The sequence below is a fragment of the Ursus maritimus genome, unplaced genomic scaffold (assembly GCF_017311325.1).
Source record: "Ursus maritimus isolate PB19 unplaced genomic scaffold, ASM1731132v1 scaffold_22, whole genome shotgun sequence".
Taxonomy (NCBI): Eukaryota; Metazoa; Chordata; class Mammalia; order Carnivora; family Ursidae; genus Ursus; species Ursus maritimus.
This window is the reverse complement of record NW_024424675.1, coordinates 23,326,644-23,394,972: the sequence shown is the minus strand read 5'-3', so window position 1 is coordinate 23,394,972 and position 68,329 is coordinate 23,326,644. Positions and strand designations below refer to the sequence as shown.

The 68,329-nt window shown below is 51.4% G+C and overlaps 4 protein-coding genes across 5 annotated transcripts in view; all 4 read right to left on the bottom strand.

Moving 5' to 3' along the window:
* The window catches only part of LOC103674322 (vomeromodulin), a 3,382-nt gene extending 3,014 nt beyond the window's left edge, over nt 1-368 (bottom strand). Inside the window, exon 1 of the mRNA XM_008703202.2 lies at nt 167-368. Coding sequence (XP_008701424.2) covers nt 167-316 — 150 coding nt within the window. The 5' untranslated portion in view covers nt 317-368. The remainder of the gene's footprint in view (nt 1-166) is intronic.
* A 361-nt stretch (nt 369-729) lies between these two features.
* On the bottom strand, nt 730-6,569 carry LOC121104550 (vomeromodulin-like). The gene is made up of 4 exons (XM_040637837.1): nt 6,298-6,569; nt 3,017-3,503; nt 2,588-2,689; nt 730-1,303 (listed from the first exon to the last, which is right to left on the bottom strand). Exons 1-4 carry the CDS (start codon nt 6,560-6,562, stop codon nt 1,048-1,050), a joined length of 1,110 nt encoding a protein of 369 aa, XP_040493771.1. The 5' UTR covers nt 6,563-6,569; the 3' UTR covers nt 730-1,047.
* A 9,962-nt stretch (nt 6,570-16,531) lies between these two features.
* LOC121104592 lies at nt 16,532-37,287 on the bottom strand. Its single transcript, XM_040638170.1, has 15 exons — nt 35,061-37,287; nt 33,770-33,986; nt 32,464-32,565; nt 31,310-31,441; nt 30,466-30,550; nt 30,305-30,368; nt 29,773-29,858; nt 28,758-28,940; nt 26,608-26,661; nt 25,458-25,610; nt 24,218-24,285; nt 23,938-23,983; nt 21,735-21,798; nt 18,975-19,054; nt 16,532-16,564 (listed from the first exon to the last, which is right to left on the bottom strand). The coding sequence occupies exons 1-15, from the start codon at nt 35,167-35,169 to the stop codon at nt 16,532-16,534; spliced, it is 1,476 nt and encodes a 491-aa protein (XP_040494104.1). The 5' UTR covers nt 35,170-37,287.
* A 506-nt stretch (nt 37,288-37,793) lies between these two features.
* Nucleotides 37,794-62,331, bottom strand: BPIFB1 (BPI fold containing family B member 1). 2 transcript variants are annotated; one of them, XM_008703204.2, is made up of 16 exons: nt 61,919-62,330; nt 56,578-56,734; nt 55,312-55,453; nt 54,504-54,611; nt 53,247-53,396; nt 52,468-52,549; nt 49,061-49,124; nt 47,247-47,332; nt 46,084-46,263; nt 45,160-45,213; nt 44,519-44,677; nt 44,002-44,069; nt 43,424-43,469; nt 42,454-42,517; nt 41,438-41,514; nt 37,800-39,348 (listed from the first exon to the last, which is right to left on the bottom strand). In XM_008703204.2, exons 2-16 carry the CDS (start codon nt 56,690-56,692, stop codon nt 39,316-39,318), a joined length of 1,428 nt encoding a protein of 475 aa, XP_008701426.1. In that variant the 5' UTR covers nt 56,693-56,734; nt 61,919-62,330; the 3' UTR covers nt 37,800-39,315. The 2 variants fall into 2 exon arrangements, 1 of the variants encoding a protein (XP_008701426.1); XR_571601.2 differs by lacking the exon at nt 43,424-43,469 and having other exon boundaries at nt 37,794-39,348; nt 61,919-62,331.
* Nucleotides 62,332-68,329: the final 5,998 nt, after the last annotated feature.

The window sequence follows — 68,329 nt, the reverse complement described above, 5'->3', positions numbered from 1 at the left end:
TGAGGCATTATCCTGTCCTGCTGGGGTCTTTTGGGCCAGAAGGGCTGATGTCTCCTTCTTGAGTCTCTTCCAGCCTCAGCCCACATCTGAGGAAAGGACTCCTTCCTGTCTTTCCCCCAGTGACCTAGCCCTCTGAGGTGGTGCTCTCCTCTTTCCCAGGACTTACATTTTCTTCCATAGCTACTGTCAACACTTGAGAAATGATGTTGTCCAAAGGCAGAGGCACAGGGATAGGCACTGGCAAAGTATCTGTGAGCCTGGGAAAGACATGTGGAGAACTGTGTGATTCTTGCATTTCTGGATCTTTCCCAGACATTGGAAAAACCCCATCTATTGATGAAACAGCTGCATGATGTCCTGGTTCTTAATTTGTGCAAGCACCTGAGCCCTTTTGTCTACAGTTTCAGTCATTAAGGAAGATGCAAGGATACCTGGGAAAACTGTCAATGCCTGACATCTGACCCAGCGATCCCATGCAGAGAGATTTATCCTTCGGATACTCGTTCACGTTAGTGAACAGATTTGTCTGGGACCTTAGTAGTTGGAGTTGGATACAAAAGTTAATAATTGAAAAATGCAACTCTTCCTTGATAAGGGATTGTTAAATTGTAGTGTATCTTCATTAATGCAATGCTAGGCCATAAACAATGAAGAAGCTATTTATATATGGATGCAAAAGATTCCAAGCTATTTATTTTAAGTGAAACAATCAGAGTCCAGAAAGGTGTATATAATATCTGCCCCTTTTGGTGTGTGGATACGTGACACAACTGTACACATGCAAATAATATCTCTGAAAGCCAACGGAAGAGACTAGATCCATTGGTTGCCTCCGGGGAGGATAATTAGCCAGTTGGCATCCATGCGTGGGCGAAGACTTTTCACATGGCTTCTTGTATCTTTTGAATTTTGAGCTAAGTGAATGTATTGCTTATGCAAAAAGAACAAAATACAAAGAGTATGCCTAGCATATACGGGCAGAGTGAGAGAAGACTGTTTTCAAACAATGGGCTCTTCCCAAACACAGACCCCTCACTGAGCCTCCATTTACTGATCATTTAAGCCATTGGATTGGCCAAACCCATCTCTAAGTGGGGACATTCTGGCACACATTGATCTAGAAAATGAGAAAAATGGTCTCACGTACATGTCCACTATCTGAAGCGTCACTTTCTTGGCCTTGATGTCCTTTTCCTGGACTTGGAGGTTGACACACTGGGTGTTGTTCGTGGAAATGCCAATTTTCACGGTTACATCCCCGTGTACTTGATATCCCAGTATGCTGACTACAGGTCCTGCTAGGCTGTGGAGAGCAAGATGCAGGTGAAACCAGACCTGGCTCTAAGATGTCCCTCAGGCCAAGCAATAGGCATTTTGGGAATCAGCCTCATGAATTTATCTAGATTAATTGAGAGAGGGAAAGTTTGGTGCTTTCCAGTGAGCATGCCTCAAGGTTGGCCTTCCTCCTCTACACAGCATTCGGAGCCTGGCTTGTGGGAGGCATTCAGTAAACATTGATAAAATCACTCTCCTCACCAGCCTTCAAGAAGTCTTTTGTTGGTGGCACGAGGTGACAAAATGCCCATTATAGGTTACACTTTTGTGCCCAGTATCCCCAGCTGTCTGTTGCGTGAGTGACAGCATAAGAAAAACCCACCATTTACCAGAGCCAGGTCTCATTAAAGCTGGTGTACTGGAGAAGACAGATGTTCTTCCTGATACCGCTAACTGTAGTGGTCACAAATATGGGTTCTGGAGACTCAATGCCTAGGTTCAAACTCTGTCAGCTGTGTGACTTTGAGCAAGGTTTGTAACTGGTTTTGGTCGTCTAAACTGGTTTCCTAGTCTAGAAACAGGACTGCTTTTCTGATGAGGTTGTCTAAGGGGTTCAGTGAGTTCAGAGTGCCTCAGTTACGTGCCTGGCTGGAGCTTGCTCAGTGAGAGGTTTCAGTGCTGTGTGTGTTAGTCCAAGAAGTCTTCTCCCCAGTGCGGATTGCCTTTGCCTCTCATGTCTTCCCCTGAGCCTTGGGCCTACACTGTTAACCTGTTCCTCTCCACATGTGGATGCTCGCTGAGGACAGGGACTGCCATTAGTCCTCCTTCTGTGCCCAGAACAACATCTGGCATAGAGCTGCATATTAATTACCCATTGGGTGGCTGAATCACCTCCATCCCCCCTTACTGCCTTAGACAGTGTCATTTGTAGAGTAGGCCGATTCTCCTTGGAGAGTCCAGATTATTTGGAGTCATGATACCAGTGTACATGTCATTCTCTGAGGTTTCTCTCTTCATTGCCCATGTATAAAATTGTGCAGATTTCACATGGAAATCTGGATTTCTGGCTGTGCTTCATGGAAATCTGGATTTCTGGCTGTGCTTACACTCTTTGAGGATGGGGCTCCATGGGGTCATTCTCCTGCATTAGTCCTTTGGGGCAGAGGCGAGAGACAGCTGTGCCTGGTGTCCAATTTATGCCATCCTCAATCATCCTACCTTATTCTGTATTGTCTCTGCCTGACCCTTGGACCCTGAATCTTAAGTCTTTAGTCTATGCTGTCCCAATTGACTGATTTGGAAACAGACTCACCCTTTTCCACCTATGAAGGCAGTAGTTGTGGCTTGGACGAGGATTCCATCACCTGTCATGGTTGATGTCATGCTTTCCACAGTCACTTTTTGAACATTTAATCTGCAAAGTGACAGCATCATGGGTCAGTCCTGGCTCCAGAAATCAGCCTGGGCAGCAGGAGAAATAACCCTCGAAGCAGCCAGTTAATAACTTACCAACCCACCCATCCCTGGGACTCCCTAGCCCCCTGCCCCACCCTGCTCCTTAAGCTCAAGAGATCTTGAACATATTTCCCTCTGAAAGGGCACTCTTTCAGCACAGAACTAGAATATTGCTTCATGAAGATGTGGTTGTCCCTTTCCATGAGGTTGTTGGAGGTTGAACTTAAGTGTCCCTAAACAGCAGCTTTCTTCCTATGCCAGACCTTAGGATCAAGGAGTCACTTACCCCAACAAGAGATCTTCTAGGTTAATACTTCCCAACAGGCCTGTGACTGCATCTCCAATGCCTGCTGGAAGTGCATTGCTCAGCATGCCCTGGGTGGATTCTGTGAGCTTTCCGGCTTGGTCACCCACATCATTCAGGGGCAGGGGGAGATTTGCAAGACCAAGGGAGTCGACGAGGCCTTTTGTAGGATTCTTCTCTGCACCGGTGGGTAGTAGGCTGCCCAGATTCTCTTGGATATTGAGGGCATCAGTGACTTTTGAGAGTGATGGCAGTGGAAGCTGTGGGGATTGGCTACCACTTCCTTTGCCCAGGATACCACCAAGAGCATCACCTCCAGGTAGTATGTTGAGGGATGAAGTGATATCTAACACAGACAGTAGGTTGGAGTTAGACACCATGGATAACACTTTTCCAATTGTACCAGACAGAAGTACCTTCTCACACATCAGCTTCTTCTTGATCTTTGGGGGCAGGGTGGCATTCATATCTGAAACGGGTCAAGAGACATGATCCTGCTGTTGCTTGTCCAGCTGGTTCAGCCAGAGGAATCTTCCCAGCTGGAAAACCAGCACCTATGAATTGTGAGACCCGTAGGTCCTGTATGTCATGCCTTCTGGATATATCCATCCCTCCCACTGCCCACAACAGAATAGCTTGGTGATGCAGAGATAACCTGTCTTCTGTCAAGAGCTAACATTTTTTAGCACCTACCTGAGGCCAACTTGGTGTCGAGTATGTTACTCTAAAGCAGTTTGGGCATGGAACAAAAGGACTTAGTTTAGCTTTTGAGCCCAGTAGCCCTGAATTTATAAGGTCTAGACTCTGTTCCTTGAAGTCTGAGTGGCCCCAGGCAGGGTCTTCTCTTTCCTGAGCCCCAGTCTCTACACCTGTGCAGGAATGCAGGATAGAACCTGCAGCATGGGTTGTTGGGTACAGGACTAATGAGTTAAGCCAATTTTAACTGCAGAGTAGGGTTGAGGCGGCTAGTGAAGAGGTGGTATTGCTGACAGATCTGGACTCTTCTGTTCTCCATCTGTGTGATTTTGTGCAAGTCTCTTCTCCAGGCCTCATTTTCCCCTTGTGGGTCATTGGGAGGTCTTGCCACCTTTGACAAGCTGCCCATACTAAGAGAACACCCGTATCAGTGCTGATCCTCCTGCAGCATTGTTATCATTAGGGTGGAGGCCGTGCTCGCCATGTCTTTGCCTCCACACTGGAGATAAGCAGGACAGGGAGAAGTGCAATCCCAGAAGATGGTGGGGAAGGAGAGAGGGTCAAGAGCCACCCTGGAGAGCCATGAAGTCACAGGGGTCCTATCCTATCATACTGGTCTCAGTGGCCTGAGGAAGGAACTCAGAAGGGGAGCTGTTACATCTGGGTGGTGGTCAACCATGCCTAGCTCAGTAAAGAAGTTAACTGGACCAAAGGACAACGGAGTAGCAGGAGGAAGAAGTTCTCTGGTACCAGCCCTGTTGAGCTGATGGGCTTTGGCTTTTGGAGTCTTGCTGCTGCTTGCCATGCGTGGGGCTCTATACTGTGGGGAGCCCCTGCCTGTGTAGGGTGATGTGGATGCACCCGCATCATAGCTTTATGCCTAGAGAATTTCACGTGAACACCAAAGACCCATACAGGGGTGTTCAGGTCAGCGTTGTCTGGAGTAGCACAGACTTGCACAGAACAGAAATTGAATAGATGCATATTGTGGAGGATTCATCTAGTGGAATACCATGGTGAAAATGAAGGGAAAGTCTTCCTCATTAAACATGGATGAATTACCCCAGAAACAAGATTGAGAGACAGTGCAAGCAGGTTACCTTTTGGGAAACTTTACAACAGGTAGTGCAGTTTTTTATATTGAGAAGAAATAGCCACACATCACAGCATATAGAGAAATGGCAAGGGAAAAATCATCAGGCCGGAGGTCTCCTCCAGGGATGGGAGAAGAAGGGGAGGGAGGGAGGCAGCCCTACCTGGGGCCTTCAGCTCTATGGCTGAGTTTTATTCCTTAATCTCAGTTGTGTGTAGAAGAATATTTGCTGTATGTATCTTTTAAGGTTTTGTATGTCTGACCATGAAATTAACCACCACCATCACCAAATCACTGTTTGTTGGGTATACGACTGTTATTTTTTAATTTTTTTTAAAGATGTATTTATTTATTTGAGAGAGAGAGAGAGCATAAGCAGGGGGAGGGGCGGAGGGAGAGGGAATCTGAAGCAGACTCCGCACTGAGCAAGGAGCTTAGTCGGGGCTCAGTCTCACGACCCCAAGATCATGACCTGAGCTGAAATTAAGAGTTGGATGCTTAACCGACTGAGGCACCCAGGCGCCCCCACAACTGTATTTTTTACCACTATCTGAACTTTTCTGTATATTTCAAGGATTTTTGTCATAAGGCAGGATGAGTGTAGGTAGAGCGGAGGAAATGTTCCCGAAGAGGCAAAGCAGTGGATGTGTGAGCTTTGGGCCTGTGCACTGGGATCATTAGGCAGGCACTGATTCCCCTCTGTCACCCTGTCCTGTAATCCTGGAAGGCTGGCTGTAGGAGCCTGGCTGCAAAAGGCCATCACAGGTTGCTTTGTGGGCTTTCCTACTAGCCTTCATTTGCTGATGAGTCCTACTTCTTTCTTGGTCTCCAAAAAGAGTCACTTCTTTGCCAAGCCTTGGAATTCCTGAGCTCCTCTGCTCTCTGGCCCTGGGAGATTGCTGGAGGACAAAATTCCACATCTTTGAGGAGGAGGCTGAGACTCAGGAAGGGCATGAGAAGGGAGCTTGGAGAGAGCAAATCTGGTCAGGGGGTTTGGCAGTGGACCTGGATTTCCCATTTCCTGCTTCCCTGTTACCCAGGTCGATGCTCTAAGCACCTGTGGGTGTTTGGGATGAGCTATCGAGCCTAGCATTGAGCAGCTGTGAGAGCTCCCAGCAGTGTCCAGGTGATAAGGGTCACATAAAACGCAGGTAACCAGACATTTTGCTGGATCCAAGAGTTCCCTTCTCCAGGGTTGCTTCGACCAGTCCTTCCCCATGTGTGGACTACAGATAAGCAGCTTCAACATCAACTTGGAGCTTATTAGAAAACCAGGTTTCAGGCCCACTGCAGAACCGCTGTACCACAGTGTCTGGGGGTGGAGCCCAGGCAGCTGTTTTGTTAGCAAGCTCCTAAGGCGATTCTGGTGTATTCTCCTTATTGAAGGTGTAATTAGCGTTTGGGCTTAGAAAGGAGAAGTGTGTGTGAGGGGGTGGAGAATCAAAGGTGTGCAGGTGAAACAATTTTTACTTACATTCTTCGAGGTTGCTGTTAGACATTGAGTACTTGGCCACGGGTAGACACCTGCCTCCTGGGGTCCTAGCTTGACGTTTTCTAGATGGAGAGCCTTTTCGGGGACCACTGAGCAGTCTTCCAGGTAGATCAAGAGGGGCATTTTTGAGAGCCGCATTGGCTGCTTCATTGACAGGAAGAGTTCCCAGCAGTGAAGATGGATTCAGCAGGTCAAGTGCTCCTGCCTGGATGGTCAGCGTGATGACCAGGGCCCAGAGGGTCAGCATCTTGGCAACTGATACCTGAAAAAGTGAGCTTTGTCAGACACCACATTCCAGTGGACCGTAGGGGTGCCAGTACGTTCTTACTGGATATATACATACAGGGGTCCTAGCTCTTGTGGAGAGGTGCCACTCACATTATTGATATTTTATCTGTATATTGTATTCCCCAGAAAATGCTCCATCACATGGCAAAGTCTTATTTTTTCTACTTTTCCAACTTTGCATAAAGATGTCTACAGGCTGGTGGCAACCTTTGAGTACAGGCCAAGCCCTGCCGATAGCCTTACCTCTAGGGTCCACATCCTCCTGCCAGTCTTCCTTTCTCAAATATCCTTGGAGCCTTCTGAGTTATCAGCTGGGGAATTCAAGAATTTTGAATGATCCAGCCACAAAAGGTGTTGCTCCAATGGTGCTCAAAGTCTCTCCCAGCTTCTGGTCAACTAGGTATAGCACTGTCCTTATTGGTATGAGATTTCTATGTGTCAGCCCCTTTGTGGAGAGTAAATGGACATCAGTTGCTCTAAACCCTCTACACAACCCTGCGAAGGAGCGTATATCCACATTTTACTGATGGTGAAACTTGTGGTACACAGCAGGCAATATTCTCACCTGTGCCCGCTGGCCAGCCTCCAGCCGGTAGTTTTGCTCAATCAGGAGTAAATCACTCTATCAATCAGTTGCAGGGTTGGCACCCTCCACCCCTTTGGTCATTGGGCTGTCCTGGTCATCTCAGTGTGCAGAGACTAGAGCTATCTTTGTCAGTATGACCATGTCAGGCCTTCTCTTGTCTTTTTAAAGCCTGTTCCCATGATCGTGGAGAGCAGAGGCATGGTCCGATGGCGGCATTGGCCTATCCTCACTACTGTGTTGGTGGCTGGCACAAAGGAGGCTCCTCTGGGTGTGGATTGATGATTGAATTAACCCATTTACCCACTTTCTGTAGCTTCTTCTGTTGCAAGGCAGTGGGTGGTCCTATTGACTGCAGAGTGTGTGGCTTCTTTTTGTTTTGGCCAGGGTTGAGCAGCTGTAGCTGTTGTGAAAGTGTAAACTTGTAAGTCTTGACTTTGCCTCTCTTTGTTGGGATGTGTCCATATATATCTACTCGTGGAGTACTGGTCAGTGTAGGTACTGGTCAGTGTGCTAAGTACTTGATCCTCAACATCTTATATAGTCCTCACAGAAATCCAGGAACTAGATAGTACCCCATTTCCAGCGGAGGAGACTTAGCCTCAGCAAGAAGACAGAGAGCTGGGTTCACACAGGCAGAAAACCTGTTTGACTCCGAGCTCAGGTGTGTGACTCAAGGGTAGCTTCCCTTCTCTGGCCATCAGATTCCTCCCTTACACGGATTCTCTCAAGTCTCTCTCTCATGTTTAAGGTAATAGGGAGGTTTGTGTCTTAGGGTATTTGCCCTCAGTGAAGCCAGTAGATGCTGGAGTTCCTCTCTGTTTGCATTTTTTTACCTTGTCAAGTTTTATAAAGTTGGGCTTATCAGGGTGCCTGGGTGGCTCAGTTGGTTAAGTGTTGGCCTTTGGCTCAGGTCATGATCCCAGGGTCCTCAGTGGGGAGCCTGCTTCTCCCTCTCCCTCTACCCCTCCCCACTGCTGGTGCGCATGCTCTCTCTCTCTAATAAATAAATAATAAAATCTTAAAAAAAAAAAAAAACAAACCCAGGCTCATAGGCCTGTGCTCATGCCACACATAGGCATTGCCCAAATCAAGCTGCCTGCCATTTACCAAGACCGAGAGGAACTGCTATTGCCAAAATGTTGGGAAAGACAAAATGGGAAGTCAGTGACATCTTTCACATTGAATAAGATTGACTTTAGGAAAACACTCATCACATTTTCATTATTTTTCTCATTTTACCTTCATCTGTGAGAGATTGGAATTTGGTGTCTAAGGCAACACGTAGGTGTCCTACGAGGGAGAAATAATAAAATTCTCTGTGACTGAATTTGTGGCACTATTTTTAAGGCATCATCTTGGATGGAATCATTCAAGAATCTCAAGAATCATTCAAGAATCAAAAGATCCCTCATTTTTTTAAAAAAATAATTAATTAATGTTTTTAAAAGTTTATTTACGTAATCTCTGCACCCAATGTGGGGCTCGAACTCATGACCCCGAGATCAAGAGTCGCATGCTCTACCGCCTGAGCCAGCCAGGCACCCCAAAAGATCCCCCACTTTTAAAAGCAGTTGCATACCAGGCAATTGTTAACACCTAGCATGCTAGGTAGAGTGCTGCGCATTTCCGTAGGCAAGGGGCACTGCTAAAGAGATGATAAGCGCAAAACCCTAGGTATCGATCTTCCGGTGAGCTGTCCTATGCTTGTTCCTGCCTCAGAGTTTTGACCTTTACTTTCTCGAGTTTTGATTTAGAAAGTTCTTACCTTGCCCAGTGTTGATAGGTCTCTGTTGATAGGCGGACGTTTTTGGAAGCTGCCTCTCCTCCTGCTCTTGCCTGTGAACTGTCAGAAGCAAAGCTGCATCTCATTTTATAGCCCAGTGTCTCTCACTGAAGTTGTCAGACATGAAGGGGCATGGTCCAAATGTGCTGATAAGGGCGGCATGATACAGGCCGACTGCCAAGATCAGCACCTGCTAATGGTTGTGACATTTGCCGGTGTCTTTCTGAGAGATGTTCAGGGTGCTTACCTTCACAGGCTGTTATCTTCAGGCTAGCTGGGTGCCAGGTGAATGGCAGAGCAGAGGGGTGTGTAAGGCTGCCAGGTGCCAGCCCGGCGAGAGCCCTTTTTGGTGCCGATGCCGTGCCCTCACCAGTGACCAGTGCTAGGGCGGGGATGCGAGGGGGAGGGGATGGGGTTGCTCTGGAGAGGGTGTTTAGGGACAGCCTTCCTGTCAAGTGACATTTTATATCAGATGTACGTGGTGAGAAGGAAGCGACGGATGCAGGAGGATTAGAACGCACACAGTGTCTGTAACCGATGAGAGCGTGAGTGCATGCCTGGGGGATTGTAAGCATAAGAGTTATATAATTTGGGGGCGCCTGGGTGGCTCGGTCGTTAAGCGTCTGCCTTCGGCTCAGGGCGTGATCCCAGTGTTCTGGGATCGAGCCCCACATCAAGCTCGTCCACTGGGAGCCTGCTTCTTCCTCTCCCACTCCCCCTGCTTGTGTTCCCTCTCTCGCTGGCTGTCTCTGTCAAATAAATAAACAAAATCTTTAAAAAAAAAAAAGGAGTTACATAATTTGCTCAGCCCTCTTTCCTTTCCCTAACTGGGCTTAGAATAAAACTTGAGCAGAGTCCGTAGCCTGGTGTAGTGTCATTTGTATTCAAGAATTCTAGGCTCTCTTTCATCTGTTATCTCATTTAATGGCCCCCCGGAACTCTAGAGCTTATGCTCTGGGCCTCTGGCTTTTCCTCTGTTTTAGAGAAGGCCTAGTCACCTGTTAGGTTCCTGCCACTTAAAATTTTGTGATTTTGTACATCCTGTATGATCAGCGCAAGAATCTAGGAGAGAGAGATGATGCTGAAGGGGTTGGTTAAGGCCTGCTCCTGCCAACCTGAGGCTGGGGAGTTAGCCTGGATCCCTGCCCTCACGCAGGCTCCGCATGTTTGCCGCAGGGCCCTCTTCAACCCCATGGGGGTTCTCATACTGTGAACCTCAACTATAGCTCCATTTGCCAAATGTCCCATTTTGGGCTTTGCTGAAATGTTGGATGCATAGAACGAATGACAGTTGACCTTTTCTCAAAGGGCAAAATGTAGAGTTTTATATATGATGATAAGTAGAAGACAAAACCCAACTGTCTTGGGTCTTATTTTTCTTGGACATCTGAGGGAAATGGAGTCATCTTTTAGGCATAATTTGTGACAGCTGTTGGTGGATCTGGCCCTTGAATTTGGTGCCTACAATGGTTCTCTGGACCCAAAGAATGAATCCAACTTCAGAGGTTGGGAAAGGGCACATCCCGGATGCAGCCTCTAGTGGCCCTTGGGTCCTCCCAGTTCTTTGTCCTTCTCTCCTTCAACCTTGGGAGGTGGGGCAACCACTGAATTCTGCTAATCCAAGATCTACGGGAAGCCCATTCACACAGGATGGCTTATCATGCTGGGCAAAAGGGCCTGCTTGTTCCCAAGCCCTAAGTGATCTGACCTGCTGACTCGTGAAAGAGAGGACCCTTTCAAGGCTGGCCAAGGCTTGGCTGAGATCACAATTGCAGATGATAAGGCAGGTACCCATTCTTAATGGCCTCTGTGAGAAGATGTCTCAATAGGTCTGGCTGAGCTGTGTGTGTCCCGCTGACAGGCATCAAGATTTTGACCTTTTGTAGGTGTTTCTGTAGTGACATACACACACCTGCGTACACATTTATATGCTTGTCTATGTCTTTTTAGTACCTGGAACTCAGCGGTCATGTCCAGCACTCCTGCCTCAGTTTCCTTCTCTGGTGTAGGTAATCTCAGATCTTGGCCAATAGCAGGAACTCACAGGGGCCTCCTACAGGAAACTTGTATCCCTGCACACTCTTACATTGCTTGTAAAGTTTGGGTCAATTTTCATTCCTTAGGCTCTCTCATGAGATTTTCAGTGGGCTTTGTGAGTTATCAAAGGTGAAGAATATGGGTTTTAGGAGGAGGTGAATTTTCTGCTTACAGGCTTTGGGGCCAGACAGACCTGGGTGTGAATCTTGGTTCAGCCGCCTGCCGGTGTGTGGTCTTGGGCATTATCCAACGTTTCTGTGTCTTAGTTTCCTCATCCGTAAAGTAGGGGTAATATTGTCCATATATAGGATTGTCATGAGGATTAAGTGAGATGAAATATGTTACAAGATTAGCACCACACTTAGCATATGTGAGTATTCTATAATTTGCTATCATCATCGCCATCATCATCATTTTTTACTATCATGTTGAGCATTTTCAGTTTTGTTCACCCACCTTTCTCTCAGATTTTATACCATTTCTCTAGATTTTCCCTGGATTTTGGCAACTACTCGTACCTTGTTTGCAACAAGAAAATACGGATTTTTGGATTGTTTCTTTACCAAAAAAATGGATCCTTTACAGTGCTTTTACCAAGATAAAGGCAGGTGTAGAGACGTGTTAATGTTACTCTTGAGTTTTCATTGTTAGTAGAAGGATAGAGTTTTCTTGGTATATTCTACTGAAACTGTACTAGTGAATAGACCTTCTCACAAATGCATAAGAGGTTTTAAAAGCCTAAATATTTACTTCCAGGACATGTTTGCAAATGTCCGTGTATTGGCTCTGTTTTTTTCTACCCAGTTGCCCCACAGATGTCACTGTCCAGAGTCAGGCCAGTGGTCTCGACTTTGCAGGCCAGAGGTGACTGTGTCTGTGCTGAGAGGAGCTTTTTATTATCCCCAGAGGGGCAAGTAACTGGCGGCACCTTGTCTTTGCTGCTGTCCCTCTGAGCACCTGCTAATGGGCATCCTGTTCTGGAAGTGCAATAAGTTGGTTCCATATATAGCTGCAGGTGTCACTATGGTGGCATTTGCCTATGGTTTCAGCCAGCTTGGGTTTTACATCATGGGGAACCGGCTTTGCCTGAGAAGGAGGGAAGGGTCATGTCATGGAAATCACAATGAAACTCGAGTCCTAAGGCTGTGGCCACAACCACCACACCCCTACTGATGAGCACTCAGAAAACGCTTTCCACCCTGATGACAACCTGTTACCATCATCATCGACAGCATCATCACCATCATCACCCACATCCCCATTTAGAGATGAAGAAACTGTGGCTCAGATAATTAAGTGATCCTCTGTTGTTGGACATGTAGCTTGTTCCCAAATTTTCATCATAAAACCAATGCTCTTGCCCTTAAATCTTTCTCTGAATCTCTGATGATTTCTTTAGAAAATCTCCAGAAGTAGAAATTTATCATATGCTTTTCAAAGAATACGAATATTTTCAGGATTCCTGATCCATGTGAGATCTGGCTTGCTCTTGCCAACCTCAAGCATTTGGGTTTCTTGTGGGGGAAAAGTGAGTGTCATTTAGTGAAATATCTGAATTATAAGTTTACGGCAGACGGAAAAGCAGTTTAACTCCATCTAACATCTCAAACTAGGTTTTGCTTTAAGGCATCACCTAAAGAGCTCTTTGCTTGGGCGCCTGGTGGCTCAGTCGGTTAAGTGGCTGCCTTTGGCTCGTGTCATGGTCCCAGGGTCCTGGGATTGAGTCCCGTGTCGGGCTCCCTGCTTGACGGGGAGCCTGCTTCTCCCTCTGCCTACTGCTTCCCCTGCTTGTACGCTCTCTCTCTGTCAAATAAACAAAGTCTTTAAAAAAAAGAGCTCTTTGCTTTAATAAGCAGATAAGGATTATTTCTCCTTGGAATATATATTTATGCAAATGGAAAATCTGAAGTCCTTGGCCCTGCCTCCCCTCTGGTTTCTAGCAGTAGTGTGTCCTCAGATGGGAGCAGGGCCTGGATTAGTGGTGATGAGTTCATCCATCTACCACACATCCATCCTTCCATCCATCCATCCATCCATCCATCCATCCATCTGTGTATTCTTTAAATATTTAATTAATTAATTAGTTAATTTGAGGATTTTATTTATTTGAGAGAGATAGAGAGTGAGTGAGCATAAACAGAGGTGGGGGCAGAGGGAGAAGCAGACTCCCTGCTGGGCAGGGAGCCTGATGCAGGGCTTGATGTCAGGACCCTGGGATGCGGACCTGAGCTGAAGGCAGACGCTTTACTGACTGAGCCACCCGAGCGCCCCTCCTCAGATATTTATTAAGCACCTACTATGTATCAAGCCCAGAAATGTATCAATGAGCCATGGTCTCTCCCCTCATAATTTGTAGTCAGAGAGACAGACACAGAACAAGTAACAAACCATTCAATAAAATAATGACAAGTTGTGCTAAGTGTTCTTAAAGAAATGAAGGTTTGAGATGGGAGTAGTGGAGGGCCTCTCAGATGAAGTGATTTCTAAGTTGATGTAAAGGATGAGAAGAAACTATCCCATGCAGGCTGGGGGGAAGAGGGAGAGGGAATGGCTGGCACAAGCCTGCAGTAGGGAGCAACCCGGTGGGGAGCGAGTCAAGGCTGGTGTGCCTGATGGGGGGAGGGGCACGGGGACAACTGGAGACCAGGAGAGGCAGAGGCTGGGGGCTGTGGCGAAGACAGTGGGTTTTCTTCTGTGTTGGATGGGAGGCCGTTGGACGGTTTTAACAGGGAGTGACATGATTTGGGTTATGTTTTGAAAAGTCTTTTCTGGCTGCTGTGTTATAATGCAGGTGAGAGAAGATGGGTACCTTGTCCATGTGGTGTTGCGGCTGGATGTGAGAGTCATTTACCAAGCAGGACGACAGGATTGGACTGGGTATTGGACCAGGCGTGGAGGAGGCAGAGCCCACAGCTGGAGGATAGTGGTGCCTCACTGCAGGTGGGGAAGAGGGAGAGCCTTCCGTGTCCTTCCTTCTAGGCCTTTTTCTATCTTCTGATCAATTTCCCCCTTCATTTTTTTAAGTAATCTCTACATCCAACATGGGGCTCGAACTCACCACCCCGAGATCTAGAGTGGAGTAGCATGCTCAACGGAAGGAGCCAGCCAGGTGCCCCTCCCCCATTCTTTAGGTTACTATTCTATCTGTTAAAACGCATCCATCCTGTGTTCGCTTCCCTTAGGGCCCTGATCCTTGGTTCTTGGTGGCTCATGCACTGGGGCCTCCCTCCTGGGTAACTCAGTGCCTTAACTCTGTGGAGCATAGAGGTTCTTCAGATGTGTCTGCTTTGGAGGTTAGAAGGTGGAACTAGAGGGGTGCCTGGGTGGCTGAGTCGTTGAGCATCTGCCTTCGGGAGGGCAGGGTCCTGGGATCAAGCCCCGCATCAGGCTCCTAGCAGAGCAGGGAGCCTGCTTCTTCCTCTCCCACTCCCCCTGCTTGTGTTCTCTACTCGCTGGCTGTCTTTCTCTCTGTCAAATAAATAAATAAAATCTTAAAAAAAAAAAAAAAGAAGGTGGAACTAGAGGGGTGGAACTCTAGCCCCGAGCCTCATTCTAGTCAGAGCCCCTCTCTTGTCATCTCTTATATATCAGGTTTCTTTGTAAGCTTTTATTTGAGGAAATGAATCATTAGCCTTGAAAAAAATGTGAAAACTACTTCTTAATATTTCCTTAAAAGGACCTTCAGGAGCAATGCCACTGGGGAAGACTTTAGGCCACCAGAGCAGGTGAATGGCACAGGTGTTTTGGGCTCTTTGCTCCCCAGCTGAGCGAAGAAGCCTGGGATGGGGGCAAGGGGCGGCCATCTGGGGTGGAGGGAGGAGGATGGTGGTCTTTGGAGCCCGTGTCCTGACTTCCAGTACCAGAGGGGTGTGGGCAACCCTGCCTGGGCAAACGGGGGTAATTGCATACCCCATCAGGTGCCGCTCAGTGTTATCATAAGAATCTAATGGGATAACAGCTGTCTGTGTCTATAGACTGTTAAGTGAGATGCACCTGTTACTGTCACGGGAGGGGAATGGAGGGGCTTCCATGGTAGGACAGGCCCTCTCATGCCTGGATAGCTTATTCCTGCTGAGGAGCAGACCAAGGCTTCCCCAGCTTTCTTCAAGGTCCTGAGGATGTCTCCATTCAGTTATTTAGTACTTACTATGTATCTACCATGCACCAGGCTGTGTGTCTACCCACCGGTGGGACAATTCTGGGGTTAGAATGCAACTGTCCTCTGGGGAGGTGTCTCCGAGCCTCCACCCTATCTTAGGTGTATCACGTGTGCACCGAGGGCTGGGAGACTGCAAGGCTGAAGTGCAGTGTGGTCCTGCCCTCTTGCCCAGGGACTTCTCTGGGGGCTGCTTGTTGGGGACTTATTTCCTTCACGGCTGGGCTTGTGGTTCATATTTGTAAAACAGATGGGGAGTCAAGTAAAGAACCCACAGCAGTGTTTGCTCTGGGCTGCAAGCTCCTACTACAGGCCAGGGACCCTGCACCAGATCCATGAGGGGCACTCCATGGTTTGGGTGGCCGGTGAAGGACTGGCCTCCGGGAGGGCCTCCCCATGGGCCCGCCAGTTTCCAGAGGCCAGCTGGGGTTACTGGGCTGCTGATCCCTGTTCACTCCTGAAACAGAGACTATTATGAGCCTCCATCCCGCCCATGATGGGGATTTTATCACAATCCAGTTTCCCCTCGTCTGCCCTTTCCTGGGGCCAGTCCTAACTCGCTGTGGGTTTTGGCAGGTTACCCAGGTGTGGGAGTGGGCATCTGCCCTCTTTGCCGCCCTTGGCAACCATGGAGCTATTCACATTTCTGACTGTGTAGCCCTCTGGGACCTGGGCTTTCTTTGCTCACTGCCCTGCTCTGCCTGGGCCACATGGGACTGGATGTTGGTTGGCGGGGGGACTCCTCACTCTCTCCCTTGATGGCCCTGCTCGTGGGCACATGGTAGTCACTCTCCTGCCTGTCACACCTCTGCGGTGTGGCCATCTCATAATCCTCCACCTGGACCTGGCTCCACACTTAGGGGTCTGGCTGCTTCCCTTAACCCCTTTCCTCTGTGTTCAAATATCTCAGGCTCCTGTAGTTCCCCCCCCCCCTTTCTTAGGGACATCAAAACTGTTTCCTTCCTCTTCTTCCCTCTCCAGCAGGGAACTTTCCTGTATGTGCATATTCCCTGTGTCCTTTCTGTGTCCCATCTGCTCAGGGCCTGGGCTCTTGAAGCTCAAGCTCTTTCTCTGTTTTCTGAAGAGCCTCCCTTCCCCGAGACACTGAAGACAGAATTCAGAATGTCTCCCTCACGGGTCAAGGGAACACAGGAACTATCAGGGAGGAAAAACCTTCCTTTAAACATTTCAGGGTAGCCTCACCACCTCCCAGAATCCCTCAGCAAACTCAGAACCAGACTCCTCAAGCAAGAATCATCTTTTATTGCAACTGAGATTTTCCATTGTGACTGTAGCCATTCCCGGCCTCTCAAGGATCCAGAACGCGTGTGGCTGAGGGGAGGGACAGGCCCTCGGCAAGAACCGGCTATTCTTCTGGAACAGTCAGTAGCACATAACCCTGTGGATGGAAGCAGGTAGACATGCCCAATCTGTCCTCGCTGCCCATAAAGCCAGCTCTCCCTGAGGAGGCTCAAGCCATCTTGAGAGGGGTTGTATGTGTCCTAAGGGTACAACTTCCCCTGTTGGCAAGAAGGCAGAGTCAGGGACAGACTGGACAAGGGGAAGGAGGGTCTTGGAAATGTTTGTGAAGGAAGGAACAGATCAGTCCTTGGAGCTCTTCCTACAACCTATCAATCAAAAGTCCTCTAATGTTTCTGATGCATTGGGGTTCATCCTGCCGGTGTCACCCTGAGATAGGTCTCTCATCCAGCTAGAGCCTTCCACATGCCTCCACCCACAATGCCCAAACCATGCTGTTGGAATCCATCTGCTCCTGTACCTGTTTTTCCACCAGAAGGGGAGCTCCTGAAGGTTCCAGGGACTGGGTCTAACTCCCAGCATCACTCAGCACAAGGCCAGGCACAGAGCAGCCAGTGATATGTATTAACAGAATGAATTAGTGACAGTGAATGAATGAGGGAGTGTTCAGGGCAGCCATGTAAGGATGTGCAGATTGTGCACTGCCCAACTCCAGGTGATGTCGTTTGTGTACTACAGTATGAGTGGTGCATCTTGGAGTTGTGTAATATGTAACTGGCACAACAGTGAGAAGCAGCCTAGAAGTGAATCAGTGGGTGAGCCTATGAGCCCCCCCACCCTCTCTCCTCTTGCCTCTGTAGGTCTGGTTATGAGAGCTGCTGGAACTGTGTCCTGACTTTGCCATTTTTGGCATTCAGAACTATAGAGAGGCCCTTGCCTGGCCCACCTTGCCAGGAGTTGTGGCCTCGTTTCTGGAGCAGCTCCAGCCCCTGTATTACCTGTAGTAGCTCTTCCAGCCCCGACCTAGGGTCATCCTGGGCTGACCCCTCCCTGCCACGGTTACCCCAGGTTGGGTGCGGTCTCGGTCTGAGGATGTGGTGGGGGAGTAGCACTGGCCGGGAGCTGGGGTTTTATGAGACAAACTGCTGCTGCCCTCCCGCCTCCTGCACCATAACTTCTGGTTCTTGAAAGCAGATTTCTAGTGTCTCCCGAACGTCAGGACTGGGAACTAGGCATCCTGAGTCCAGAATTGGGGCATGAGCTGAGGGTCCTGAAGCTCAGACGATGTGTAGGAGGGTGGGTCAGAGTAGGGCTGGGTGAAATCCATGGTCCTAGCAGTTCCTTGTGCTTCTGAGGGGAACCCTCACCTCCACCTTATATCTTTATCTCAATGTGATAAACGGGGACAACAGGCCGAGAGGGGGCGGTGGCTTGTCCGACGTTGCACAGCCAGGAGGTTCCGTCTGATTTGCTCTCTGCCCTGCCCCCAGAGCTCCTTCAGCACTGCTGTTTAAGAGTGGGAATCTCGTGGGGCTCCTGGGTGGCTCAGTCGTTAAGCGTCTGCCTTCAGCTCAGGTATGATCCCAGTATTCTGGGATCGAGCCCTGCATCGGGCTCCCTGCTCATCAGGAAGCCTGCTTCTCCCTCTCCCACTTCCCCTGCTTGCGTTCCCTCTCTTGCTGCCTCTCTCTCTGTCAAATAAATAAATAAAATCTTAAAAAAAAAAAAGTGGGAATCTCGTGAAGGTGGGAAACGAAGAAATGAAGGGCAGCTCTGAGCTCTGCCCAGTCCCACCAACCCCACCTGCCTCTTCTCAGATTCTCCTCACTGAGGGATGGGACAAAGGCCAAGGGGGTAGGGTGACGCTAGGGGCAGATTCAGAGCTGGCGCACTCCCTTGGCAGCGCCTCTGTGGTTCCTCTGCTGGTTTTCTTGGCCCTCTGCTCTTTGGCCTCATCTTACCTCCCTGGCATTTAGCCAGCCTAGTACCGGCCCGGGTTCCCACCCTCTGGCAGTTCACAGAGAGCAGGTGCCAGAGGCAACAGCCCTGTTTTGGGCATCAAGACACCTGAGTTTTTGGGGAATGGGTGGTCCTGGCTAAGGGTAAAGGCTTTGAAGTCAGATAAACCCCAGTTGGAACCCTGGCTCTGCTACCCTGGGCAAGTGTCTCTACCTCTCTGAGCCTTAGTTCCCTCTCTTGTAAAATGGGAGAAATAATAACATTGACTTGGTGGAGCTCATGATGAAGACCACCTGTGTGAGGCACTGAAGCTCTTGGTGAGCCTGGGGCCTGGCTCCCTGAGGGATGCATGGAGCCCCGTGGAGCCTCAGTTTCCTCGTCTATAAACGGGGCATCACATCCAGGATGGCTATGAGATGGTGAGACGAGGGAGGTAAAGGGCTTGCCACATGCAGTGCCTCCTTGTCCCAAGCCTCAGCTTCTGCCCCCGCAGGACAGGGACAAGGCACCTGTAGGGTTCCAAGACCCTTCTAGCTCTGACCTCCCATGGCGGGGGGCGGTCTCAGGAAGCTCTTTTTCTTGGCATTTACCTTGGAGGGCTCCACTTCGGCCTGGTCGAAGGAGATGCCCTTGACGTTGGGCAGCGGGAGGTCTTGTTCTCCGAGCAGCTCTGCGAGAGGTGTGGGTAGGGGAGCTCAGTGCCCTGGTGAGCGCAGGGTGGGGCCATGCCAGCTGACCCCTGGCTGTTCCACTGTCCAGAACAGGGAAGGGACTTGGTGTGGCCCCTTTCTCCTCTCCTTCCTCAGGGGACACTGTCCCCTACCAGAAAACTCCACTCCAGAAAACCAGGTCTCTAAACAGCTACTCTGCCCATTTATTAAAAACCTATCTTGAGGGAATTTCTTCTTGAATATATTCAGTAACTATGAACACATTCTTATGAAGATATTCTTCCTAGCAGCATTTCAAAAAATGTTCAGTTCGTTGAAGGCATCTTAGGAATCTATTAATGAATTTCATTCTTCTCATTTAATTGAGGAAAACAACTGAAACAATGTGTTCCTAGAAATGCTAGAATGTTGGCAGAAACAGAAAATGTCTCAGAAAAAGTTTAGAAACAAGTCAATGTAAACTGAAAAATCAACCTTAAGACACTAGGAATTTGGTTGTACAATAAGAACATATCCATTAAATATATCAAAGAAAATATTCATGAAAATACTCACTTATCAAATATATGAAGGGTAGTCCTTGGAGTAAGTTTTGGTAAGTTGGTAAATGGTAGACTTGGAGAATTGGTCATTTACTAAATTGAGTTTCAAAGAATTAATCATTTGGCCAGTAGATTTTTGGTAAACTGAGTTTCTGAGATTTGACTTTGAGGGTCTGGCTTGGGCCCCTCCTGCCCCAACCTTTGCGCTGACCAGCCCTTATCTCGCCCTGGCTCCCCACCATCACTTTGGGCTCAAGGGAGGGTCTCATACCTCCTTGCTGGGCCAGTGTGTCATTCCGGCCCAGTTAGGTGAGGGGCAGAATGGAGGAAGCGGGACAGGTGCCTCTGGTTTCCCATCTGGCCTCTGATCTGCAGAGGCCTTGTCACCAGCCTCCCAGCTCCCAGCCTCTGGACCCCTCCTCACTGCAGTCCTCTCTCCGTGTTGGGACCAGATGACCCTGACTGCAGCACAGGCTTTTGTGAATCTCTGCCGATTCTCTTACTCTTAGGCTGCTTCTTACAAGCAGTCCTCCTGTGTTATTTCCCCAGTGGCTTTGGCCCTGCTGCTTTTTTCCTTGTTGCGGAGCTATGGACAGGACCCCAGTGTGAATGGCACCCCCTGGCATCGTGCAACCCTCTGGCCTGGGTGTTCAGACCCTGCAAGACTATCTAGGCTTCTTGAACTAGACCTAGCTCCTGGGTCATCTCTTGACCCTCACCATAGCTCTCTTTGGTCCAGGATCTAAGATACACTTATTGAATGAGCTTCCCTTGGTAGGCAGTGGCCAGGTCAGGTTGCAGCCTTGCCCACCTGGACTCTCTGGCTGCCTTGCTGGACCTTACATCACCATGTTCCGCACCTCCAGTTGGTCCTCCTTCTTGAACACAGATTTACTCACTTTATTCCCAGAACTTTCCCTGGCTATCGTGGGCCACAGAATGATGCCAAACCTTTCAACCCGACCAGCATTTGAGCTCCGTCTGCTCCTCTAGCCTCACTCTGCAGTCCTAACAGGAGTCCTCAATTTGGAGCATAGAGAGATGCCCGTGTAAGGGAAACAAAAAGCTGGAGTTCTGGGCTCAGCTCTGCCAGAGATTTGCTGTGTGACCTTGGGTAAGTCATTTAATTTCATTGAGCCCATCTGAAAGATGAGGAGGCTGAGCCAGGTGACTTCTCAAAGGTGAGTAAGGTCTGAGCTGGTTATCCTACATGTACTTTCTGAGTGTCTCCTGGGTGGGAGGCACTGGACAGGGTGTGGGGGACACAGTGAAAAACAAAGACAGGGTCCCTGCCCTCGGGCAGCTTACCATTTGTTTAAGTACAGAGGCACTGACCAGATAATCATGTGAGTAGGTGGGCGATTGCTACACAGACTGCGTCAGGGCCGGGAGAGCGGTGAGTTCTATGGAGCAGAGGAGCCTGACTGGGCTCCACACTCCTGCAGGACTCACTTCCCACACTCCTCCCACTTCCTGGGGTCACCTCCCCAAAATTCTGCCTGCACTCTATTATCTCAGGGTCTGCTTCTGAGGGAGCCTGAACTAAGGACAGTGCTGTTTTGGAAAAGTTTGATTTTGTTGCTGCTATCTAAACGTAGGCGTGATGTCTCAAAAAGTTCAGCTTTACAGCGGTTCCCAAAAACACAAAATATCCATCCTATTGGCCACATAAGACTGCGCTGAGTGTTAGCCGCCCATCTAAGGCAGGGCACGTTTGCCATCGGCCCCACCTGGGCTGCTTCCTTTGGAAATGTATCTCCCTGGACCCTGTAAGCATTGGAGTTGTGAGCTGGAGGCTCCACCATCTCTAAGGGCCCTTCCTGTTCTCACTTTCCACGATGCCAGCCCTCACCTCCCCTAAGAAGCCCTTCCTGGCCACCCATCCCACTTCTGAGCTCCTGTAGGCACTAGCTGCCTGGGCAAAGAGCAGGAGGGCACCCAGGGGCCCTTCCACCCTCCCAGCTGCCACACCCCAAATTTCAGTCTCTACCCTGCCTCCATCTGCCTTGCCCTTGGGCAATTCTTAACCAACTCGGGAACAAGGCAGAAGCAGCTGTCCGGGCAGAGCTTTGGTCACAGTTGATGCTGCTCTAAACGGCATGGTATGTGGGCATGAGGAGAAACACAGGGGGCTCACCGTTGTGATGGGGCAAAAATATCCTGTTCAGAAGCTCTAAGAGAAAGGCCTCCATACGTTTTTCCTGCAACAGATGAAAAAGGAATAGGAAGGTCACTTCGGCTTGGTTGGCAGATTCTGACCGGGGGAATGGGCGCCTCCACTGTACAGGTGCCCACAGGAGATCAGGAGTGGTCCTTTTTTAAAAAGGCATTTGAAAATGCCATTTTTAAAGGACATTGGATCCAGATGACCAGATAGTGAAGGGCCTGGGGAAAGTTGAGGGGGCTGAAAAAGAGTTACCCTCACCCTAGGTCACAGGGACTATCTTCATATCTCTGTCGGATAGCCCAGGGGGAGAGCAAATGGGTTGGGCCAGAGGAAACCCCAGGACCAGAGCTTCACAGGGACTGATTTTGGGTCAGTCCAAGGAGGAGCTCTCTAATACTGAGACCTGTCTGGTAATGGGGCAGGAGTTTTCTCGTTGAGATAGCAAGCCTCCTGTTAGCCGGGATGTTTAAGAGGTTCAAGAGTTTGATCAGGGCTGCCCCAATCCATTTGGACAGATTGGAAAAAGACTCCCTTTCTTTAAGACATTCTTTTCCCGTGTGTTGGGAGACTGTTATAAACATATTTGTATCTGTATTCTATGGTGTGGGTGGCTTGTAGAGTGCACAACCTGTGCAACCATACAAAGTGGCCCTGGTCTGGATGACCGCCCTCTGATGATGTCACAGAGGGGATCCCCTGACCTGGGAAGATAATCTTTAGGACTTTTCAAGCCTGGGATCCTATGCAAGTAAGACCAGAGCAATAGCAGGGCTGATAATTTTGAAGTGTTTCCCAGCACATGTTCTTGTTCAGCCCTTTCATTTTGTTGTTTTTCCATCTTGCAGCCTTCCCCCATTAAGGGCTAGAGCATGAGTTCACAGTCCTGTGGAAGCGGAGGATGGAGGGATGTCCCCAGGGTGGGGAAAAGGGGGAGTTACTTTAAGGGGCTCCCTCAGACAGGCAGAGGCAGTGAAAAGCTTTCAGTGTAGGATAAGAGCCACCCCTGAGGGAAGAGACCATGTGTTCCACCTGTGGACTCATTAACAAGTGGGGCCAGTGCCCAGGGTGGGGAGGGCCCAGACCCATCACACCACAGCAGAAACTCCTCACTGCCACGCGGGATGCAGGCAGCAAAGGTGGCTCGGGATGCGATGCTGGGAAGCCCATGGGTGTGGAGACCCAGAAAGGGGACACACAGCCCTGCTGGGGGTGCAAACGGAATGTTCTCCCAAAGGAGGCTGTTTTTAACCTGTAGAGAAGGAGGTGCTCTTAAAAATCTGGGCATCATCCTGCACACCTCTCTCACTTCTTCCCCACATCCACTGCAGCAGGAAATCCTGTCAGCTCTACGTTCAGAGTATGTCCTGCATCCGGCCAGTCCCCCCACTGCCACCTGCCACCGTCTCGTCCAAGCCTAATGAGGCCTCTGCATTGTTCCACCAGCCACCAGTCAAGCCCCCTCCAGTCTGCTCCTTCTATGCTCACAACCCTCCATCAGCTTTTATCGCACTCAGGAAGAGCCAGCCCCCCCACTAGTAGGCCCTGCTCACTCACTGACCTCCCCTCAATCCCTCTGATCCAGCCACCCTGGCAACCTCGCTGTTCCCTGAACTATCAGGCACACCCTTGCCTTGGGGCCTTGGGTCCCCTCCTTCCCATGCCCCCACAGCTCTTTCTGTCACCTCCTCCAGTCTTTGCTCACTTACCTTCTCAGTGAGGCCTTCCCCACATTTCTTTTTAGTATTACCCTCACCCGCAGTCCTGATCCCCCGCGCCCTCTTCTTTTTCGTAGCATTATCGCTGGTTCCATACTATGTGGTTCACCTTACTGTGCTTATTGTTCATTATCTGACCTCATCTTGCTAGAGTGTGGGTTCCACGAGGGTCCTTTGTTTTGTTCACTGACATATCCCAAGTACCTAAGACAAGGCTGGACATATAGTAGGTGCTCAGTAGGTATTTGGTAAGTGTATGAAAGAGTGAAGTGGACAAGTTTAAGTTCTGGGGGCTACTCTGACCCCACGGGGTATGGGGACGCCAGGGCAAGATGAGATCAGTGATAGAAAGTGAATGAGGCTTTCAACTGCCTACATCAGTGACTCAGGGTCTTTTCCCGGGGCTGCTGACAGGTCCTTCAGGACCATGGAGAGGCCAGAGGTAAGGAGAGACTCACCTGCTTTGCAAGGCCAGCAGGGTAAGGGCCCAGGGTGACTGTGGTGCTACCAGAGAAAAGAGATCACCCTTTCAGGTCACGGCAGCTGCTTGGGGGTGCAGTGCTCAGTGAGCCTCTGTCGCAGCACCCCCTCCCTCCTCTCCCCCCTCCCTCGTACACACTGTTCCATGCGCTGACAGCAGGTACGGGAACTCACCCCTGACCACACTCCCCCACATTCCCCCATCGCTCTGTCAATCCTCTTATTTCTTCTGAACATCCAAAACCAAAACAATGTTACCTGTTTGGAGAGAACTGTAGTTTTAACTCCTGATTTCTTGAGGAAAACACAGCTTTCGAAAGGAGATTCTATGGGAGTTGAAATTAGGTCAGGAGAGGAGTTTATGTTCCAGCTAGAGGGATTCCCTTCACCCTGACCCCCATGAATGCTTGTGAGAGGGCTAGCCCCTCTCATGTGGTCCTTTCCCCCTGCCCCAACTGCTGGTCGTGTGTGTTCACAGCATGCCTGTGTGGGTGTTGCCATGGGAGAGGGCACTGGTGGTGCTGGGCACTCCCAGAAGCCAGGGCAGGCTGGGGCTGGGTACGAGGCTCAGCCCAGTGGAAGGAAAACCTTTTGCAGGGAGGCACTTGGCCATAGAATCACTGTTGCTGGAAGCCAGAGGACGCCTTGGTTTTGACGGGTTTGTCCATGGGCCTCCATGATTCACACAGTCACCTTATAGACCAGAAATAGGGCTTTTCACTACCAGTCAGAGATGGCCTATTCCTTTTTCTTTTTTTAAGTTTTTATTTAAGTAATCTCTACACCCGACATGGGGCTTGAACTCACAACCCTGAGATTAACAGTCGTATGCTCTTCCAACTGACCCAGCCAGGCCCCCCAGAGATGACCAATTTCTTGAACATAGAGTCATGCCAACTCCTGTGGCAGATCCCAAGGTCCTGTGTGTACTTCGGATGCTGCTGGGCTCACCCGTGGCCGAGCAACCCTCCGGTCCCCCTTATCTGAGGTGCCTTCCCAATTTTAAGGTCTATGGAATGGGAAATAGGAACCCCAAGAGGGCTCAGATTAGAGAAGTAGAGACTTTGGGGGGAGCTGTATTTCCTGAGAAATAGAGTAGAGAACATAGACACGCTGAGCTCCTCGTGAACTATTTCTCTGTCTTTCTCCTGGCTTTGTGGACAAGGGCCTCCGATGCAGCCATGTCCAGGGAAGACAGAAGATTCTTCAACTATCTGCAAGGCACTGAGCAGAGGGTGTCGGAGGCAAAACCCTGCAGTTGCTGAGGAGGTCCCTGGGGAGCACTGCAAGCTGCGCTCAGGGGAGCAGGTGCTCAAGCATTTTAATGTGCTGGCAACAGGTGCGGGCTATTGGGGTGTGGACTGATCGAATATTAGCAGGAGACTGCACGCTGAGGTTTGGCGGTGAGGTCTGCCGCCGCCTCAGTCAGCTGGCCCTGCAGGGGCCCCCAAGTGGACCCAGGCCCTCCAAGGAACAAAGAATTTCAAGGCTTACTCACCCAGGAAACTGAGACAGAGGAGGTGTTGCTGGGCCCCAGCAGCACCAGCGAGCCCGGCTGGGTGACGGTGGCGGTGTGGCCATCCACGTGGACAGTGGGAGGGTCAGGGGCGCCGATGGTCAGTCTCACACTTGCTCTGGACTGATCAGAAGTCTGAAGGAAGTTAAAGCAGAAAAGGTGCAGACAGGTCGAGAGGATGGAATTCCTTAACTCCCAGCTTGGAGGAATGGGAGCAGGATCGTAGGAGTCGGGGCCTCCGAGTGTATTCTAGCTGTGCCGCAACTTGCCGCGTGACCTTGGGAGGATTACTCAAACCTCCCTGAGCTCCTTTAAGGTGAGAGGCCATCCTCCTTTTCTTGGGCATGTGTAGCAAGTAAGAATGCAGATTTTGGAGCCAGAATCCCAGCTCCACCTGTAGGCTGTGTGGCCCGAGACAAATTTCTTCATCTCTCTGTTTTCATGCTTGTAAAATAAGGATAATCGTGCCTCCTCCACAAGGTCGTTGTGGGGATTAGACGAATTCAGTCGTGTAGAGCGCTTAGGCCAGAGCCCGGCAGCTCTCATGCTATTGTTACTGTTGGTGACTGTGTTTTGTACATCAGATGCCATATTCTCTCCAAAAGCTTTTGGAGAGAGGACACTGAGCATGGAGTTTGGAGTCCGGGACTGGCTTCAAATCCTGTTCTGCCGCTTACTGAGCGATGTGGGCTTGGGCAACTCCAGTCACCTTGCCGTGCCTCAGTTTGCTGACGTATGAAAATGGGATGAAGTGCGGGGTGTCTGGGGTTATGTTGGTGTAGGTGGAGGGGCCTGGCACATAGTCATGGCTCACTGTTGCCCCCTTGTGCTCATCTGTCCGCCTCGGTCGGTATGCCTTGGCGGGGTCAGGGCCCTGTTCAGTAGTGAGTACGAAAGCCAGCCACCTGGCCATGGTCCCCTGGCCGGGCGACGAGCTAAGTGCCTTACTTGGGTCAACTCCTCTAACCCACATGGCACCTGCAAAGTAGCTGCTGTGAATTTTGGAGTCCACAGTAGGAAACCCTGACCAAATGGAACATGCTTATGTGGCCCAACCCTGCCCCCATCCCAGACTCTTTCCTGAGACCCTGGCCGTGGTGCTGGAGGGGAAGGAAGCTGGTCACACACCCACCTGCGGCCCGGGCTCCCGCTCTCCCAAGGACAACAGTTGAATGAGCTTGGCAGCCTGGAAAAAGGGCAAAATGTGTGGCTTTTAGAATCTTGTAGATCTGTTCTGAGCAGCTTCGGGGGTAGGGGTGTCAGTGGGGTTCAGTGAGGTATAATTGCTTCCAACTGAATGCACAATCCGCACGTCAGTCATTGTCAGCACGGGAGGAGCCGTTCACCCTGGTTTCTCACCATGATATATCTGGAAATGTTAACTGTTTGTTGTTTCAGTGATCTCCTCCCCCCAATATTTTACTGTGAAGATTTCCACGTATGCAGCAAAGCTGAAAGAATTTTATAGGAACATTGTATTTCATCACCTATTCTTCAATGAACATTTCCTATCCTTGCTTTATCACATTTCTGTCCATCTATCCATACTCCATTGTTTTTTGCAAATCATTAATCACGATAGAAAACAGTAAAAAATGTATAAAGTAAAAGGTATAAGTCTACCCCAACACCTCTTCCCCTTTTCCTTCAAATCCAATTTTAGGGATAACTACTATTGGCATTTTGGAGTACATCCTGACTGTTTTCTACACACATAGAAACTTGCATGGATGAGAGCATTCTAACTGCATGGTCCCGCACTGTGTTTTTTTCTCTCAGTACCAGTATATATAGAACGAGCCCAGTCTGTTTAACAGCTGCATAGTACTCTGCCTTGTATGACCACAACCAGACTCATTTTACCAATTTGTTATTGATGGACACGTAGGTTAACTTTCTTTTTCACCCCGTAGCAAGCAAAGGTAGAAAGAGCACCCTTGCCCGAATAGTCTTGCCCACTGGTGTGAGAACCTCTGCAGACATGGAATTACCGTGTTCACTGATAACTGTCTCAGAGCTGCCACACCTGTGTGGGAGGAAGGGCACAGCATGGGGAGACCTGGCTCTGCTCCTGATCCCACCTGCTGGGGCCCCTTGGGCAAGTCACTTTCCCTATCTGGGCCCTCGTTTCCTCATGCAAAAAATGGAGCAATAACATTAGGTCTCCCCTGGATCTCCTTAGGATTTCGTATTTCAGAGTTTATGAGCACCCACTGTGTGCTGAGACATACGATAGCATCCATAGTCCCTGCCCTCAAATGGGGGAGACAGTAAGCACGCAGAGTTAAATAAACCCCAACGAACATACATGTGTGTATATGTGTACACATGACTTTGCATGTATAACTTTTACACACACTCAGTGTGATTAGTGTTTTGAAGGGAAAAAGAGAGAGAGAGAGAGAGAGAGAGAGAGGAAGTGGGGGGAGAGAGAGGGAAGGGTTATTTTGGGTATTTAGATGTGGTGGTCAAGGAGGGCTCTCTGAGGAGATGACATTTGCACTGAGACCAACAGTGGCAGGAAGAGTGTTCCAGGCAGAGAGGCCAGCATGTTCAAGGGCCCCGAAGTGGGCACCAGCTCAGCCTGTGCCGCTGGAGTGTAGCGGGTAAGGAGACAGAGCAGGAGAGGTTGGCAGGGAGCTGCAGAGAGGACACTGGGCTTTATTCAGTGTGGTGTGGAGCTGCTACGGGCTTTTAGGCAGTAACGTACCTGGATTTCTCCCTCATTCGATCCCCTCATCGACCCTGGGCACTTGCTCTTCTTGCAGACTTCTGGGCATGTGCCTCCTTGTCCCCATTCAGGCCACCTCCTCAGAGACGTCTTCACTGACTGCGGCACCCAGGGCAGCCCTGTCATCCCCACTAGTCACTCGCTGACCCTTTGCTCTTATTATAGATAAGATAAATTATTTTATTTATCTGCCTGTTTCCTTGTTCAGTTTCTATTCTCCTCCTTGACTTTGAGCTCTGCAAGGACAGGGCCCGTGGGTGCACAGGGTCTGGCACATAGTAGGCTTTCAATAAATATTTGTGGCATGAATGAATGGATAAGTGTTATGAAGAAAGAAACAATAAATGCACCTGGATGTTTAAGGAAGTCTTCCTAGAGGAGGGGACTTCTATGCTGGGTTCTGAAGGCTGAATAGGAGTTCTCTCAGGAGGTCCAGAGAGAAGTGACTTACCTAGGTCCACCCAGAAAGGCACTCTGCCAGCTGGGCCTTGGTTTCTTCATGTGAAAAGTAGAGCAATAAAGTTATGTACTGCCCTTTCTTGAGCACTCACTTTGGAGTCCTGGGAGTCCACATGGATCACCTTGCTGGTATAGAGGCAGGACAGGATGTCATTGTAGGTTTCTAGCCCAAAAGCCAGGTCCGCCATGCTGCCTTGGGCTAATTTTGGAAGGGGTTGAGGGGTCAGGCGGGCAGGCCTTCGGGGTCTCTGGCCAGGGCCGCAGGGTGTCACAAGCTTCAGAAAAACGAAGGAGAAATTCAGGGGGAACAGTTTCTCTGCCCAACAAGTGGTTACAGCTGTAACCAGTATCAAGGGCTGACTTTGCGCTAGGCGGTGCTGAACGCATGTGCGCAATCTCATTGCAACCTTATAAGGGTGCACCGTAACTGTCCGCATCGGACAGATGAGGAAATGGAAGCCCAGAGGGGTAAAGTGACTCGCTCGAGGTCCTACATGGTAAGAGGTGGAGCTGGGTTTTGAACCCACAAGCCCCCTCTCCTTGCTTCTCCCTCCTCTGACCCCATTCCCTTCTCTGTGCCTTTGTTAACAGTGCCTCCTTCCTATCCTCTCACATCTATCCTTCCTGTCCACCCGACCCACCTCTGACCATTCCATGGGGACGAGGAAGGACCAGTGAACGGGAGTTGGGCAGCCAGCCCCCTCCCTTCTCTGGGCCTCGGTTTCCCCATCTGAGGGGTCCCTTCCAGCTGAGCGTTACACATGATCCTGCACCCCTGAACTGCCCCACCTGCCCTCTTGTTGGAGCCTGATCCCCGCTCACAGGGCACGCAGCCCTGTGGCCACTCCTGCTCTCCAGGGTGGAGGCGGGACTCTGCTCAGCACCAGCTCCCGAGGGCAGGGGCCTGCCAGCTCTCCCCTCCCTTCTCCCTCCTTCTCTCTCTTCTCCTCTTTTGGCCTACCACCTCCTTTTACGTGCTCCTTCTCCCCCTCCTTCTCCTCTTTATGCCTCCTATCCAGAGAAGCCCCACCTCACTTTCCGCTTTGCCCGTCCTCCCGCAGGCCAGTGGATGGAGGGTCTGCCCTGGCTGGGAGGGGGGTGGTGTACCTGGACGTTCATCAGAATGGCCTCGTCTGTGAACTCCGTGGTGGTGACATAGTACTGGAAGTCTTCCGGGCCCGAGATGGCTGGGGCTGCAACGAAACCAGGACTCAGCTTCCCCTGGGGGTGGGTGGAAGGATGTGGGGAGGCAGGGAAGCAGGCAGAAATTTGTTCTCTGTCTCTGCTTAGCTTGCAGTTCCTCGTGGGCTAGGTCTGTGCTTCTTGTGACAACATTTATTGAGCAATAGCTTTGTGCCAGGTTATATGTCTTATTGCAGCAGTGCAGTCCACTCTGTAGGTCTAGGATTAGTTCCGTTTTACAGATTGGGAAACTGAGGCTCCAGGGGAAAATGACTTGCCAAGGTCATAAGGCATAGTGCCCTTTCTCGCCCGCACTAGAAAGGAGGCTCCCTGCGGGTAGACTTGTTTTGTTTGTTTCGTTTGGTTTCCTGTCCTATTCTCAGAGCCTCAAGCATTGTTCTTGGCACACAGTAGGGGAATGGAAAATAAGCCGCATCCTTGGCCAGGAGCTACGTACGCAGAGTGACGTGTAGCAGGCCTTCCAGCAGTGAGTTGAGTAGAGTCGTGGCCAGGGGGCACACCTGCAGGGAAGGCACGACGGGGTCCTTGTCAGGTCGAGGGGCTCTCCCTCGGGGTCACACCCCTCTCCCAGGAGGCGGAGGAGGATAAACAACATACTATCTTCTGCAGGAGGAAGGGCAGTGCCTCATCCAAGACACTTGTCACCAACGCCAGAGCTGTGTTCGCGAGGAGGGGGTCCATCCTAGTGGTGGGGGAGGGCAGGTGGGGTCTGAGACACCATGGAAGGGGAAACTGAGGCCAGAGGCAGGAGTCCAGGGCAGGGCTGGAGGGATCATGTAACATGGAAACTTTAGAGTGGCGGCTTCCTTCCTGGTGTCTCTCTTCTCCTCCCCTACCCCTACCCTTTCCTTTTCTATTTTATCTCCTTCATGCCTTCTTGCTCTCTCTCTCCATGAGTTCCTCCTCCTCTATTTCTTCCTGATCATCCCTCTCTGCCTCCGTCTCTTTATTTCCTCTCTGATAAAGGTCTCTGGGATTTTCAAGGAGGGAGAGTCATGGAAGGCTTCCTGGAGGAGGTGGTTTTTGTGCTAAGGTTATCTCAGCACGTGGGTTAGCTCGTCTTTTCCCCACAGCTACCCCATGCTGGCTGAGTTCGGTGGGCAATTCCATTTCACTGGTGAGGAAACAGGCTCTACAAGTCAAATAGCTTGTTCAGGGCCCCTGAGTTAGGAGGCAGCCAAGCTGAGATTTGACCTGAGTGGATGCCCACTCTCATCCATGACATTCAGTGTGGAGAGAGGAGATGCTGATGGATGGTGTATGCAGCTTGCAGCCCCGGAGATGGCCCTGTCCCTGATGCCCTTGGTCACTCAGAGAACGAAGCTGGGGAGAGATAGCCCCTGCGGTGAGTCTCAGTGAAGGGCTGGGCAGCGGGAGCAGTGCAGGAATTCCTGGCACCCACTCCTGCCCAGTGGTAGCACAGGTGTGGGCAGGTACTCACTGCTCCAGGACCTTGATGCTTAGGTATCCTGGCGGCGTGTGACACTCCTCGAAGACCACCTTGGTCTTGTTCCCCGTCTGTTCCAGCCGTCCCCCAATGCGAATGTTCTTGATGACTCTGAGCCGCAGTATCCTGTAAGGGCAGCGTGTCTAGGCAGGCTCCAAGCCACAGCCCGAGGCAGAGGCCAGAAGTCATAGGCTGGTGGCCTGCAGCTGCCTGCAGGGCTCAAATGAAAAACTAGGGGAGGTCGTTAAAGATACGGATCTCATACTTCGGAGAACCTGAGAGATCTGCCAACACCAGCCAGCGTCCTCGTAGTGGGGCAGTCACCTGGGGCTGATGGTGACCTTGAGGTGAGCCAGAGGTGCTCCAGGTGCTCCGGTCCCCACCAGGCCCAGGGCTAAGTTGTGTTTTTACCGCTCATCACTACAAGGGCGATGAGAAGAAAGAAATATTTCTCTGTGTCCATCGCTCTACCAAAGACATATTTCTTTATGCTCCCTTGTCTCTTCAAAAGTCAAGCTGGACCAGGAAGGCCACATTTACAAGAAAACCAGGGGTGGCCCTGTTCCTAAAGGGCGTTTATGGAGATTTGCGTCATGTGTAGACACCACCCATAGCTGTCCCTCTGTTGCCTGCTGTGGTCCGAGCTCCCGGGTCAGCAGTGAACGCTCATAACAGCCATGTGCGGGAGCGGACAGGATCATCCCCGCTTGGTAGAGGAGGATGCAGGCCCAGTGAGCAGAAGCCCTAGTTTAGGTTGCCTGGCTGGTGAGCGGGAGCGGAGTCCTGTTCTGCTGCGCTCTGAGGTGAGCTTGCACCAGCCCTCCTCAGGCCATCCCGTTACCGCATCCGCCTGTCACTCAGGTGGGACACATGTTCCCCGACATGGGGTCGGAGGGTTTCATCCAGTCTCTGCTGCTGCCTCACCGTGTGATCCTGGCTGGGTCCCTCTCCCCCTCCGTGCCTGGGTTTCTCCATCAGTAAAAATGACTTTGAAACATGCCTGAGTGGCAAGGATTATTAGGACCCTTCTCGTGACATAGGCAGGAGGCCTTTGCTAGCCCTGCAGGGCTGCCTCTTGAGTCATAGCGGTGGGGGGTGGGCCTGCCTGGCACCGAGGGGCGGGGGGACGAAGTACCCAATGTACTCACTCCTGCAGCGAGAGGTACAGTTTGCTTCGCAGCGTGACCTGCAGCAGGCTGTCGCTCAGGGTGTGCAAGGTCACCTCAGGTCCTTTGACATCTATGACCAACCTGCCAGAGAGGTTCGGGCGGTGTTGGTGTGGCCGGGTAAGGCCGCTGTGGTTCTATAGCGTGTGTGTATCCGGGTCGGCTGGAATAAGGGCAGACCCCAGGAAGAGTGGGAGCAGCTTTGGGACAACCCCGGCCCTGATCCCCAGCCCAGATGAAGAACCAGCCTCCAAGCCTTTAAACCTGGCTGAATCCCTTCCCTTCTTCGGGCCTCAGCATCACCCTCTGCAAAATGGGGGGAATACAGTAGAGGGCCTATGTACCTTGAGCCTGCCTAAATTCAAGTATAAGCATTCTGCAAAAGGGAAGCAAGCAGGCAAGAGTCAGAGAAAGCAAGATGGCTGGTGATCCCACCGCCATCCGCTGAGGGACCATCTGCCCTGTTGAACGTTCCGGAGGGAGGACATGAGCCTTCTACTCCCCTCAGTGATGTCAGTTCCCAGCATCTCCTTGAGCTGAGAGGAGCCCAGAGTATGTTTTGAACATGAGATACAAGCTGGTGACTCAGCTGGTGCCCACTAGAATGGGCAGCAAACCATCCCGAACTAGGAGACAGGCGTGGAAGCAGCAGTGCCCACACCTTGCTCTTGGACTTCGGCCCCCAGGACTGTGACACAATGAGCTCTTGTTGTGTAAGCCACCGTTTGTGGTACTTTGTTATGGCCGTCCTGACAAACTATACCATCAGAAAACCTAGATTTTGATTGAAACCCTCTTGATTTTTAAATTTTGGCAGTTCCTTAAAATGTTTAAAAATTTTTTTCTTTTGTAATTAGTGTTTTTCTGTTAAAAATATTTTTTTATTATGTTGTGTTAGTCACCATACAGTACATCATTAGTTTTTGATGTAGTGTTCCATGATTCATTGTTCACATATAACACCCAGTGCTCCATGCTGTATTTAAATAACACCGTGCAAGTTTGTAATACCCAAGTGTAGACTGAATGTAGAGGTCTGGAGGGCCGCCAGGCTGAGATTCTTGATTTAGACTCTGCTTTGTTCCTTGGATGATTTTAAGGGGCTTGGAGAGATTTAGAATACTAAAGGTGCACTTGCTGAGTGCTTTTCAGGCTATAGAGAACCTCCAAGGACACCTGGGCCTCCAACCCGCCCAGGGCTCCACTTGACGTGTGAGAACACTGTGGCTCAGGGAAAGGGCCGAGCCTGAAGGGGAAGAAAGGCCAGAGCCAGCCTCTGCAGACTCACCCTCCTGCCTGGAGCAGCTCCCCCAGCAGCGGGAGCCTCTTCTCTGAGAGCAGGTCCCCGACCAGGGACAGATCAAGCCCACTGCTCTTCCTGGAGAGGCCTCCTCTTACGAAGGGCAGGTGGTCCAGGATGGTGGCCCCTTCACTTGTGGGCCCCGTCACAGGAATCCTGGCCATGCGGTCCAGGACGTGGTGCTCCAAGAATAGGTCTGAAATGTCTGAGGACACAAGCCTCTCCTCAAGGTGGGGCTCACCCCTCATTCAGTCATTCTACAAATGCCCACTGGCACCAGCTCAGAGTCCGCGATTTAGATGGTCATTTAGTGGCAAGTGCGTATCAAGTGCACACTGTCTTTTGGCCTCAGAGAACAGGAACAGTGACCAGTCTGCCCCTGAGAAATGTACATTCTAGTGGGAGAGACAGACAACCCAGCATCCGGATAAGCAAACAAGGCAATTTTTGAAAGTAAGTGCTACAAAGAAAATAAAATGGAGTCGAGTAGGAACATGACTGGGGTGAAGGTCTACTTCATATAGGGTGGTCAGGGAAAGCCTCTTTGAGGAGGAGGCATTTGAGCTGACCTGAGTAAAGTGGAGGAATCCATTATTGCAAGATCTGAGAGGAAAGCAATGTAGGCAAGGGGGAACAGCATGTGCAAAGGCCCTGAGGTGGTAATGAGTCTGGTGAGTTTATGAAACTGAAAGATCAGTGAGGTTAGACTGCAGTGAATGGGGTAGGAGGTGGATGGGCAACAAGGAGCTCATGGTCAAGAGGGAGAGAGACAGACAGACAGAGAGGATAATTACAACACATCAGGCTAATGTCATAGATGAGACTTCACCAAAGAGCTGTGGGAGCTAAGAGGAAGGAGACTCCTGCTTGGGGAAACTGGGAGGGACTGTTAGAGCTTTGCCTTAAAGGATGAGTCAGAATTCACTACATTGGGAAGGAGGGAAAGAGAATTGTAGGTGGAAGAAACAGCACAGGAAGAGAAGGAGGCTGGAAAGTCTGTGGGAGTGGTCAGGGCAGGTGGCAGTGGAAGAGGCTAGGGATGCAGGGCCTTGAATGCCAAGATGAGGAGCTTGGAGCTTCTCTTGAGGGCACTAGGGAGCCACAGCAAGTGTTAGAGCAGGGGAAGGAAGAGGTCAGGTCTGGGTGAAGGAAGGCAAATTCTGCTGCTAGTGACGGGGAGGCCAGAAGAGGAGAAGCCTTGAGGAGGGCAGATGGTACGGACTCCCACCCTGCCTTTCCCTGAGATCTTGCCTCCTGAAGCCCACCCCTTAAATTTTACCTGTTTCCAGCTGATTCTTGCTGATTCGTAGGAAGAGCAGGTGCTGGGCCTTCCCTTGAGCTTCGGGCAGCAGCCCCCACCATAGCAGTGACCCCCAGAACAGCAGCATCCTCCCAGTCAAGACCTTTGGACAAAGAGCTGGAAACCCCAGTGGCCACCTCCATGTCCCCACTGGAGACCCATTGCCTAGGGTCTCCTAGCTCTGCCTCCCCTAGGACCTCCCTCCAGCTTTCCTCTCCTTGCCTTTCCCCCAGCTCCAGATCTGCTAGTCCTTGAACACAGCCCGCACCTCTCGCCACCTCACACTACTGCTTTTGGTTTCTTCTTCCTGGAATGCCCTTCCGCATCATGTGGACTGCTTTCAAATCCAGGCTCTGCTACTTCCTGACTGTGTGACCCTGAGCAACTTACTTGGCCTCTCTGTGCCTCAGTGTTCTCATCTGTAAAATGGGGATAAACTAGGTTGTTGTGAGGAATACAGTATGTGCAGAGCACTTAACAAGCAGGGTGCTCAACAGCTGTTTATGTGGCTGGGTGACATGCTGAGATGTTAGAAGTGTAGTACTCCCTTTGAACCACGGAGGTTTCTGGATCTTGATGGAGGACAGAGGATGAGGGTCCTGGGGGAGGTGTTAGAGTGGCTGGGGTACGTACCGGGGATGGGGCTTGAAGCCATGGCTCTTTACCAGCTAGGGAACTATTTCAATATTCCAACCAGGATGTTTGTACAGGTTCTTACCGGCTGAACTTCAGCCCTGCCCAGGTGGCCAAAGGATGTGGTTGGGACCCTGGAGACCGCAGGCAGGGGCCCTCTGGGTGGGCAAGCACGTGCCCCCAGCAGATGCAGCCTCTGGAACCGCAAGGCAGACCAGCTGGGATGCGGACCTCTCCAGCATCAGCAGGGCCCACCAAGGAGCCCCCCCCCCACACCCCCTGCTGCACCCATGAAGCCGCCACCCAGAGGGTACACGCTGCCCCTGAGTGAGGACGGGAGGCCCCCAAAGGCTGAGCCTACTCTGAAGTACCTGAGAAAATCCTGGCAATGCCTTGAATTAGTAGCATCCGGTTTTTTGTTGCTTGGTATCATAGGAGCTCAGAACAGGGATTACATTGGGTAATAAAAAATGTATTTGTTCATTTGCATATGCAAGTTTTGGACTGGAGAATTTGTTCTCATGGCATGAAATATTCGTATTTTGCTTCCAGGCTGATCTGAAATTCACCCATGATTCATCCACCAGGGTTTAGTTGGTCCCTATTTTGGCACTTTTCTCAATCAGTTCACCCGAGTTGGGTCTCTCCCCGCTTCCTGCCCTTCGTACATCACACTGTCTCCCAGCTCTGCCCCTCTTGCCCTAAATCGTCCCTACCAGCCCCAGCTTCTACTTGAGTGCTTACTATGGGGCAGGCACCACGCAAGGACGTTGTAAAGCTTCATCACATCACTGAGTCCCCACCACAACGGTCTGGGATCACACATCAAAAGTCCAATTTACAAATGACAAACCTGAGGCTCAGAGAGGAAAGACGACTCGCCCAAGGTCACACAGGTAGCAGAGCTTGGATTCGAATCACTAAGAACCTGTGCACCCCTTCACATTCTTGTAGGTGCTCAAGAAATGTTTGAGAAGTGCCCTCCTTGTCCTTACCTCTCCAATCACAGGATTGCCCGGAATCTCCCTGGTCTGTCTCCAGCCTCCCAGAAAGGCACAACTTTTATAACCTGAGCTCTGAAGCCCGGCTGGGTGGGGCCAGGGCTTGTGCTCAGAGGAGCTCTTCAGTGGAGGAAGGGGTCCTCTTGGCATCAGGCAGCAAGGGGCTTGTGGCCAAAACTGATAGGGCTCATCACTGAGGCCTGAGGGGCAGGCACTGGGCCCAGGGCCAACAGACCTCCGCGGGGAAGGGCGGTAGGGGGTGTGGGTTTTGGGGCGGGTCCTTTCCCTTAGGCATGACATCAGAGCTGTGGAGCCTGGGGCAGGGCCTTCAGCTCTTGGGAGAGAGCCGAGAAGGCTCCCAGTACGGGATGTGGCAGTCACAGAACCTAAGTGAGTAAGGGAGTGTATTGGGGGTGTGTGGAGGAGAGCAGGTGAATGGTAGAGCCAGCCTTTTCCATACATGGTTCTGTGCTATGCCTCTGCAGCCAGACAGGCCTGGGTTCAAATCCCCACTGTCACTCAGCAGCTGTGTGACTGTGGGCAAGTTGCTTTTTCTTCTGAGCCTTGCTTTTCATGTCTGTAAAACGGGAACAATAAATCTACCCATGTCTTTGCGGTATTTGTGAAGGGTCACTGAGGTAACTCATATAGATGTTAGCACAGGGCCTGATCCATAGGAAGGGTTCAGAAAAGTTACTTATTTTAATTTCCATCTTAGAGAGGAGAAAATTGAGGCTTAGAAAGGTTAAGTGATCTGCTCAAAGTCACATAGCTAGTCTGCCGTGGCAAAAGTAGGATTTGAAATCAGGGCCCAGAGAAGGGACTGGCTACCCAGTGAAAGGGAAATTGGGTGTGCAAGAGTCCTTTTACGTGGGAACCCTGGTGCCCCCATTGTGAGTGTCAGCGCGGACTCCATTAACGCCGCCCGCAGGGAGTGGATCTGAGAGGTGATCCCAGTGGAGGGGGAAAGAGGCGGGGAAGGAGCCAGCCCGTAAAGATGTATTAGTAAGCAGTGACCCCCGTGGGCTTGGTCCCATGGGGCCCTGTGGGAACCAGGGTGGAGTTGCTCCCCTGCCCCAATGAGTGAGGAAACAGGTTATTTACCCACCAGCCTCTGGGATGCTTCTCCTCCAGGAAGAGCTCATGGGTGGCTGGAACCTAGGAGCCACGGCTGTTTTGGAGAAGTGCCCCAATTTGGCTGGGTGTTGGAGCCTCTGGCCTCTAACAGGGTCGTGGGGTGGGACAGACATCCCATCACTGGGACCAGATGGAACCAAAGACTAGAGGCCCTGCCTCATCTTCTAGGCTCTTAAAAGCGCCCCTTCCCCCGAGATCCTCATGCAACCCTAGGGAGCCAGAAGGGACCTGCCACTGACAAGGGGGACATTGGCTTTCTCATCTTCATGGTGAGAGAGGGTTCAAATCCAGACTTTTCAGTTATGATTTAGGAAAATAATGGAATGTGATATGTGGGGATGTAGAGGGCAACGTGTGTCTGGGAGTCGAGGATATGTGGGGAAACTGTCCCGTGGGGCCTGGCCCCATAAGTGTTTGCTGACCCTATGTACGCACCTCATGCAGGGACTTGTCCTGTCCTTCTCTGTCCATCTCGGCCTAGCCCATGTCTTCCTGGCTGCATTCCCAGGCTGTAACTTGTTCTTATGCCCGTTTGTGACCTGAAGTTGGGTCATGCCTTTTCCTGAAACACCCACCTGTCCCTTCCTGTGGTCCCTTGTGTAACTGAAGGGCTCTATGTACTGAAGCAGGCCTGGAGTCTGGAGAACAGGGGCCCCGTTGTTTGTCCTGAACCTGCTGACATCAAGGAGGCCAGGAGACAATGGCCGTCACACACTGTCCAAGTGGGAAGGGCCTTTAGTGATAAGGCCCAACATCCTGAAGGCCAGGTAACAACAGTGACAATGACATCACCCACAGATGACATTGTCTGGGTACCTCCCATGTGTCAGGAACCCTTCTCTCTCATTTCATCCTCATCCCCCCGCCCCCTCCAACATGGGGACTATGATTGTCCCCATTTTATAGAGAAGGAAACAGAGGCCCATAGAAGGGAAGCCACATCCGAGGGTCAACCCAGAACTGAAAGCCGAGTTCATGTGCCTCCAGAGTCACCCTGTTCAGAGATCCCTCAAGTCAGCACATTATCTGGGTCAACAAAACATGTGCCCCCACCAGAGAGGTTGTCCCACCGTAGGTGCTACTGAGGCTGACACAGAAGGGAGGGGGGCGTAACTGGCTTTGTTATTCCCGAAGCCCGGAGAGGCAGCCATGACCCTGGACATTATCCATATACAGTCCGTAGATGGGCCAGACATAGCGCGGGCTTGGCCCAATTGTCTCAGAGGGGCCTACTCAGGACCCAGATGTGGCTGGGATGTCCAGTTCCCAAGCCTGCCAGAGCCAAGATGACTCCTGAGTTAGGACAAGGATAGACTCCAGACTGTAGGGGTCACAGACAAGTCTTTATTTATTGCAGAGAGAGACAGTCTACAGAGCTGGTTCCATACTCCCTCTGGGACCCAGCCTACCCTGGATGGCCACCATCCAAGCCTTCATGGGAGAGAGGAGAGCAGTCCAGGGCTCTACGAGGAGGCTGGGGTGACCACAAGGGAATCCTGGAGTTGGAAGAAAAAAGTCAATTCAGTGTTTTACCTCCCGCCTTGATGTGGTTTATGCTGCTGGTCCTCCACAGGGTGGCCCTGGCACTGGGGACCACGACTCTGCACTCACTCGCACAGAATTCTTGGAAGGATCAGAGGAGTAGAGTCTGTGTGTGAACAGTGATGCCGTGCAGGGCCTGGGGTACAGGGAAAATATCTGCATGCAGAGTATGGGATTGTGTAGGACCATTGTCCCCAAGCCCAGGTGATCACCAAAACTCCCCAAGAAGTTTCATAAAATGCAGATCCTAAGTGTGATTCAAGGAACTTAACCTATTAGATTTCCCCCAATATTTTAGTGTGATAATTTTTAAACAGAGAGCGAAGTGGAAAGAATTTTCCAGTGACCACTTGTATACTCAGCACCTAGATTCTACCATTAGCTCTTTCTAAACCATACTTGCTTTATCTCACATCTGTCCATTTATTCATTCCTTCAGCTAGCTTTTAAAATATATGTTACAAAGCTATAAAAGGAAAGCAATGGGCTGCTAGCTGAAAATAAATGAATAGAGCAAAACGGGAAACTTGGAAACAGATCCAAAGAATGACACAATACCTTTCCAACCCAAAGTGCAAATGATGGATTATGCAATGCAAGCTGACTAAAAAAAAAAAAAAAAAAAAATGAAAGTAGATAAATGTCCCTTAATAAGAGAGATGGGAAATAAACCAAGCGGTAGCCACCCAGTTTACAGACACTTGTTTATGCAACATGAATCGAGTGTAATACGTATTTTAGATGAACTGCTTATATTATAAGTGGATCATTGTACTGTAGTCCATTAGTGTATGACCCGTGTGTTCATCCATCTGCTGGGTTTTATGGAGGAGGAAGCTGGGCTCAGGCCAGAGGACCTGCCTGAGCTCATGGCTAGAGAGCGGCAGAGCCGGGACTGCACGGGTCCTCCGGTTCCTGAGTCTTGACTTTCAGCCTCTCTCTGTACTGTCCACGGCACTGTTCTCATTATTCTCCATCACAGCCAGCTGAAGGGTGGGCCACTGATAGTAAGTCATATGTCAACTTGCCTTTGAAACTAGTTAACAAAGCCTCCTACCCTTCCACCAAATGTGACCTCAGGGCATGGGGAGGCATTTTTGAGACTTCCTTTCCTCTCTGAATTTCTCCAGAATGAAACAACTCAGGAAGTCAGTGATACCAATCTACAGCTTTGGGCAAATCAGGACTAATGCAAGTTAAAGGTTTGGCCAAAAGTGCCTTCTGGCCTTGGGTTGGACACCTTGGCCATGGAAGGGTAGGCAATCGCCTGTGGGTTTTCTTCATTCTAAACAATTCTGCTTTCAATGTCTCCGCCACGTAGAGTGGACTAGAAACTCCAAGAAGGTAGGGGTTTTGTTCACTGTCGTGCTCAGTGCCTGGTACACGCTAGGTGCTTAGGAAATGCCTGCTGGCTGGCTGACTGAGACGGGCCCACCTCCCCGTCATTGGCCCCTGCAGAAGTTGGGGCCCAAAGCAGGCGTTGCAAAGGCAGGTGCGGAGTGCAAATCCCAACTTTGCCACCTACTGCATGCGTGTCCTTGGAAATGGATTTGCCATTTTTGAGTCTCAGTTTCCCTATCTGTAAAATGGAGATTACAGGCAGGATCTGCCACATGGATGGGTGTGAAGACTGAACAACATGCTGTTCGGTGGCACGAAACGATGCTGGGCTACTCAGTATTATTAATGCTAATATTTGAGGGTGGGAGTGATGCTGCCACAGCCCCCCCCCCCCCAGCAGCTGTCAGGGAGCGTCTCCTGAGCACTTACCGTGTGCCAGGCCCTACTGAATGAAGAAACAAGTGAATGAATGAATAACAGGTAGAGTGGAGAGAGCTGGAGGCACATGCTCCCCAGGCTAGGACAGTCGTCCTCTTACTCTTACAGATGAGGAAGGGAGGCCCAGAGAAAAGAAGGGGCTGGTCCCAGGCCCCCCATGAGTGACCGGCAGAATCAGCATTGGAGTACAGGCCCCGCCTCCCAGCCCAGGACTCCCCCCAGCAACTGTGCCCTCCCTGGGGCAGAATGTTTAACCCCACTCACCTTGGTGAGAAAGGATGAAGCTTCCTCGAATCCCCAGGCCTTCACCAATGGTATCTGGATCCCGGATCTTAATTTGCCTGAAATAATCAACGTGGTCAGAGACTGCTGGGCTTGGGTTGAGCAGCCCTGGGCAGGGAACTTGGGGCCTGGCACACCCAGTTCGGACTGTCCCTCTTGCCTCTGCTCACCTGCCCTGTGGCCGCAGCACCCCCCAGCCTCATCTCCCTGCCCCATGCTTCCAGCACCAGCTGCTGGCGGCCCCCAAGGGCACCCCTCACGTCCTCTCACACTTCTGCTAAAGAACCATCAGGGGCTCCTGTCATTCACAACGGAGGTGTCTATACATTGAGATTTCCTACTCTAATAAAATAAAGAGCGAAAATGATGTAGTTGTCATAGGTTACTCATTCTCCCCACCCCCATAACCTGAGGCTTAACTAGAGTATTCTACCATTTCTCTCAGCTTCCTCCACTAGTAACAAAAACAACAAGGCAACATCAGCAACAGTTAAGAGAGGTTGAGACCCAACTGTGGGTCAGGCCCCTCCTTCAGCCCTTTATAAACATTGTCTCCTTTATGCGTCGGAGGAAGGTACTTTTATTTTCCCATTTTACAGATGGAGAAACTGAGTTAGGATCATAAGGCAGCTTGTTCCAGGCCAGGCAGCCAACAAGCAGGGGAATCAGCACTTGAACCAGATCTACCCGAGGCCCCTCGAGTGTACTCTAGTTGTCTGTTTACACCTCTGTCTCTCTCCTGCCGTCAGCCCTGTGAGGCAGGGGCGTTGCCTGGTTCAGCTTTGCACGCCTAGGTTCTGGCACTAGTAAAGGAACTGGCCTGGGAAGTTGGAGACGGAAGAGGTCATTTCTAGTTGGGCGACCAGGAAGCCTTCCTGGAGGAGGGAGAATTTGAAGTAGACTCTGAGGGTGGATGGAAAGTGAGATGCAGGCTGGAGGAGTGAAGCACCCACCATCAAAACCCTGGGGAATGGGGGATGGAGAGCAAAGGGACGCACCGTTCTCGTTCGGCAGTAGGACAGAGACGAGGATCTCAGTGGTGATGTTTTTCAGAAGTTCAGGCTGTGAAAGAGAGGGGCCTTGTTACCCTGGCGGAGGATCCAAAGTCCCCCAAGCCATTCCTAATATGGGTACAGCCCCACCCCATGGCCAGGGCAGCCAGGGGAGATGCTGGAATCCCAGGCTCCTGCCAGTCAGAGCTCTGAGGGTTCCCAGGACCAGACAGGGCAGTACAAATCCAGCTGGGCCCTGGGTCCCAGTGTGCGTGCGCGTGTGTGTGTGTGCGTGTGTGTGTGTGTATGTGAGCATTGGAGGGATGCCACCCCCAGGGGCTCCACTGCTACGTTCCAGCTGAATTTGCCCTGAGGGAATTTCACCCTGCTTCCTGAGTTTTGACTTCTCCAGTGAAGTCAAAGTTCTGATTTTCATGTGGGAACCTCTCCACTTAAAAATTAGCCAAAAAATAAATAAAATAAAATAAAATAAAATGAAATAAAATAACCAAAACATGTGGACCAAAAACCAAACCAAAACAAAACATGGCAGAAGACAGGATGCAGCCAGTTTGAGATCTCTGATCCACTCTGACTCAGCTGGGGAAACAGAGGAGCAGAGGGAAGGGGTTGTCCAGGGCCACTGAGATGAGTCTCGTGAGCAAAATGAGATTGCAAAAAGAAGGGATTTGTTTTCTAATTAAGAATCAAAATGTTACAGAAGAAAAGTGAATGCGTATCTGTGTATTTGTGAGTATGCACGTGTGCTCAGCTGCATCTGCATACAGTAGGTGCCCAGTAAACACCAGAGCGGGGAGGTTGGACTTTGTGGCTGATAATGTGGAGGCTGGCCAGTCCACCATGGGGCTGCCTATGGCGACATTGTTCCAAGCAGATCTTGGTCAACATCTCTCTTTTTTAAATGGACCGTCCTGCACTGTCCCCTGTGCCCCAGGGACAATCTATTAATACTCACGTTGAACAGGCCAATGCCTGAGTTCATCAAGTGGATCCGATCAGAGCTGCAACAGAAGATGCCCTTGAGAATGGCCTCTCAGAGGCACATTCATTCATTCTTTCAACAACTATTTATGGAGCACCTACTACGTAGGGTTTGATTTGTCCCAAGAGGCTCCAGTTTGCACCCCCTGAACTCCCTTTGGGGTAGCAGGAGGGCTGCGGGATGTGGGGAGAAAGTGGGCAGAGGTGCAAAAGGCAGCTGGAGCACTGTGCTTCCAGGCTGGGCTCATGGGGGTCAGCATCTGGGCTTGACGGTCACTGCCACGGTCTTGGAGTTGTGCAGGATGGGCTGAGGGGATGGTGCTGGCCACGCTGTTCCCGTGGGTCAGCCTGTCCCACAGCTGCTGCAAAGCAACTCTTCTTTCCTTCCCTTTCTCTGATATTTGGTCCCCGAAGTGGGACAGTCCAGGCTAGGTCACCTTTCTGCACATCCCGGAGTAGCCTTTATTCCATGCCCCTACCCCGGAGGTTCAAACACTGGGTGTTTAAAGCAATCCACTGGTCAAAAGGTGAGACAATGATTAACATGTTTACCTGATTTCATTTAAGTTGAGCATAAGTCGGTCATCTTTGGTGTAAAACTGGGCTTCTGAGCTGGCTTCCTGCAATGAGAGAAGCCCATTTCTTTTAGGGGTTGTGTCAAGCATAGGGGGAAAAATGCTCTTCCAGCTGATGTTGCCAACCTGATAGGATATTATCAGCTTGGGGCACTTCCATGAGGGGATAATCTGAGGATGAAGGCAGTACATAGCAAAACAAAGTTGTGCCAGACGGGAAGAGAAGAGTGAAGATGACATTGACTGGATCCAGCCATTTTTGAAGCTAGACCATCTGGACGTCTCAGTTATATGAGCAAATACAATTCCTTCTGTGCATGTGAATTAAGTGTCTGCCCGAAGACCCTAACTAATAAAGTCACAGGACCAGAGCTGGGCCTCCAACTGGGTGACAAGGGTGGTGGAAGCGGTTAGCAAAGCAAGAGGGGGGAACAGGAACAGTGAACAGGAGGGTCCCCCTGGTTGCTGCTCATGCCACAGACAGTTGAACTCACGATGCCCAGGGTAAAGAAGGGGCGGTGGGCTTCATTGGTGGCGAATACTTCCAGCACGATCAACTGGGCCACCTTTGCACTGCCTTGGTCCAGAAGGAGCTCTGGGGTCCCCTGAGTTACAATCTTCACCATCTGTGTGGGCCCCAGCTGATTTGCAGCCTGGAAAGACATCAGATCCGCATGAAGCCTCCCAAGTGCCTCCCCATGGCCCACAGGCCCCATGTACACTCTGTCCCCCTTCCTAGCCTCCCTCTTCCCTCTCCTGCTCCAGCCTCCGTCCTTCCCTCTGGTCCTGGAATGGATTGTTGTCCCCATCTCACAGCCTTTGGTTTTGCTTCTCCCTCTGTCTGGATTACCCTTCTTTTCAGGGAAGGTCTCTCTCATTTCCTAGATTATATTAGGCGCCCCAGAATGCCCTCATAACCCCTAGAATCTATCCTCGTCACCACACTTGTAACGGAAATATCATCTGTGTACTTGATCCAGGTCGCATTTGCCCTGATAGACTGAAACCTCTGTGAGGGCAGCAGATGGCCGTGCTAGAAGGAAACAGAGCAGTCCTACCTGTATTCGACGCCCCAGGGGGCAGCGGACAGACTACAGCAAATACCTGTCAAACTGCAGAAGCCAAGTGGACCAACCTGTTCACTGATCACGTTGATGTTTGACTTCAACCGGCGGGCCAGCTCAGGAAGCTGAGGATGAGAGGAAGGCAGAGCAGGTCAGCTGGAGGGGAGGGGGGAGACACACCTCCAGCAGCCCCACTGCCCGGATCCCCAGGACCCCAGAAAAGCTGGGTGGGCCTGATGGTCCAGGCCCCATGACTGTCACTGGTGGAAGCCAGCTCCTGTGTCAACTGCTGCAGGGCATGGGGTCCTCACTGGCCTGGACTTTTCCTGTGGGTTGTTGGTGGTTGTGGGTCTTGGGCAGCTCCCTGCTCCCCGAGGACATGGAGACGTGACCCAATTCTTAACTCCAGTTGTGAATGTGGTTGCCGGTGACCATTCTCCTTCTCTCATCACACTAACTTTGGGCCAACCCCTTCCCCCTCTGGGCCTCAGTTTCCCCATTGGTGACTCTGGAGGAGGTAGCACACTCCAGTTGACTGGTGGTGGTTGTCTGCTGTGCTGGGTTGATAAGGATTCCGAGACTGAGTCGGCATCTAGGCTCAATAGTAAGGAGGATCCTGATCGATTAGTGATGTCTGCCGTGGGTCCCACAGTGGACAGCAGGGGCATGACTGCTATCCTTGGACCACTCACTCTCTGAGATGCCCTTTGGCTCAATGGGACCGTTATTTGGTAGAGGAATCAGGTGTATCAGGTTCCAGAGGGCAGAACTAGGACTGGCGCTGGATATTACAAGGAAATTTGCAGCTTTAGAGCTCTATGTCAGAGGCAGGGTCCATTAGAGGAGGGAGTGAGCTCTCTATTACTGGAGGGATTTAAGCTGAGCCTGACAGGGGATTACTGGTCAGAGGCTTAGGGCAGTCCTTGAGCCCCCTTGATTCAGGAAATTCCCATGATGCAGCAGAGAGGGCCCCATCCTCTCACGCCGAGACTGACCACATAGTCCAACAGGACCACGAGTTCCTCCGGAGGGAGCAAGACAGCTACTGCAGCGTTCGCCACATCCTGCCTCACAGTGAGGCTGAAGGGGGTGCTGTCCAGGTAGGGCACCGTGAGGGAAATTGCAGACTTGTTGAACCACTTGGTCACGTCTCCACGGGGGTCCAACAACTTGGCCTAAGAAGACACAAAGCAGACAGCTGGCTGGGAACTTGACCTCCAATATCTTACCCAATAATGACCTAGAAGAAAATGAGACCATTCAGCCTGTTTCCCTTTGCGCCTTTGCTGACAGGACGCTTAGCCTGGAATTCAGTGCCTTCCCTGAGGTGGTGAGTGAGCTCACGTGGCCGGCAACATCTACTCCACCAGCACCCCTCAGTTAATCTCTGATTTTTTAAAAACTTTGATGTCTTCTTTGGCATATAGGTTTTGACTTCTCATATACCTCACGACCCCTTTGGATAAAGGGAAATTTCAAAACTGCAACAAAGTTGATGAGAATGTTTGCTGCGGTTTCCTAAAGCATGCATGAAAACTGTGCTATCCAGGTTCACCTGGTCCCTCAGGACTCCAGCCCCAGTATGAGCGTGCGGCCCCGCACAGCAGCTCCTGGCTCCTCCTGCCCGCCAAGCCCTGTGCAGCCTCACGTCGTCTTCCTCTTGGGGACTAGTACTGTCTACATTTTACAAGTGAGGAAACTGGGGCTCAGAGAAGTGACGGAACTTGCTCAAAGTCACACGGCCAGGGAGTTGAGAAGCTCAGAGAGACATCAGATCTGTGCGATCTCCAGGGATGGGTCTGGATCCTGGGCTCTTGTTTCAAGGTCATCAGATATTTGGGGTTTGGCAAGGTTGCCTGAGAGGAAGGCCAAGAGTCCCAGTGCATACGCTGGGCTCTGACTGGGGAAACCAGAGGCAGAGGCCAGATTGCTGGGGCCGATGCTCTGTGCGTCGCCCTTGGATTCCACCCGCTGGGGTTCCTCCACCAGGATGGTGTCCATGGGACACGTTCGGCCCGCTGAGTTCCTAAATCAGTCTGTGTGTCCTAACTGTGAGTGGTGTTTTCTCCCCTGAAACAGACCCATGGTGTCTGGTCCTGGGCAGTCAGAGAAGGGCGGTGATGTCTCCACTTTACTCTTGAGGTCCCATGACACTCACCCCCAGCTCGAGCTGGATGACGTTACCCTTGATGGCAGGAGACAGAACGTCAAACTCCAGGCGGTCAGAGCCGAGGGAAACGGGCACTGCTCGGGGACAAGAAGGAAGTTCTGTGAGGGAGGAGGGCAATATCGGATGGGGCGCTTTGGGGGCCGCTTTGGGCTGGAGCTGCATCATTGCCTGGGGGTTGTAGGGAGGAGAAGGAATAGCGATGTTGACAATGAGAACGATGATGAGAATGACATTTATTGAGCGTCCGTCAAGCGCCACGTGCTGTGCTAAACCTTTACACTTAAACTTTACACTCAGTTGGGCTTCACAGTAACCTTAGGAGGTGGGTCCTGTTTTTATCCCCATTTTACAGATGGGGAAACAGGCTCAGAAAAGCAAACTGAGTTGCTCAGGGTGATATTGTGAACGGATTTGAGCCCAGTCGGTCCGATGCCAAGGTCCTGAGTCGGAACAAGACTGAACTACTGTTTATAACTCTCTCCCTCCTCCAGGGGACTGGGATCTGCACCCCTCACCAGGACAGAGTACCTGGTGCATGCCCATCTGTGCCCTGGATGGTTTGCGCTCGCCTGAGGATTCCCCACTTGGCCGCCAGGTGGCAGTGGAGTCTTACCTGCCCGGGCTGCTGGGTGGGGAATGGGGAGGGCTGCAGAGAGGTAGGTTCAGGGACAGGCAGGGAGTGAACCCTTGGACCACCTGCTCCCCTGAGGAGACCTCCTGCTCTGCCCCTGAGGGGCAGAGGAGCCAGACAGGCTTCTGTTCGAGTCCCAGTAGCCTTGGCTACTCTATTTCTACCTCTGAACCTCAATTTTCTCATCTTATAATGGGGTAGAAATCATAGGTCGTACAGGACTGGTACCTGTTTAACTTGGCTTATGTCTGAATTACACCAGACCTGGAACTTGCAGAACTGGGTTCAAGCCTTCTCCTATGACTAATTTCCTCTGTGAGCTTGAACAAATGACTTAATTTCTCTAAGCCTCAGTTTTCTTGGTGATGATGGCTACTTCATGGAGTTATTTGAGGAGTCAGCGAGACCCAGCCCAGTCGGAGCTCTTTGGGTGCTCACTGCATACTGATTCCATTCTCCTCTTTTCCTCTGCTCTGGTCACCCTCTGAGTGAGCTTCTTCAGATCCCAAAACAGTGGATGGTAGCATTTTCTTCTTCCTGCTAATTCCCACTCTGAGACCTCTGACCACAGCACAGTTGTGAGATGAGGGCAGAAGCCTGAGTTCTCCCATCTCTGCTATTCTCAGGGAGGGAGAAATGGCCTCCTTCCTGAGCGCGTATCTTGCCTCTTCCCTTGTTTTCTCTTCTCTAATAGCCCGCAATCACTGCTGTCTCATCCACACATTCATTCTTTCATCCATTCCACTCCCGTTTGTAAGCACTTCTCTGTGTGGGCAGAGCGCCTGCTATGTGCCTGGAACCTCCCCGTAAATTTTTAATCCTCACTAACAATCTTGTGACGTAGGGATATAGAAACCCCATTTTACAGATGAGGAAACTGAGGATAAGGAGGTGGAGTGGCTTTCCCAAAGTGACAGAGCACGTCAATGGCAGAGCTGGGATTTGAACTGGGAAATCTGACTCACATAGAAACTTGCACATAGTAGGTACTTGTGAAGTCACAGGTGTGGTGAATTCCTGTCTGCGCATCTTCGGGAGGGATTCATAGATGCTTGCTGTTGGGCCAAGTTGCTGCTCAGGCTTGACTTGGGAGGTCTCTCCTGGGCAGAGCCAGGGTGTGGAGGCTGGCTCAGCAGTAAAGGAAAAAGGTGGGAGAGAGCAGAGCACCTACCGCTCACCAGGCGCAGGATGTCCGTACGCGCATCCTCAAAGGCCGCCTTGACCACAGGACACAGCTGCAATGGCACAAATGCAGAGGCTCCACGATCGAGGGGCCAGAACACAGCCCCACAGTGACCCGTGCCCGGCCCAGCCAGCCTGAGCCCCTGCGTCCATGGCCAGCCAGGCTTTTGTCCATGGGACCAAGGACTTGGTATTGTGTCCACTCCACATCCATCCCTGCATTCAGAGCCCACCCCAGCCCCCAGCGTTGCCTGGGTTCTTTTGCAGTGGCTTGTCCCTTACCCTATGCCCAGGGTGCCCCTGCCGGCCTGCTGCCCTCTCCATCGGACTCCTTGTCCTGTTCACGAGAGCCCGTGTTTTCCATAAGAGGGAAATGGAGAATGTATTTCTTCATTCACTTACTTAGTCGACTAGTCATTACTGAGTTCCCTCTTTACGCCAGACTCTAGAACGGGGCGGGCAAGGCAGACCCAGCCAGACTCGTGAACAATCTCTTGCCTTTTGTGGGTTTCTAGCTCCCAACACATTCCTTTGCCTACTGAGCTCTTCTTCCCCTACAACTGCCAGCGGTTCTCAGCAGGGGCTGATTCTGTTGCCTAGGAGATATTTGGAAATATCTGGGGACACTTAGTTGTCACAACTTGGGGGAGGTGTTATTGGCATCTAGTGGCTAGAGGCCAGGGATGCCACTACACATGCCACAGCGTGCAGGACAGCTCCTACAACAAAGATCTCTATGACCCGAATGTCAATACTGTGGAAGGTAAGAAGCCCCGGCCTCACAGAACCCTGGCCTTGCCTGTTTTGCTTAAGGAGGACGTTAAGCCTCTGACTCACTTGCTCCCGAGTCTCAAGAGTCTTGTTCTCAGGCGCCTGGCTGGCGTGGTCCGTTAAGCGGCCGACTCTTGGTTTTGGCTCAGGTCGTGATCCCACAGTCGTGAGATCGAACCCCTCGTCGGGCTTAGCACTCAGCGTGGGTTCTGGTTGGGATTCTCTCACCCTCCCCCACAGCCCCTCCTGCTCATGCTCTCTCCCTCTCTCTCAAATAAATAAATAAATCTTAAAAAACAAAACAAAGCAAAACCCAGAGTCTTGTTTTCTGCTCTAGGTAGCCCATTTTCTAGGGCAGTGCCCTGGGATTTTGTCATTTGTCTTAGATACAATATCCCCAGTGGAAGAATCTTCCGGTTGACCGCCCATTGCTACTCTTGAGAAAGGACAGTGCACTTCAAGAAATTTTTTCTATGAAAGTTTTCTATGAACACTTAACTTTTTCTATGAAAAACCCATTCCCTGCTTCTAGCTGCTCTGCCAATCCAGAACGTAGGGGGCGTGGAGGCCTTGCGCTCGGAGACCCCCAGCATTGGCTGCCAAGGGCCAGCGTGTTCCTCGTGGGGAGGGGGTCACTGGCAACCTTGGCATCGTCTCTCACAATTCCCTTTCTCTCACTTTCACCAGTGGCTCTCAACGCTGACTACACGTTAGAATCCTCTGGGAAACCCGCTGGAATTCTCTGGGATACTACATTCCCCCCAGCCCCGTTACATTGGAATCTCCATCAGGATTTTTAAAATCTTCCCCAGGTGGTTCTGATGTGCAGCTAGGGTTGGGACACACATATTTCCACTGAAAAGGGCTTTGGCATTTTCTAGATGGGTTCCTGACAGATTTAAACATGGCGTGCCCTTTCCCTGCATTTCACGTAAAATATGCTTACGACCATTGTATTGAATCCACTGACCTATGGTGGGTAACCATGGTGATTAATGGAACGCCAGGTTTCTCCTCTCATTCATTATACTCACATACTTGCACCCTTAAAAACAGATATTATTCAAACAGCATTTTTATTGTCTGTTTTCTAGTAGTAAATACATTTTTTAGCTAGTAAAGTATGATGCCAATTAAAATATGATTTAGCTGGAGGCTGGGGAAAAATTTCCAGCTGGGCCCTACTTTAAGAAACTCCCACCTCTAGAGGCGCCTGGGTGGCGCAGTTGGTTAAGTGTCGGACTCTTGGTTTCGACTCAGGTCATGATCTCGGAGTTGGGAGATCGAGCCCTGCATCGGGCTCCGCATCCAGTATGGAGTCCGCTTGAGTTTCTCTCTCTCCCTTTCCCCTTGCCCCTCCCGACTGAGCTCTCACATTCTCTCTGTCTCTCTCTAAAATAAATAAACTCCCACCTTTAAATAGAAAAAAAATTCTGAAAAAATATCTCATGTAAGAAAAGACAAATTTTACAGAATTCCTCCCTTTCAGATTCCTTTAAGAAGTCTCTCTGGAATGGCTTAGTCAAGTCTTAAATATGATGCAGCTATTACAACAATTATGAATTTCATACAGTGGCGTAGAACATAGGTATAACTTAAGGAATCAAATCGTACTGACACTGAGTACAGCCGCATGCAAATATGAATGCATGTGAGTGGAGATTGGAAGGCACATATGTACAAAAGAAAAAGGCTGTCAAGTTAGGGTGGAAGGATTACGGGCACTTTTCCTCCAAAGTCATCTGAGTTATTATATCATCTTTCCAATTCAAGAAAGTTTTATTATAAAAAAACATCAGTTATCTGACAAGGCGTTTCAAACCCCAGGAGGCCCACTGTGCTTGGAATTTACAGTGGAAATCAATGGTCACGGTTACAGTTCTGGTTCATCTGTGACATATAAGGGACATATAAATTGAGATTAACTTGTGTTTATTGACTCAGAAAAATAAATCCAGCAGGGCCTGGTGGGTGACAGACCCCTGAAGACAGGTTGATGTGAGACAGCGGTATGCTAGAGCCAGCTCGTACCACTTTGTGAGGGCCAAGTGTTAAATTTTCAGGAATTTCTGAGCCACGTGCTATACCCAGACATTATGAAAAATTAAATTATATAAACTTACAACTAAATAAGTTATACTAAACGCAAAGCTAGTGAGAACTCAAAACTCATTATTTCCTAATTATTTTGTTCTATTTTACTATTCTCTATTGCTCTCCAGGTTATTTATGTCAATTGCATTTGTGTGGCAGAAATGCCGTACAATAGTGGGCTGCTGTGCGTTCTTACCCACTGCTCAGTGACCTCACATGAGTAGCTTGAAATTGTCCTTGGAGCACGTGTTTACCCCAGAGAATCAGCAAGGGCTACAAATCAGGGTTCCTTCCACTTGACCTCCCCAGAGTCAGTTGTTAATAATTTATCAGCACATCACTGTTCAAGATCTCCTGGGTGACTTTTGGCAGTTCCATGACCTTCACCTCAATGATCCACTGAAAGAATGGTCAGGCCCTGAAGTTTCCCACTCAGGGAGACACAGGTCCCCGAGCACCAGCTCGCAGTTCCACCCCAGCCCCACAGGGGGAGCAATCTTTGCAGGCCGGAGAGGCCCTGAGTCCGCTCACCTGAGTTTTCACCAGTTTGGGCAGGGCTGGCACCAGGAGGTTCATGACCTTGTTGGCTAAGGAGTTGACCAGGAAGGAGACCCTTCCGGAGAGGAGAAGGGGAGAGAGATTCGGAAGGTCAGAGATGATGCTGTTTTACAGAAGGGAAGACAGAGATCCTAGGGGAAGGAGGCACTGGCTCAAGATCACACAGCCTGCTCCAGACAGGGCTGGGACTAGACCCCCATCTGCAGAGAGCTGTCAGGGAGTAGAAGCTGGAGGTGTCCTTCGCAATGTGCGCTGGAGACTGGGATGATGGCATTGGCATTTCTGCCCATTCTCCCGGTAAGGAGAAGTGGAGGGAAGCACCAGGCCCCGTGTGTGGAGTGCCTGTGGCTGTAGCCTGATCTCGTCCTCTCCCTGCAGTCTCAAAGCTGAGTCACAGGGACGCAACTCGCCAGCAGCACAAGGACAGTAAATGCAGGCAATGCATTTGCTTGACTCCAAAGCATGCTTTGACCCATGGCCCCACTCAGGCCTGCCCGAGGTGGTTTGAGGGGCCCTAGGAATGTGGCGCCTCTCAACCTTCAAATGTTTGCCCCACTTCCTGGCAGGATGCCTGAAATCCCACCATGCTTGTTTCTGCTCTTGATGTCTTGAACTTTCTTTGGCATCTCAGATTCCCTGAAAGGAGCCTCAGTTCAAGAGTCAGGAGGGATCAGCCCCTTTCTGTCTCTGGGCCTCAGTGTTCTCCATCACCACCCGGCTTCCCTCCCAGGCATGGAGGCGGCCACACTCACTTATGCAGCAGGCTGATGCGCAGGGTCCCCCCGCTGGTGGAGCAGTCGGCGAGGACAAGGTGTGCGTGGCCACTCTCACTGGTGTTCACTCGGATGATGGCTTGCACCTCTGTTTCCATGTGTAACTCCACAATGGTCTTGACCAGGGGCCTGGGAGTGGACGTGCCCGCACTGTCTCAGCCCCAGGTCGGAGCAAACCTGCTGTCTGTCTCAGTGCTCTGGTTCTCTCACCTCCCAGCTCGAACTCCTCTGATGGCCTCTCCTCTTCTCCCCCGGGTTTCCGCCCACCAGGTTCACGTTTGGATTCCTGTCCTGGTTTAAATCTTCTGTCTATGTCAACAGCTCCTAACTCGTACCCAACTCCTTACCCAGGGTCTTACAGGTCCCTCAAATTTAACATGGACAAAAGTGAACTCTGGGGGAGCCTGGGTGACTCAGTTGGTTAAGCATTAGACTCTTGATTCGGCTCAGGTCATGATTTCAGGGTCGTGAGATCGAGCCCTGTGTCGGGCTCCAAGCTGGGGGTGGAGCCTGCTTCAGATTCTCTCTCCCTCTGCTCCATCACCCCCCACTCACGAACTCTCTCTCTCTCTGCAACACACACACACACACACACACACACACACACACACACACACACTGAACTCAGGCTCCTTCCCCAAACTTGCTCCTCTCATGATCTTTCCTGTCTTCGTTTCTGGCCACTCCATCCTGCCAGTTGCGCAGGAAAATCCTTGGAGTCGGCCTTGACCTCTCTCTTTCTCTGGCATTCAATCCATCAGGAAATCCTGTTGCCTCTACCTACCTCTGAAATGTTTCAGAATCTGACCACTTCTCACCACCTTCCTGCCTCCAAAACCTAGTACAAGCCATCGTCATCCGCCCCGAATTGTAACAGGTGCTTCTGGAGGGCCTCTCTGCCTCCAAACACAGCAGAGGGATTCTTTAAAAGTTCAAGCATGTCATGTCTCTCCTCTGCTTAGAAACCTCCCATTTCACTCAGTAAAAGCCAGGTCTTTACCTTGGCCCACAAGGCCCCACAAGGACCTCACCTCCCACCATTCTTCCCCCTCCTATTCTCTTTACCATTCTTTGGACAAAGCAAGTGCCTCAGGGCAAAGGACTTTTGCCTCAGGACCTTTGCACTTGCCCTTCCCTCTGCTTGGGACTCTCTTTACCAGATACCTGCGTGGAGAAAAGGGGCAAGGCATGACTGAACCTGTCAGGCCCGTAGTATCTGACTGAGGGGACACTCACGTGTTGAGTCCAGCCACCATGTCCAGGGGGATCTTGACTGCCAGCCCCTGGCTTTCATCCGAGGGGTCTACCTGCAGCTGCAGGATGTTGGCTGAGGTGACTTTCAGCCTGGATGGGACATGGGAGAGATAAGATCCATGCCTCATGCTCAACTGAATATCATCCCCAAACTGGCCCACTGACTCTTCACTGTCTCCCCTGGTGCCCAGCCAGGGGTGTCCAGCCGGCAGCTGCACCTGAGCCCTGTCCACTGACCCCTCCCCAGCATGGTCTGGCCCCCAAATATCTCCCCTCCACCACTGCTAAAAAAGCTTCCATGGCTCCCTGCCACTTAAGAGATAAATGCCAGCTCCTTGGGCTGACTTGGAAGACCCTCTGTGACCGGCCCCACTGACCTCTCAGTTCCTTGGGGTTGAGTGTCAGCCGTTCTGATTGACTCTCACCCCCCTGTGCCTTCCCCAGGCTGGTCCCACTCCCTGGAATGCCATTTTCTTCTTGTCTCCTGGTGAGCATGGAGTCACTGGGTCACCTGCCACCTCCCCTGAGAAGTGTCACTTTTCCCTTCACCATTCTACCCCAGGCAACCTTCCTCTGGGGTCACCCCATTAGGGTTCCTGTGTCACTCTCTTAGGGTTATTGCTAACTCCTCTGGGAGCTTCTGAGGGAGGGACTCTGATCTATTTTTCTTGGTCAGGCGCAGAGCTGACAGCAGCGGATGCTTGTTGACTGGTCGACCGAGTGTGCCAAGTGTGTCCTGGGCAGAGGGTGGGGGAGGAGCTGGAGCCCAGCGTGGCCCTGCTCCGCTTACCAGGTGATGTGCTTGAGGATGGAGTTCAGCACGTTGCCTAGCACGGGGATGCCCCCGGCTGGCCTCTCCCGTACGCTGTTGAGCAGTGGCAGCTGCTGGAGGATGTCGATGGCATTGTGGTCATTCAGCTTCTGTGTCAGCCCTGGAGGCAGATCCCAGAGATTAGCGTCCAGCGGGAGGGGTGAGACGGATGGCTTGGCAGTGGCTTTAGGCCGGGAAGGGGGCATCACCCAGGGCTACCTGGACCCGGACATAAGGCCAGGGGACCGATAGCTCCGTCCCAACCATCTGCTGTGGAGCTGTGGCTTTGAGGATGATGGTCCAGATAGGTCATTTTCACATAAGGACTAGGGTGGGGGCATAGGTGGGACCATTCACCCCTCTGAGCATTGCCAGCCTCTGTGGGAGCGCTGCCGGAATACTGGCATATGGGCCTGCATCCCTCCCACCAGCCGGCAGCAAACTCTCTGGAGCCCTCTGAGAGGCAGGGAACCCACAAAGCTTTGTTGGGCTGTGTTGCTGCCGAAACATACTTGCTAACAGCTCTCTGGCACCCACATCCTATGGGCCTGTTGTCCAGAGAGCCTCAGGTGCTGAGCTGAGATCGGAGAAGCCGGGAGTCCCGGGTTCTGGTCCCTGCTGGACTCTTCCCCTGGCAGCCAGAGCCTCTTTGGCTTGTGTGAAGAGCAGGCCAGAAGTGCTGGGTGCTCCACGAGCAGCTCCAGAAGCAGCCCTCAGCCCGTGACTGATGGGAATTGGTGTATAAATACCCCAGCTCCCCCGACCCTCTGGCAGGACAGCCCGGGTGTGTGTCCCCTACCATGTCCCAGAGTCCCGGTGTGTTACTGGCTCTCAGCAACAAAGCCATCCTTTTGTCTGCCCTGTGGTCATGGAGGTGGGACTTTTAAATATTCCTCCCTGTAAATGTTAAGCCTTGTCAGTGGAGGCTCTGGAGGGACATAAAGGAGGACGGGGCCCAGTGGAATCATGGAATTGAAGGGAGGATCTTAGAATCACGGACTCTTGAGATGTAGACACTCCCAGCCTTTACAACTCATCCACTTGAGCCTCACCCTGGAGCCAAGATCCCGGCTGTGCCTTGCACACTCCCAGTGATGGGGAACTCCCTCCCTCCTTTGGAGGGCTGTTCCACCTGCCCACTTGCCTTATGGTGGCAAGGCCTGGGTGACCAGGACTTGCTTTTTTTTTTTTTTCTTTTAGGCGGTGGGGAGAAGGAGAAGGAGAAGGAGGTGCCCCAAGACTTACTTTCTTTGATGATTTCTCGGCCGAGGCTAAGAACTGCAGGGGGGTTGAGGGTGGCTCCAGTCAAAGTAGCTGCCAGCAAACCACAGAGAAGGGTGACGGTGAATGGGCCGGCCATCTTTGTGGGGATCGGTGAGCAGCAGGAGACACGGGAAGGAACCTGGGGTGAACACAGGAGAAGGAGCCTGTTAGCTGAGCAGAGAGGTCAAGGGCAGGCCCACCATGCCTGGTGACTTGGGGCACAAAGCCCAGAAGAGGCTGTTTAGTGAAGTGGTTAAAAGTGTGGGCTCTGGAGCCCCACCATCCGGGTCTGTGTCCTGTCTCTGCTGCTAGGTGCTAGTTGTATGGCTTTGGACCATCAGCTTAGCCTCTCCGGGCCTCAGTTTTTTCATCCGGCAAACGGGCATAATGAAGCAGTGCCCTACTTCATAGAGTCTGGCACTTAAAACCCTCCATAGCCCAACCTCAGCTAACTTCACCTCCTGCTTAGTTCCGTCTTGCTCGATAAAGTTCCAATCATTCCAAACTGCTTGAAGTTCCCAGAACATACCCGGTTCTGTCCTGTTATCTGCCTTTGTCCTAACTCTTCCTGCTTCCTGTGGTGCTCTTCCCCTTCCTTATCTGCCTGCTGGACTCTTATTCATCCTTTAGAACTCTGCCCACACTTCCCTTTCTCTGTCAAGGTTTGCCTCTCCTGCAGCCAGAGACCCTGGACTACGCTTGAGTGTGCCTTGGGGGCTGCTGTCTGCCCAGGACAGGACATTTGGAGGCAGGAGGGAAATGGCTATTCAGGTAGGACGCCACGTGGCCAGAAAGCTGTTTGCCTGATACTAAGGGGCCTGAGAAGGGAATAGGTGGCTTCTTGGAGCCGAGGAGAGAAAGGCAGAGGGAGGAAGAGGGCTGTGGGTGCCTGTGCCTCCTGGGAGAGGACCTTGGGGGATTCTGGCTCCTTGGCTGCTCTGTCCCCACCATGAGGCAGAATGTCAGCCCCTGTAAGCTGGTCTCGAGCTCTCCAGCTTACACCCTGGCTCAGCCTCCAAGCTCCAGGGAAGCTTCTGCCTCCTGCAGACTGTCCTGCTCGGAGGGAGGGAAGATGCTGACCTGGAGACCCTGAGCCCTTGCTTGGCTCAGCATGTGGGTTTCTTGTTGCCAAGGATAAACATGGCATCTGGATAACACGTGTCTCTCAGCAGGAGCAACATGAGCTGTCTGGGACACTGGCTATCATGGTTCCACATCTGTCTCCCTGACGGTGCTGTGAGCTCCAGAGGGGTGTGTTGGGTCTAGCTGCTCCCCATTGTGTCCCAGGCACTTGCTAAAGTGCTTGGCACGCAGTGGGTTGTTTAATAAATACGCAGTTGCTGAATGAATGAACGGCCTCTGGGAGCCCTGGAAGAATGGGAAATCTGAGCCTGCTACACTGAGCAGGTCTGGGCCATGGGGACTAAGAGTGCAGGAGAAATATCATGGGCCTCAGCTGGAGGCCTGCCTCTACCATTTGCTGTGTGATCTGGGGCAATGACTTACCCACTCTGAGCCTCAGTTTTCTCATCTGTAAAATAAGGGATAATTATAGTACTTATATCACAGGGTTGTTGGGAGGATTAAATGAGCCATAAGAGCTCAATGAGTGTTAGCTGTTATTATGATCATGACAGTTAGTATCACTAATACTGGGGTCAGAAGGAACCACCTTGCTGTCAAAGCCAGAAGACAGAGGTAATGCCCAGCACCCTGCTCTTCTGCCAGGAAGCCCCTCACCCCCACTCCATAATCTTTTTCTTTCAATCACCTTGACCCTGTTTACCTTTCGTTATCTTTGCACACCACTCTGTCCTCTGACCAGAGCTACTCAGGGAGACAACAATATGGTAGCATCCCCTCCTGTGGAAAAGTGTCTCCTCCCCAAATCCAAGCACCATATACATAATCACCAATCATATCTCACCTCCTGGCCTTTCCTTATGCTGTCCCCTTTATAATGGGATGCCTTTCTCTCTTCCTTTTTCCAGCCAACTTCTGCTTGTCTTCTCAACTGACATGCCACCTCTTCCAGGAAGCCTTCCCTGACTGCCCTTTACCGCAATGTCCCTGGTCTTTCCTTGAGCACAGCATGTACCACACTGGCCCATACTGGGAATAACTTGACAGTCAGGTTAGTCTGATACTCCTTCTTGTCCCCAGAATCACCCCAGCATGGGCTGGGCACAGAACAATTGGTGTGCGGAGGGTGGGTTTATGTCACTGGGATCAGGTCAGGGAAAGACTCAGCCAGTCCAATTCCTTCATCACTGTTCTCTGGTCTTCTGGGTGAGGGGGCTGAGCACCTCTCTACCTCTGGTCCTGACCTCAGAGGGTCCTAGTGGACTAAGGGGCCTTACCTCAGGGCCAAGCCTCCACCTTGCTCTTGACCTGACTATAACAGGTGTCTCCAGCTTAGAGCCTTCCTGGTCCCCTAGGCTTTCAGCCCCTTTCCTACACTTTTACCTGGACACGCCGGAGTCCTCAGTCTGCTCCTCTCCTCACCTGGACAGTGGGTCTGGAAGTCTAGCCTTATATCCTGCACACCCCAGTCTGAGAAGTCACCCTTTGCATTTGGGCTGAGGCCTTGGGCTGGGCTGAGGTCTCCAACGTAAATATTTGTGGCTTCTGGTGAACCACATCCCTGCCTGGAGGCAGCTTCCTGGGACTTGGAGAAAGAAGGGTCTGGGCTGACAGGAAGGGTGGGCGGGGCGCGGGAGCACCTGGCAGAGGAGTCGGACTGGGCACAGTGTGGCCTGTGGAAGGGGCTCCCTGCCTTCTGGACAGTCACTCCCAGGGGGATGCCGATGGGGACGGTAGCAGTGACGATGTATTAAGCATCTACAATATGGCAGGTGCCACCCCAGGCTTTATGTTGGTCGTGTCAGTGGAGCCTCATCCCCACCAGGATCAGGATCATTATCCCAAAGTTACCATGGAGGAACCTGCCTCGCAGGGCCAGCAAATGGCAGAGTCAGGATTCAAACCAGAACTCGGACCTCAAAACCTATCTGGGGATGACTCTACAGCTTGGCAGGTGCGTGAGGTCCCGGGGACCGTCTGGGTTCAAGTCCCAGCTCCACAATTTCTATGCTGTGTGACTTGGGGCACATTCCCTAACCTTTCCAAGTCTCAGTTTTTCATCTGTGAAATGGGAATAATAGCAACACCTACGTACCAGTGTGCTAAGAGGAACACAGTGGACATGCTTAGAGCACAGGTCCCGGCACAGAGTACGTGCTATTGTGATTACTGCTTGTAATAGCGTGGGCCTTTGTAGAGGGGTACTGATCATAGTTTAGTCCAGATAATTGACCTGGCAGGAGGAAGTAGTAGCTTTGCCCATCGCTTATCCCTAAATGCATCCAAGGATACACATCTCCATTAATTAATTCACTCCAGAGAATAGGTTTGAATCCCATTTGGGTCACTTTGCTGTGTGACCCTGGGCAAATAACTTCACCCCCTCTGGGCCTCAATGTCCTCGTCTATAAAATGGGGATAATTGTAGCTGCTCCCTCACAGCTGCTGAGAGCATGAACTGAGGTGTGAGCTCACAGAACACTTGGCAAGTGCTTTTAGACATTCGTTCTACAATAATTAGTAGCCACTTTGCCTTGCCTCTGCCTTCAGGAAACTCCGTGAATATTCGTGGAACGAATGAGTAATGAGGCATGACTGTGAACCAAGGGAACAAATGAGCGGTCCCCCAGGACCCCCATCACCCGCTGCCTGGGTGCAAATCTTGCCTCGGTTAACCTGCACAAGTCACTCAGAGGCAGGTGTCAGCAACCCCGGGGTCCCCAAAGGCATCGGAGGCTCAGAGAGGTGACTGACTTGCTCTAGCTCCCGCAGCCAGGGCTGCCAGAGCCGGGACTTGGGCTCAATCTGTCTAGTTCCACCCACTGTCCTTTCCCCCAGTGACTCCAGGTCAGTGTCAGGAGAGTGGGAGGCAAACATGGCCTTCGGATATGATCTGGGGAGTCATCCTTGCTGCTCTGCTCCAGTCTAGAAGCTGGGCTGATGGTTCAGAGCTGAGAGGGCCATTGCCGAATCCTGTCTCCATGAGCAGTGGGGCAGGAGGGGGCAGTGAGTGTCCCGAGGCCCCTCAGTGTGTGGCCCGGCCCTGGCCAGAATCCCCTTCCTGGAGTTGTCAAGAGGAAAAAAGCAAGAGCCTTTGCCATGCGTGCAAAATGTACCAAACACCTAAAGATGAGATGTTCTGGGAGTCAGGGAGGCCTGCCGCTAGGGATCTTGCCAGTCCCTTGGGCACATCTCCAGAGGGGCGAATGCCCCCTGCTGGGCTCCCCAGCTGGTTATGCCTGCTGCCCATGGACAATGCCCCTCTGTGGGAGAGCTGAGCCCGGTGCCAGGGCCTGGGCCTGCGTCAGCTCCTGCTTCCTGCCTCTTGGCCCTGATAGACTTGCTGGGGTCAACACGCACACCTACTCTCTGTTGGCCTGGCGCACCTTGGAACCCAGAGCCAGCAGAGCCCTGTCCTCGGTGTCACTCAGTGTCCCCATCAGACTGCTGAGGGGCTTTTTGTCCCACCCCCACCTCTTTCCAGCACCCAGGGCCTTGCTTGTGCTGTGTCCTATTCTGGAATGCCCTGTTCACTCCCCTGAAACGTCCGTCTTGCCCTGTCTGGGCAGCAAGATAGGGAGAAGTCACCGAGTCTGACAGATGGGTTCAATCCTTGCTCTTGGGTTCATCAACTGTGAGGTAGTGGGAAAATCGCTTTCTCTCTGTGAGCCTCTGTGTCCTCAGTTATAAAACAGAACTGTTGTCAGGGTCACATAAGATAATATGAAATACTTGGGACATCAGAGAATTCGGTAAATGGTAAACACTACCATTATTATTGCAGTATTAACATCATTAATCTTCAAGGTCTAATTCAGAAGGTAGGGTCTGCATAAAGCTGCCTGACTTTGCCCCACCTGCACCTGACGTCTTTGTGCCCTCCTGGGGGCCCCCAAGGCACCAGCTATTTACTCTTTTGGGGGTTTGGATCCTCTTCTGCCTTGAGAGATGTCCGCTTTATCCACCCACCCACCCATGCATTCATCAATTCATTCCAGTCCCCTCTCTGGTCTCCCTCTTTCCACCCTGAGTCCCACCTACCAGAATCCACTTTCCACCCAACAGCCCAAGTTAACTTTAGAAACATGACTTAGACTTTGTCTGCTTATTAAAACCCTCCAAAGTCCTCTGTGGCTCTTGCATGAAAATGCAAGCTTTCCAAGGTCCTGCATGGTTGGGTGCTGCCCCCCTCTCAGCCTTCATCTCTCATCACTTTGCTCCTCTTTCCTCTCACTCCTACCTCAGGGCCTTTGCACGTGCTGAGCCTTCTTCCAGGAGAGTGCTCTTCTCTCAGCCTGACTCCTCATTCACCACGTGTCAGCGTCAGTGTCCCTTCCTTGGAAAGGTCTTTCCTGGCCACCCTTGCTAAAAGAGGACTCTTCTTGCCCTTCTCTCTCACTGCCACAGATGGGTGTCCTCAGTGGCACTCAAATCTGAAATCTCAAGTGTTGTCTGAGGCACCACTGTTTCACAGATCATGCTACATACCAAGAAGAGGGGCCAGACCACAGTGCAAGCAGGTAGCCAAGAACCGGTTGCCCCACCCTCGGGACTGCCATGCAGAGGCTTCTGACTCAGATCGAGTTGATAAAGGATCGTGGGCAAAGAAGGAAGGTCTGTGGAGATTTTTTTTTTTTTTTAATTAGGCACCACACTCAGCACAGAGTCCAGTGCGGGGCTTGAACTCTTGACCTTGAGGTCAAAACCTGAGCTGAGATCAAGAGTGAGGTCAGATACCCAACTGACTGAGCCACTCAGGTGCCCCCGTGAAGATATTTTCTTATGAGACAGCTATAGCTGTGGTCCCTCCTCGCACTCTCTTGGTGATGAGAGCAGGGGTTTTTGCACCCTACTGTGGGCCTAGTGGGAGGGGGCTTTCCAGGGACCATTTAGGGGCTTCAGGGGTATGTCCCTGGAGTTGGGGCATAAAATGGACTGTATTCTAGCTTTTGCCTGAGAGAAAGAGCCTGATGAGCTGAAGTCATAATGGGCAGAGTGGCTTCTGAGGAAAATTATGGCTCTGGACAGGGTCAAAACTTGTGTGTATGTTTTTCCAAGGACCCTGCAGGACAGCAATCTGGTCTGGGCTTTAAGTCCTTTGCCACACCATCTCCTGTACAGACGAGGATAGGGTTTCAGAGAACCAGGGGCTGGGGGTGGCAGGCATGGTGGTCAGCCATTGGAAGAGCTCTGCCCTTGTCTGGGGTTGCAGCTTGAGAGGGCTGGCAGGAAGGTTTGAAAATCCCCAGGAAGGTGCCCATGAGAGCACTAAACATTTTTTGGCTCCCCAGAGACTAGAGAGCCGTCTTGCAATATTATCAGCCAAGGGAAATCTGCCCGCTTTTCCTCTCCTTTCTGCCTGTCCTCCATCCCTGGATGCAGCCGAAGAGAGAGGGAAAAGGGGTGTGTGTGTGTGTGTGTGTGTGTGTGTGTGTGTGTAAGAGAGAGAGAGAGAGAGAGAGAGAGAGAGAATGAGCACAAGCCTCTCCTCCCTTGCCTATTCTAAGCCAGTCCATAGAAGCCTTGGTTAGGGGTGGGGAGGGAGTGCGAAATCAAAGAGAGTTAAATCAAAGCCAGACACACAGATGCAGCAAGTGTCAAAGTAGAGGAGACCACATCCATTCTACAGATCACCAAACTGAGGCCCAGAGAAGAGAGGGGTGTTATCACCCCCATTTTCCAGATGAGCGGGGTTCTTGGAGAAGGGAAATGATGTACCCAAGGTCCCCAGCCATAAAATGTGGAGTCAGGATTTGGACCCACTTCTGATTGTGGAGCCTGTGACCCGCCCCTTTGTCCCAGCCCACCGCCTCACCTGCAGCAGGGACAGGAGCATCCTTTTCTGAGACGTCCATGGTCCTGTGGGTCTCTGAGGACATGGCCAGGCTGGACAGGTGAAAATCTGGAGGACTTCCACACTGTTACTCTCTCAGAGGACAAGAAGGAAGCCTCCTTGAAGAATTCACTTAGGTGGGCTCCGGTCCTCGATTTAAAAAGGCTCTTTGTCGGCACCAAAGATGCCACCAGAATGGCAGAAAGAGTTCACCTCTTGTGCCAGTTCTGTTGCTTGGTAATGGCCGTTGGAGTCCTCAAGGGTCTGGGCTCAGCAGAGGAGTGTGACGACTGAGTGGCAACGTCTGCCATGAGCCGCATAGACGCTGGATCCTTGCTGCAGCCCACCTGCGTTCTTATTGAAGATTCTGCATTCCCTTGCAATACATCAAAGAGCTAACGGAGTGGGGAGAAACTATCTAGACAACACGGAGTTTGCTAATGCTTTCGGACAAGTCAGTTCTTCTCTCTGGGCCTCGTTCTCCCCAACCATTAAGTAAGGATGTTGGGCTCCTCGATGCTGTGGGTCAGCCTGGCTCCGACAACCTTTGCTCATAGTGAAGGGGGTTCAGTAATAAGCAGTGAGGAATGGCCTGTCCCCGAGGGCACATTTGTTCTCAGGAAGGCTCAGGCCGGCTGACCCAGGGCCTGGGTACGTTCTGTCTGAGGGAACTGTCCGGTGGCACGGGCAAAATGAACTGCAGGGCTGCCCAGGACAGCCCTAAGGTGGGACCAAGCTTAAATGTCCAGCAATAGGGGACTCACCAGATAAATTGTGAGCCACCAGGCAGCTGTCACAAAATAATATAGAGAAACTGAAGGCTCTTAGCAAGTAAAAAAAGGAAAGTTTCTTCTATTTTTAAGAAAAATAATAATTTTTTTCATCTAGAAAAAATACCGGAAGGAAACTGACAAAAGGGGAGCAATGCTTCATTCTTGGAAGTGTCATCATAGGTGACTTGTACCATCTTCTTTGAGTTTTCAGAATTTAAAAAGCTTTTACACTGAATACATTTTTGATCAGCAAACAGTCCCATGAAATGGCTTGAAAACAAGTAAATAAAGGTCGGGCAGAGAACAAGGTTGTGGAGGAAGCCGGACTCCTTCCCCAGGGCCGCCCACAGCCCCAGCCGCGCAAGCTTCCAGGGCAGAGGGGCACGGGCTGGCCAGCAAATGGGCAGAGAGGGCATCTCTACAACAAAAGCCCAGTCATGCCGGTTCCGGAACCGCCACCTGGGCATAATCCCTCTTTTGTGGGACAGGAATAGGTTAGATTCAGTGCAAACACGCACAGGCTAAGCCAGACGTCTAGCTCTTCGGGGGAGACAAAGACCAGATATGTGCTGCCCTTGTAGAGTTCACAGTCAAGGGTATGTGTGTGTGTGTGTGTCCTAGGGGACAGAGAGATCAGGCTTTGGGTCACGATCAGAGTCAACGCAGGCAGAGGGCCAGGCGTGGTGATTTCCCCCAACTCTGGCAGCATGGGGTAGGGTGGAGGTCAGCTAGGTGTTGGTAAGTGCTCTAAGAAGGGGAAGCCCATGGTGATAGCCCCATAAGTGAGGTGAGCCCAGGCCCGCCATGGCAAGTGCTGTGATGGAGGTCAGCCCAAGGCTTGTCACCAGGGCTGGAGTGTGGGACACAGGCAGAGGGTGTCAAATGGTAGAGCAGGAAGGTGGTTGGTGCTGTGATGGGGGTCCACACCAACTTAGGGTGGGACAGTCGCCGGCAGCCCAGAGGGCATGTGCTGTTTGGGGAGGAGGGTAGATCAGAGAAGGCTTCATGGAAGGGGTGACATTTGATCTGGGCTTCGGGGATAAGAGTAAGAGGCTGAGAATGAGGGCTAGGAGAGGGGAGCTTTCTGGGAGGAGAGGAAGAGAAGGAAGTGGGCTTTGGAAAGAGTGAGTTTGGGGCCTCATCTAAGCGATGGAACAGAGTAGGTGGCAGGAAAGTGGGCTGGGCCCATTTGCACCAGAAACCCGACCATAGGCTGCAGGTGAAGGGGGGCTGGGGTTCTGGTAGCCCCTTGGCACACCTCAGCATGCCACAGGCTGCAATGGAGCACCCCTCAGACAGGGGCCCAGTCTGGTCTGTGCTCTGAAACCAGGCCTCTGGGACCCTACTTGTCTGAACGCCCCAGCCCAGCTGTCCTGGGGCCTCTGTATCTCTCTCACACAAACACACAAGTTGGTTTCTGTATGTCTTTGTCTCTTTTTTCTGTCCTCTCCCCTCTGTCCGCCTCTCGTGTGCCACCTCAGAGGCCCAGGAGGCCGCTCAGGGAGCCCTGTGGAGAGCACAGGTGTTGACACTTTGAGAGGTGATACCCCGCTACACACACACACACACACACACACACACACACACGTGGCGTCGGCCCAATGGGCGGCCAGAAGGGCCCTGCCCTCATCACCTAGCTGCAGCTGACATTGGCTCAGCTGTGGACGTTGAAGGGAACCCCCTACCATATCAGCACTCACTCCCTTTCCAGGCCCTGTTCTAGCACCCTGTTAACTCTTTTATCTCCTCACCCCCCCCCCCCCCCCCCCCACCCATGGCCCTGCCACTGGGAAGCTGAGCTGTGACAGCTTGAGGAACGCTTACTTCAAGGGCCCCTTGAGGGCACTCTTAACATCAAGCTTTCTATTACGGATTATTGTAGTCGTTATTATGGATACTGTGTAGCTATACCTGGATAAAGGAAAAACCGAGTGGTGTTTCAAGTTGGGGGATGTTATGAGAACTGTCCTTTGGAATTTCCATCTATCCTTAGATACAGGGTCCGGCGGTGTGGGCGGGGGGCGTGGCTGGAAAATGGGGGTTCGCCTAGGAGATGGGAGCCCCTGGATCAGGTCTCGGGGAGCAGCTGAGTTTGCAGAAGGGGAGCCTCAGTTTAGGAGGCTCAGAAGTTCAGACTTGTCTTCCCCCAAATGGTCATCCTCAGAGACAGTCTCAGGGGTGGCCAGGTCAGGAGGGTGGGGAAGGCCTCACTGGCAGCCCCAGTCAGACCCAGGCAGGCGCCTCCACCTGCAGCTGGAGACCTGCCAGGGCGCGGGGCGGGGGGCTTTGCGGTTTAGGGGTCTGTCCTCAATATTTCTTCCTGACTCCCTCATTCTCTTTACTAGCGCAGGACTGGCGGGACAGACAGATGCAGTCATCCAGCAGGTCAGCTGGCCGACAGCTAATTGTATTACACATCCTCTGTGTGTGGGCACAATTCTGGGTGCTTTGGGCATAGCAAGGAGCAGACTGCCCCTGCCTTCTGGGGCTCACATTCTCCTGGGGAGAGAGAGCGTAAGCCGGAAACCGACAGGGAAATGTACAAAACACAGCGTTCACTTGTCTCAGTCGTGGGACAGAGAACAACAACAACAACAAAATACCGAGCAGGAGGTATGGGACGCGCAAACTCTGCCACCAGACCACTGTGCGGGTTTGAGAGGCTTTAGAGTCCGGGGAGTTCGACGCCCTCCCTCAACAGGTGCGCGCAAACACGTGCACGCACACACGTACGCGCGCACATGCGCATGCACACACGTACACGCGTGCGCCCTTACACGCACGCACGCGTGCGCCCTTACACGCACGCACACATGCTATTACGCGCAACCCTCCCCTACTACTTCCACGTTTCACGTGGTTGACCTTGGAACGCAGTTTGGGGGTCTAATGATATCTGGAAGGACGGGCTGCCTGAGGTGTGGAATAGGCGTGGCCCTACCGTTTCTGAGTGCTCCCTCCCCGCCAGAAGCCAGCCGGGTCACTACTCCTCCCCTCATTGGACAGCTAAGGAAATGGAGGTGCGGGAAGGCGAGGTGACTTGCTCAAGGTCACACAGCTACCGGGACAAGAGGCCGGAATCTGATCTCTGGTCCATCTGACTCCGAACTTGCGCTCCATCTTTCCGCCAGCCTCTCCCACACCCCTGTTGTGTCCTGTGCTCACCTGCCTGCCGCATCTGCTTTCACGTGTTGCAATTCCTGCCAAGGCCTACGATTCCTGTCTACTCAACATGCATTTGGTAAGTGGAATCACATTTGATTTTCTATTTCTGACAGAAAATTGTGTAACAGTACCCAAAGTGCAAAAGCAACACTGCTTCCCATAAATCAGAGGTGACAGCGCGAGGATGGGGGCTACAGAGGATATTAATGGCTATAGTTAAGCTTATTGAGCACTTATGCACTCTTTGCTTGCATTATTTACCAATTTAATAATTTAACCTCACACCAGTGCGTGCAGGTGGGCGCCGTTTCATCCTCATTTTTCAGATAAGGTTTGGATGAGTCCCCTTCCGAGAGGGGACATATTTTTTCTAAAGTCACAGTGAAAACAAACAGAAACACCTTATTGAATTCTGGATCGCAGTGCTGCCTGCTCAGGGCGCCTGGAGAGAGTGCCCAGTGGAGAGGTGTTGAGCCCTGCTGAGCCCTTCATATTGGAAGGATTGAGAAAGAGTAGGAAGGTGAATGACTTCTCATTCCTGTTGGTGATGTGGGAGGCAGCCCAGCTTCTGGAGGACCCGCACCAAGCTATGGATCCCGTATCAAGAAGTGCTTTGAGGTGCTTCCTGAGTGTGGGCGAGCCAGAGTACAAATGTCTTACCATGTGGCAGTTGTGGCCACGGGTACCACCAGAGGCTCTAAAAGCCAAACGAAGTGAGTTCTTGAACATCTCTGCACCTCTTCTGGACTCACAATCTCTCTGAACTGACAATGTCTTGCTCTTTGCTTATCTCTACTTCCTGGGGCCTGGGAGGGGAGCAGGGGGATCTACCGGGCACCTCGCTCGAAGTCACCCACGTGGATTAGGTTCCTGTGCTAAC

Coding starts and splice junctions, on each gene's coding strand:
- LOC121104550 (XM_040637837.1), bottom strand. CDS start 6,562: ATGCTGACCCTCTGGGCCCTGGTCATCACGCTGACCATCCAGGCAGGA. Junction 3,504..6,297: donor TAACAGCAACCTCGAAGAAT/GTAAGTAAAAAT, acceptor GACCCGTTTCAG/ATATGAATGCCACCCTGCCC. Junction 2,690..3,016: donor CTAGAAGATCTCTTGTTGGG/GTAAGTGACTCC, acceptor GTCACTTTGCAG/ATTAAATGTTCAAAAAGTGA.
- LOC121104592 (XM_040638170.1), bottom strand. CDS start 35,169: ATGCTGCTGTTCTGGGGGTCACTGCTATGGTGGGGGCTGCTGCCCGAA. Junction 33,987..35,060: donor CAAGAATCAGCTGGAAACAG/GTAAAATTTAAG, acceptor TTGTGTCCTCAG/ACATTTCAGACCTATTCTTG. Junction 31,442..32,463: donor CTGTACCTCTCGCTGCAGGA/GTGAGTACATTG, acceptor CTGCCCTTACAG/GATACTGCGGCTCAGAGTCA.
- BPIFB1 (XM_008703204.2), bottom strand. CDS start 56,692: ATGGCCGGCCCATTCACCGTCACCCTTCTCTGTGGTTTGCTGGCAGCT. Junction 47,333..49,060: donor CATCCTGCGCCTGGTGAGCG/GTAGGTGCTCTG, acceptor GTCCCCGAGCAG/TGCCCGTTTCCCTCGGCTCT. Junction 46,264..47,246: donor TCATCCAGCTCGAGCTGGGG/GTGAGTGTCATG, acceptor GTGTCTTCTTAG/GCCAAGTTGTTGGACCCCCG.